Genomic DNA, 72089 nt, shown 5'->3' with positions numbered 1-72089 from the left:
CATGCAAAGCCCTAGGAGATTTTTCCTTATAAATAACCCGCCGTAGCCGCCAAAAAAAGAATAAAATGAAGAAGAGAGAATAACTTTACCCAAGGCATGAGCAAGTAACTGCAGTGCTTCTTCACCGTCTACCCACCGATCTTTCTTGGTGTCCTCTATAACCAGAAGTTAGCAGAGTGGTGATCAGGCCTCAAGAGAGGGTGATAACCAAGGCAGGTGTAGTGCTGATCAGAATCGTCGTGATAGAGCCCCCAATTTTGGGAGTCGTTCTTCCTTTTTTTTAACTCTTTATCTATTTGGGGTTGCACTAAAGTTGAATTTTGGATGATCTTTGATAGCACCATGAATGTCTTACTTGGTGTTAAACTTTATTTTGTCTGAACAATATTTTTTTAGTTTATGAATGATGAATTATGTTTTGCGTATGACTGTTTTGCTCATCGTTTAAATATTTTACCTTACACTTTAAGAGTATTGAGAGATTGCCTGGGGTTTTGGTAAAACATTTCTTAGCATTGTAAGAGCATCGAGAGATAACCTTTTGTCTAGATAGTGATTCTTAGATTCAAGAGAATTAAGATAGATCCACGTGAGCAATGGAATGAATTCGGGATGGTGAAGTTCTAACTTGTTACCTTAGAGATAAGGAGTGAGTTTCAATCGACTAAAAGGGATAGACACCAGTGTAGGATAGACAACGCCTATAGTCTACGCTGAGAGGTATTGCTACAACAATAGTTTGACAAACCAAGGGTTGTAGTTAACACTTAGTATTATTGCAATAGAAACCATCTAAAACTACCTAGTAATCCTGTCGGGCAGCTTAGTAAGTCATAATAATTCATTATGAACTTAGAAATAATTGTTGTTGAAGTAAAAGTTTAGCATCAATGCTCTGTGATATGTTTGAATATGTGAGGTTGTTTGCATTATATTTAAAGTAGCACTTATTTTGTTTTGTTTTATTATTTTGCATATTTATTTTGCCTCGACCGAAATTTCCTGAACTCATTAAATCACTTTCTTGTTTTATTAATATTAGTTCTTAAGTTGATAGCTTAGTAGGACTTCGTTTGTGACATTAGTTCTAGTTGAGGTAAAAATATATTTCTCAACCAATCCCTGTGGAGATGATACTCACTTACCCTATATTACTTGAGTCGATTGTGTATACTTGCACAGATTTGCTTGCCTTAGCGTAGACATTTACAAGCGATCATTGCCATTGTAGCAACATATGCGTTAGGTATACAATTGCTTCACATAAAAGGGAGGTTGCAAGAAGGATATCAAATGTTATAAACTCTTCACCCATTGCATCTAATGATGAAGTAAAAAGAGCTTATGCATTATAAAAGCATCACTATCTCCAATATCTCCCAAATTATATCAGTTTCGTACATCGAAAGGATTCCACAAACATATTGCTCATGTGATGACATGTTTAAAGGTTCTTTTTATTATTTTTGGAAGCATGAAAGTAATATTGTAATAAATTTTGTTCTTAGTATGACTAATTAAATTAAAGTTGATATTGTAATAGATTTTGTTTATAAAAAGAATAAACCATGAAAATTCCATTAAACCTTAAACCATAAAACATGACATCAAGGAAATAAAAAAATGAAGCATAAACAATAAACTAAGGAGATAAAAACAACAAACCTAATACATTACGTTAAGGACATAAATCAATTAACCTTGCACACACCTTAAAAACTAAATAAAATCATATACATAACATTATTCTTTATGATATTTTAATCCGCATAATTAGTAGACTCGTTAGAAATAATATAAAGTTATTCAATTCTCCATGCTTTTTCATATTTTTGTTCACATACAAATTGGAACCATAATTTTAGGTCTCCATCATCTATATATGTTTCTTCATCATTTTTCTTAGTTGGTGCGATATTTCAGCTGGAAGAAACATCCTCAACCATATGAGCAAGGTTGACATCAGCGAACTCTACAAACAAATCCTCATTTGATATAGAATGAGAGTAGTATGTCTCAATCATGCCAACAAGATCGATATCATTGCTTAGATGAAACCGAGTGCATGATAGTGACAATTTATAATATAATGATGATATTCCTCTATTACTTCAGAGGTGAACCTTTCATGATATTTTCAACTTCAGCTGGTCTAGTTGAATGCTTTCTTTGAAAGACATTGTAACACCCTAATCTGGTCTGACTCAAAGATCAAAGAACCAAGGTATTACACGGACTAATGAAATGATTGACCCAAAATATTTCTTAAAAATCCATGTGGAATTAACCATAATAACACCATCCATGATAGTTAAAAAGTAAGACATAATAAGGATATACTTTACAAAATAAATTAAAGTACCCAATCAAAAAGTCTTCAAAAATACAATAAGTTTAATCAGAGTTATGACTTGAAGTAATACAGGGTCTAAAATGTACATGCCCTCTAACATATAAAAGGCATACTTTGAAAAGTGGTTGATCTGGAATATATCTACGTGATAAGCTCCTCGTCGATCCTCTAATGACCTGCATACGGAAAAAAAATTTGACCACTGAGCTCACAAGCTTAGTGCCACACCAATAACTATATTATACTACATGCATTCATTTTATGAACATGCTAACAAGTATAAGTATGAGCATACGGAAGTGTTTAGTATGTGCTGAGGTAGGTTTAGTGGTGTGATTAAAGGAATTTTTTACATCTTTCGATGACACCCTTTCCTACCGAGGATACCCTCAGGTATCAGGGTGAGATCCAAATATTTATGCTTCCAAAATGTACACCTGGCTATCTTACTCCGTCGAGTCTTAGGGAATATACACCCATCTGGCAATTGAAGTGCCTTAGCACTTGCTGACATATCCGGATAACTCTATCAAACCAACTGAGTTTACCTACCAATGTAGCTCGGGTGTCCTGATCATTTCTCAAGCATCAAACAAGGGATAGTTTTATGTCATCCTAATTTGTCCCACTACTAGTTGCATTTATAACTATTTAAGGTGTTCTCTCTTGTAGTCTTATTCCATAAGTTTGGACCAGTGTAGACCCTCTCTACCTGAAGGTTTAACTTAGATGGATTTGTTATCCAAAACATGAAGAGGGTATCAATATTTTACTTATAGTATCGGTACTAACAGGTTAAAGTATCAATACTCCCCTTGGTATCAATACAAGTTTTTGTTTCGATGTTTGGAAAATTAAGGTAAGTACTGATACCTTTATCTAAGATATCGGTACCTTCTCTATGGTATCGATACTTCCTTGAGTATCGGTACCAAAATGGATTACTGGAATGCAACACTAAAATTTAGTATTGATACCTATCCCCGAGTATCGATACCCCAAAGATAGTATTGATACCCTATGAATTGATATCGATACTCTTAACCTTTAATTTCCTTGTTTTGAACCATCTAAAGAATAATATTGGTACCATTCTTTCAATACTGATACTCGGGCCCATAATGCCCTATTTTAGGCATGAAAATATACCCAAGATCCTACCTATTCTCCCTCCTAAGTTCACTAAGCAATGTTTAAGTCTTATGAGATTTATTAGAGGTTAAAATGAGTCATCTTTCATGCCTAAAAACATCGAAATTGAAATTCACCATGAAAATGCTTGGGCATGCTTCATGAAATCAACTGACCAACCATGCACATCTAATCAGCTACATGTGGTATAAATAATTTAGAAATGTGTTACTTTAGTGCTTGATTGCTTGAATGCGTCCTTAGCTCACCCCAAGAACCAACTTTTCCTTACCACTTTCCTTAGAGCTTTTCCCCACCTCATTCACTAAACACAAGTAATGAGATAGATTACTAATCCATCTAGAGAATTTAATAGGGAAAAAAGATGATTCCTCAGTTTAAAATGGATTTGTATGCCCATGAATTTATAAACCTAAAAACCTAACTCCAACCCCCATCAAATGTTTCTCGTTAGCAAAACATGCATATATGAGCTTAAATAGAAACATGGGGAATGAAGATTTAATTTCTTACCATAAAAATTTAGAGTGAGAGATAAAAGGCTTCCAAGTTATCACCTTTGATATAGAATAGAGAGAAGCAAGATGAAAGGTTGGAATAAAGTCAGTCCCATTGATTGGGATTCTGGATTTGAAATATAAAATGGGGTAATTACTCCCTTGGTCACTCAAGTTTTGGTTATAAAGAAAAACTGCCACTTTTAACTTTAAATTGGGCTCAACCCAAGGCTAACTTCAACCAAACTTGGACTAGAGCTTCATACAACTACCAGGATTATTCAAAGCCTATCTTGGGTTAACTCAAAATTATCGACCTGGGGTTTAGGGTGTTATAACTCTCCCCTCATGAGAAGAAATTTCATCCTAGAAATTTACCTGAATAGAAGATATGAGGGTATTGGAGCTGCATGTCCTCCTCGATTTCCCATGTCACCTCCTCGACTCCATGGTTCCTCCACAAGACCTTTACTAGGGGAATTATTTTGTTCCTCACCTGGTCGACTCTACTTCATAGGTCATGTCTTGCCTTACTCCAATCTGTTATAAGGGTATGACGTGAGAAGGATCAGATTGGTACCTCATAAGCATGGACACGTGGACCATGTTGTAGATGCACTCTAGCTTTGGGGGTAGGGCTAATCGGTAGGCCACTAGTTCAACTCTCTTTAGAAACTCATATGAACCTATGAAACATAAAGTTAACTTTACTTTCCACCCAAACTAAACCATCTTCTACCAAGGGGAAACTTTGAGGAACACTTTGTCCCCCACTGCAAACACTATATCCTTGCACCTCAGGTCAATATACGACCTCTGTTTGTTAGAAGTTTCCTTCAATCGAAATTGAATTAACTGAACATTATTTTTAGTTTCTAAGATTTGGCATGGCCCTGCTATCTTCCCTTAACTAAGCTCTATCCATCAAAGCGGAATCATACACTTGCATCCATATAGAGACTCGAATGGAGCCATCTGAATGTTTGCCTAATAAATGTTGTTATATTAGAACTTTGCTAACAAAAAATGGTCCTCCCAACTATTCTCAAGGTCCATAATGATGCATCTAAGTATGTCCTCTAAGGTCTGAATAATACGGTCGGGTTGTTTATCTGTATGAGGATAGAAAGTAATGCTAAGTGTTGTTTACTACCTAAGGACTCAGAAAGGGCTTTCTAGAACCGAGAAGTGAATCGAGGGTCTCTATCAGAAATGATCGAAATCAAAACCCCATTCAACCTCACAATTTTACAGATGTAAAGTTGTGCTAACCTATATAACGTGTAATATATCCACACCAGAAAGAAATGAGTTGTCTTGGTCAAACAGTCAACTATAAATCACACCACATCGTGTCTCTGCCTAGTCATGGTAATCTCATCACAAAGTCCAAGTTACATTATCCCACTTCCACTGTAGTATCTAAGTCGGCTGAAGTAACCCTATGGGAACTTGATGTTCCACCTTAACTTGCTGGCACACTAATCATTTAGTAACAAATTCATATACCCCTCTCTTCATACATGGGCACCAATATAGTGGGTGGAGCCCTTGGTACATCTTTTTGCTAGCCGAGTGAACGGCTTACTCTACTCAAGATCTTAAGTTATCGTTGGGATTCTACAATCTCTTAACTTTTCTCGCTAACTTGGGTGAGTAGGTACTTAAGGCTCTTATAGTCAGTAAAGATGTTACACTTTTCCCCAAACAAGTAGTTCCTCCATATCTTTAACACAAATAATACTACTATAAGTGGCAAGCCATGAGTAGGGTGGCTACGCACGTGCGATTTAAGCTGACGAGACAAATAAGCCACTACATATCCTCCTTGCATCAAGACAAATCCTAACCCATTTAGTGATGCATCACTAAACATAGTGAACTCCCTGCCTAACTCTGGTTGAGTTAAAATGAGAGCTTGAGTGAGACTTGTTTTTAATTCAATAAAAACTCTCTTGGTGCTTTTCATCCCATAAGAAGGGAACTCATTTTTTGTAGTAACTTAGTTAATGGTGTCGCTATCATTGAGAAGCCCTTGACAAAATAGTGGTAGTACCCGATGAGACCTAAGTAGCTATATACCTCAAACATATTCATAGGAGGTTCTTACTCTAACACTGCTTGAATCTTCTGAGGGTCCACTTGAATACCCTCTGTCGCTACTACATTACCTAGGAATGAAACTTTCATCAACCAAAATTCACACTTCCCAAAGTTGGCATAAAGATGACGCTCTTAAAGTATCTCTAATACATTGTAGAGATGTTGATCATGTTCTTACTTTGACTAGGAATACACAGGGATGTCATCTTTGAAGACCACTACAAACTGATATAGGTATAGGCAGAAAACTTGGTTCATCATGTTCATAAATGCCACTGAGGTTTGGTGAGTCTGAACGGCATTACAAGGAACTCATAGTGGTCATACCTTATTCTAAACAGTGTCTTAGCTATGTGGCATTCTTGAATTTCAACTAGTAGTATCCTAACCTCAAACATATCTTAGATAACACACATGCTCCCTTAAGCTAATCAAAGAGGTCAACTATTCTAGGAATAGGGTAACTATTCTTGATGGTCAACTTATTCAACTGCATATAGTCAAAACACAGCCTCATAGATCTGTCATTCTTTTAAACAAAGAGGATCATTTCTCCCCAAAGAGAAACATTTGGTTGGATGAAAACCTTTTCTAGAAACTCTTGGATATGGCTTTTAACTCTGTTAGCTCCTTCAGTGCCATACGGTAGAGAGCAATGGACAATAGAGCTGAGCCAGGTAACACTTCAATGCTAAACTCAACCTCTCGATCAGGGGGCGACCCCGATAGTTCTTTTGGAAACAAATCAAAAAACTCTTGTACCATGCGAATATCTTCTAATGTTAGAATGGTGTCCACAATGTGAGCCAATGAGGCTTTACACCCCCCGATTAATTAATCTATGAGCAACTACCGTAGAAAAAACCCTGGTAGGGTACCTGGACTTCCCGCTAGTCATTATCATTTTATTTCCATAATTTTTCCTAAGTTTGAGTTACCTCACCTTGCACTTCAAACTAGCGTCATGCTTTGAAAGCCAATCCATGGCCAAAATCACATCGAATTCTCAGAATGACAACTCTATTAAGTCAGCTAAGAAGATTTGACCCTAAATTTCTATGGGGCAATAATGATGAATTTTATCAACAAGGACATCTAACCTAGAGGACTAGACACTCGAACCTTTATCTCTAAATCCTCGGCTGAATATTCCTTTATTGGACCATGTCATAACATATGTAGGAATGGGTGGAACCTAGATCTACTAATGCATTGATTGTAATGGAAAACACTGTAAATGTACCAATGTATTTCTCTCGAAACTTCGATAGAAAATACTCTTATGTAGGATTCTCTAAAATCCATAGCCAGCTCTACTGTCTACCACCAATTAATTGTGTCACCCTTCATAAGGGCGGTGATGCACTCTAACTTGACTTCGTAACCATAAAAGTCAGTGGTCTTTTACCTACGGAGCCTCTCATCGGGAGACTCTTGGGGGCTGCTACAGGTGGGGCTTCTGGTGATGTAGCGGTAGAGGGTATAGCTGGCGTCTTAAGAATGAAACGGACTATCTGCCTAAGTGCATATGTAAGGTCCTTGAAGAAAGTCACCTCATCAACCCTTACATCTCCCGATACCTCAAGCTCTGAGTATGAAATAAACTCATAACTAGTATCACCAACAATAGAAGAGTGACTATCATCTCAACCCTCATGACTAAGAGCGAAGCTATTTGACATTGTTTAAGTTTGCAACTAGAAAGGAAGAGAGGTTGTTATTGTCATTCCAAATATTTAAGCATTCTTGACACTTTAGAGGCATGTATTTGCACAAACACTTCTCTGAATCTGGTCTGTAGGTCCTAGGAATGACTAAACCTGACTCTTTATACCACTAAATGTAACAAACTAATACAGTCTGACCTAAAAATCAAAGGACCAAGGTATTACACAGACTATTGAAATGACTAACCCAAAAGTTTTCTTAAAAACCCACGTAGAATAAACCATAATAAAACCATCCATTATAGTTAAACTATAAAACATTATAAGGATTTAGTTTACAAAAGACATGGAAGTACCCAATGATTAGTCTCCAAAAATACAATAAGTTTAAACAGAGTTATGACTTGAAAAAATACAGGGTCCATAAAGTGCATACCCTCTAACAGACTCAAGACATACTTTGAACAACGGCTCATCTATAATGTATCTATGCTATAAGCTCCTCGTCGATCCTCTAATGACATATGCATGAAAACAAATTCTGAACACTGGGCTCGTAAACTTAGTGTCACACCAATAAATATACTATACTACATGCATTCATTTTATGAACATGCTGAAAAGTATAGTATGAGCATACGAAAGTGTTCAATACGTGCTGAGGTAGGTCTAGTGGTGTGATTGGAGGAATTTTTTTTGCATCTCAAGATGACACCATGGCCTACCGAGGATACCCTCGGGTATCAGGGTGAGATCTAGAATTTTCTACATTGATAATATACACCTAGCCGTCTTACTCCATCAAGTCTTGGGGAATATGCTCCCAGTCGGCAATTGAAGTTCCTTAGCACTAGCTGACATATCCAGATAACTCTAACAAACCAACCATGTTTACCTACCAAAGTAGCTCGGGTATCCTGATCATTTCTCAAGCGTCAAACAAGGGCTAGTTTTATGTCATCCTATTTTGTCTCATTAATAGTTGTGTTTACAATTATTTAAGGTGTTATCGCTTGTAGTCTTATTTCATAAGTTCGTATAACTCTTGACCCTCTCTACCCGAAGATTTAACTTAGATGGATTTCTTATCCAAATCATGACAAGGGTATTGATAGTCTACTTAGAGCATTTGTACTAACAGGTTGAAGTATCGATACTCTCCTTGGTATCGATAAAAATATTTAGTTCAATGTTTGGAAAAAAAAGTTAAGTATCGATACCCTTATCTAGGGTATCGTTACCTTCACTATGGTATTGATACTCCCCTGAGTACCGATACCAAAATGGCTTATTAGAATGCAACACTAAAATTTAGTTTTGATACCCCTAAGACAATATATATACCCTATTAATTGGTATATCTATACTCTTGACCCCCAATTACCTTGTTTTGTATTATATGAAGAACAATATCAATAACATTCCTTCAGTACTCATACTCAGGCCCATAATTCCCTATTTTGGGTACAATAATATACCCAACCCTACCTATTCTCCCTCCTAAGTACATTAAGCAATGTTTAAGTCTTATGAGCTACATGTGGTATAGAAAAGTTAGAAACATCACAATTGATATTCACCATGAAAATGTTTGGTCATGCTCATGAACTCAACTAACCAACCATACGCATATAATTAGTTACATGTCGTATAGAAAAGTTAGAAATGTGTTACCAGAGTGCTAGACAGCTGGAAAACATCCCCATCTCACCCAAGAACCAACTTTTCCTTGCCTCTTTCCTTACAGCTTTCCCCTACCTCTTTCACTAAACCCAAGTAATAAGATAGATTACTAACCCATCTAGAGAGTTTAATAGGCTAAAAACATGATTCCTAAGCTCTATGATGGATTAATACACCCTTGAATTTTTAAACCCCAAAACCCAACTCCAACCCACACCTAATGTTTTTCATTGTCAAAACATGTATAAAGGAGCTTGAATGGGAACTTATGGAATGGAGATTTCATTTCTTACCTTAAAAATTCAGAGTGAGAGATAGAAGGCTACCAAGTTATTACCTTTGATCAAGAATAGGGAGAAGCAAGGTGAAAGGTTGGGTGAAGGAATGAGACAATGTAAATGAATAAAAGAGAAGGGGGACAACTACAAGGCTTTTTCAAAGCTCATCTTGGGTTAACATGGAATTACCGACCCATAGTTTGGGACTTTACAGACATGATAAAGATTTGCAATCATAAAAAATAATTTCCAAAATAGTAGCCATGTTAGCAAAAAACTCAAGTTTTGAAAGTAAAAGATTCATATTTTTTAGTTGTTTTTTTTTTTTTGCTTTAAGTGATCAAAATAACTTTAACCTCAAGCATACTTATAGGCCCTTAGGAAGTGCGTAATAATCTTTTTCCCATATCCAACCCCGAATACGAGTCAAGGATGTCACATCAAATATTTATAACATACCTTGATCAAAATCAGTAAAATTTTGTTCCTTTAAAATTTCTAAATTTAACATTTATAAAAAACTAATAAATTGCGTAAAATCATAATATAATATTTTAACGTTCAAATCGAGTTTGATTTTATGTAGTAATAAGGCAGTTCAATAGTGTTTCATATAAATAGTGAAACTACCTAATTAAAAAATCATCTTTTTGCTAATAAAATATAACTTTTTGTCAAAATATAAATTCAAGATCCATGTTCTTAATTATATATATTACTTACTAAATTTCTATTCATATAAATTATCACAAACCATTTAAATTCTATAGACATATTAGAGTGTTTCTAATCCATTTCAAATTTAACCATATTAAAATATTATGAGCGTTTATACACGTATACATGTCAACTAGAAATCCTAAAACAATAGTAGGATGTCATTAATGCTACCGGTGTGTAGTATTCGATAAGTGATGTCATGCTAAGCTCCTTACTCTACTCGATCTTCTTTTCATGCGTGAAAATCATCACACGCTAATTATACACTTAGTGAGATATTTATAAACTAATGTAAGGCTTTTCAATATAAAAAATCTCTTAAAAATCGAAGTAATGTAATTATCATATATAAATATATAAATATATAAAACTGACTTAATAAGGTCGTTATTTTAGCATTTCTCATATATAAGGCATATAATGCCAAATCAAAGTACTCAGCAAAATAATTGATGTCATTTAAATCATATCACCTGTATTTTTCACATATTCACTTCATGTAACATGTACTTTCACATATTCACATCATATAACATGTACCTTTCATTTCATTTCAAATACGACCCAATGTATGATGAATGAAAATGTAAGGTGTGCGAATCAAATGTATGAATGTATTGTATCCAATATAATTGCCTGTGAATAAATTGCACATTTTTTCACTACAAATCAATTGCACCATTGGTGCCATAGGACTAATTTTCACTTATAGTGCCTTGTAATACTAGTAGAGGTACTATAGAACACATCAACAATGTACCTATAACCATGATACATCTCACTAGCATATTATACCTGCATACAACATATTATATATGTGTCATAAAATGTATCTGGTCCTCTCTTTATAATGTATACGAATGTATCCATATATGATCGATCGATAAACACTCCACCTCATGGCATACCAATTGTACAAACAAATCTCAATGCACATACAATGGGCTTTTTAAACATTTCATGTATCATTCATTTCTAAAGAGTATCCAAAGATGCTAGCATCTCAAAATATCATATAAAAGGTGCAGTGAGGCAGTTCATACCCAAAATCATACATGATCATTTAGTAAAATATTATGTAATTGGGCAATTTATACCTAAATCATTCATAAACCATTTACAAATCTCATTCTAGAAAATATACCATAATATGATTTAAAACTTTTTCACTTCCAAAAACATTTGAGGTTGACTCATCGCAAGTCTTCCTCATATATATATACGATTTAAGCTTGTTTATATCTCGATCTCTATCACAATCTACACAAGCATCATTTACCGAACACTTTCCATTCGAATCATATGTTAGTATCATACTAATATAAATTAAACCTTATAATAAAAATCATAAATATTATTTCAATACTTGTTCGATGCTAAATTTATTTCATAACATCAACTCAAATCACAGCACTTAAAAATACAAATTCAATCCTTCTAATGTTCATACCAACCAATTGCTCACATATTCATTTCAATTTCCATATTCTAACCATGAAAATTAGAATTCATCTCAACATTTCCAATTTATTCAAAATGGTCTCTTGCCATTTTACTTCAATTTTCAACAATGTATTCCAAATTTCCTTCAATTCCAACAATGTATTCAAGCTTAGTGAATCAACTTTAAAACAATTTTCATTTAATTCCCCAAATTTCCTTCAATTGTGATTTGATCCCTATAATTGTACAAACTTCCGAATTGATCCAAACAACATTCTAAAGTATATAGAATCATACATACATCATTTCTATCCTTAGGGAAATTTTTCCATATTTTCCCTAATATTTTCCTCATGGCCGAACATATCAAGCATGCTTGAGCATGATTTCCAACTTGATTCAAGAATGAATTCGACCTCTAAACATTATTTTCATTTATTTAACCAAATCCATATCAATTTCAATTCACATTCAACTTTCCTTAAAAACCCTAATTAATCAAACTTTGATTCGACCTTTTCTAATTATTTTCAATCATGTATCAATCATGGAAATGATTCTACAATATCAATAACATTAAAATCCATCCTTAAATATTTAAAATTCAACTTCCCCTTCATCTACCATATTTCATGAAATCAATCTTTCAAGCAAGAAAAGCATGAACTACTTATATCAAATGATAGAGAATTTGAAGTAGATTAATTTCCTATTTAATCAAAAAAAACAAATAATTAAGCTTGAAAATCAAAAATAATTTTTCCTACCTATGGAGGAACCCACGGCTTGGAGAAGAATGGAGAAAGAAGAAGACTTGATTCTTCTTTAAAAAAATATCTAATAACACTTGCCTTATAACTAATTAAATGTATTAAAAATTCATTTAATTAAAAATTACCGATATATCATTACTAAATCATGATAATTACCACTATTATCATGACATCATTCCTTACATCATCAAGTCAAATATAAGCTAATATTTTATTAGTTTCCATTTTTTCCTTGAACTTTTCCAAAAATACAATCTTGTCACTTTAATCCAACGATTTTGATTTAACATGGAAAATCAACTTAAATTCAATAATCCATGTTAAGTTATACTAAATTAAAATATGAAAATAACATTATTAACCTTATATTGTCATCCTTCAAAATTTCCTGAATTCCAGGTTTGATCCGATTATCCGAATATTTTACCAAACTTTATCACTTGTAGCCTTTTATAAAAATTTCAGATAAAAAATATGAACCCGTGAAAAATCAATCTTGGGGGTAAACTATTTATTTACGAGATAATTTTTTTCAGGAAAATTATCACTTTAGTCCTTAAATTTTCAAAATATATACTTTGGTCACTAAACTTTAAAACTTACATTTTGGTTACTTACCAAAATTTTGTGGTATTAAAAAGTGATTCATGTAAAAATGAGTCTTTCTTCATTTTTGAATTATGTTCTTCCTTAGTGATTAATGGGAATTAAAAATATAATTTAAAAACAAAAAATACTTAAAAAAACCATGTTTATGAAAAACTACATAACATTAAATAAAAACATTACAGTTACTTAAATTCTAACGATGTCTCCTTCTTGAATGCATTCCATAGGGTGGTGGTTGTTTATTTCGATGAGGGTTTCTTTTTCTAGGTTGGTCTTCTTTCTTACTCTCCTCATCTTCATCATCAATAACACCAGCTACATTTTCTTGATTAGGAATGGATGAAGTTGAAGGACTTGTATAGAATAATGACCCTAGAGGTATATTATTAACTATCCCACCTCTTAATAAGAACTACGAAAATTGTGGAAAACAACTAAAATCGATATATGTGATCCATACTAAGGTAGAGGTGTTTGTGGTGGAGCATCACCCACCAGATAAGTAGCATATAAAGAAAATATTGGATCAATAGGCATAGGTGTAGAATATCCTCTGTGGGGTGCCATAAAACCCTGCGGGCTCAGTATGTAACCCTGTGGGCACTATATGTAACCTTGCAGTGATAGAACGTAAAAATACGATTCTGGCATTTGAACCTATGAAAGTGGCATCTGAAGGTGATGTAGTGGCATCTAAACCGACGGTGTACCCATTTAAATGGTGGACTTGGGATGTAACCCGGGTTGCCCATAATCAGTGGTGATGGTGGTTGATGTGATGGTTTTGATGGTGCTGATGAGGAAGAGTCAGAAGAATTTGTCTTCATCCATGAGTGGAAGGACGATCATTTTGTGATGGTGGAAATTTTTCTCGGCGATGATGATTTCCCCCCATGCTTACTTAGAAGTAAGAACAATTTTTCATTTTTTTTGAACCATTAAAAATAGTCATATGAAACCGAGGAACCAATTTCCAACTTACATTGCCGAGGGGCATGCGTTGATACTCTTTTTCCCACATCACTATACAGTGTCTATACTTCACTACTCAATTAACTTTTTTTTGCCTCGTCTAACAATGGTATGCATGTTGTCGAGATTTATATATGCTTAAGGAATATATTGTGTGAAACTAAACTGATGAAGCACATGGTCAATAGTATTCCACTTAATAATAGCATAACAGATAAGAGGTATAACGCCAGCCATATGTCCAGTTACCCACTCAAGTTAGGTGGGATGCAAGCCCTCAATTCATCGTTCAAATAGGGCAACCATTCGAACTAAAACAATATACTCCTTATCAAAATAAATAAGATTCTAATTATATAAAGATAATTAAATAAAAATTTAAAATTTAAAAACGTACATATAAACTAGTTTTTTGATCAATGAGTAATCGGATATCTTTTAATTCATCAGGGATATCACAATGATTTTTTTTCTTTTATGACCACCTATTTAACATAAAAATATTTTTAATTCTATACTAAAAATTTATTTACAAATAAATTCAGTATTGAAATTACCTTAATAATAACGAGAAGACAAACGAATCATTCATGATCGAACATAAAAAAGGCATGCGATACCACGCCCAATATTGGAGAATAAGGAGTAGTCGCCAATAGTAGTTTTACTATAATTTGTTGCCTGACAAATTTCTCTAAACAAAAATCCCAAAACTGCAGAGCCCTAACTCAACGTGCAGACTACTTGAAAATCAATGACGTGTTGTAACCAAATACAATGGGCCTGGTTGCGAGATTTTTTGGGCATCAATATCACTCCTATGATTTGTAATATGTATGTCTGGGCAAATGCTTTAGCCTCATTATCTGAAAACTGTTTGATCAACTCTTTAAAATTGGATTGTAGCCAAGATAATATTCGACCACTGTTGAAGTATGTCAGGGAAGCTTCAAAATACCCCATGCACAGAGAATTCCAATTACCGTATGCCACACTACAAATAATAGATCCATCTACCAAGAGCCCCAAATGCATTGAAACATCCCCTAGGGTAATGGTGAACTCCCACATGGTATATGGAACATGTGTGTCTCTGGTCTCCACCTCTCGATTAGTGCATAAATGAGGGTGGGTCAAAGTTTACATCCTTCAAGAACTTTGGCTATGCAACGAAATCCAGCCTCAGATAAATACTAACAGATACGACACGGTGGGTTCATTTTGTTGATACGAATAAAAACTTCTAATATATGATCATGTTCCTAATTAATAAACATTCTAAAAATTAAGATTTGAAATAATATTCAAAAAAATTATTTAAATAAATAAATATTCAAAAAAAAATAACATTGTTTAATATTTTTACCATTTCGGCAAAATAACTACAAATATAATTAGCATCTAATTGTAGCATCTCGCATTCCATATAATTGCAGCATCCATCATTCCATTTTATAACTGTAGAAAATAACAAAAAAATAGTATTTAAAATTAACTAATAAAATAGTCAATAAAAAAGTATAAAAATTTATACCTTCAAAAAATGTTCTCGATAACGAACAGACTTAAAAGAAATTACAAGAGATAAGAAAGATGAAAGAAATATAATTTTTTGTGTGATTTGTTAAGAGATAGGGAGGGTCTATATAGGGGGAGGAGAGGGTGTTTAGGCGGGAACAGACAATGCATTTCTGATGACCACCAATTATTCTTAAAGTCTTATGGAAGTTATTAGGGTCATAAAGAATGTTTGAAGTATGCTAAAAACACCAAAACATGGAATCTACCATGAATGCTCATACAAGCTTTAGAACTCAACTTAAAAGCTAAAATGCATCTATGATAACCACCAAGGGTATGTAAGAGTTGTAAATGTGTTACTTTGGTTTCCTAGCTACTGGAAACTCCCTTAAGTCACCCAAAGTACTACCTTTCATTTCCTTTAGCTTTTGAACAATCACCAACTTCTTTCTCTAATCCAACCAAGACAAAGGAGTTACTAACTCATTTAAAGGCGTTTATTGAGGTAGCAACACTTCCTAATACTTAAATCTACTAAAAATGGGTTGAAACGTTGGATTCTATAAACCACCACTAAAACACAAGTTTATAAAACCATGACCAAAACTCACTTTTAGAGGCTTGAATTGAAGCTCTTGGAATGATGGTTTAGATTTTTACCTTAGAATCTTTAAACTATGCTAGGGGAAAGAAAGAATGAAGGGAGGAAGGGGAAGAAGACAAGGTAAAATGGTAAAAAGGAGGTGTGAAAAGATGTGATATCATCTTATAATTAAGAGGTTCATATTTTATTTCAAACTAGCATCTAATTGCTCTTTCGGTCCTCCCAATTTTATCCTAAGGTTAAAACGCACCCATTTTACCCCATGTTGGGCTTGAACCAAGCCCAAAACCACTAAAATTTGGACCAAGGTTTCCTATAAGTTAGTTTGTTCATTCTAAGACCCTAATGGTTTAGCTCGAGACTCATAACACGGGATTTGGGGTGTTACACTAATAGTCTATCATGGTTAAACCATCATGGATAAAAGAGTGAGGTTATAATTTGATATTTAGGGTTTGGTATATGATTTACGTATGATTTGGGGTTTAAATTTAAGGGTATAATTTGGATTTTTAATTTATTTATTTTTATTATATTCTTATGTGAAATTAAAATATTAATAAAGTATTTCACATCATATAAAAATATTTACAAAATAATCCATGTCATATAGTGTTTAAAATAGGATCAAAACAAAAATTGAGTGATTAAATTGAAAAATTAAAATTATAGTGCGTAAAATAAGAGAGAAAATAAATATGAGTGATAAATATTGTAATTTACCGTTAGTAAAAAGGTGTTTCTGTGGAGCCCATAATGAGAAGCATTTATGAGCCGCATGTTTAGCAAATTAATTTTTGGGTAAAGTAAACATATAGTCCCTCGACTATATGGTGTTATTTTGTTAACTATCATAACTATTAAAAGTTATAAAATAGTTTCTCAATTATATGACAATGTTTTGTTGAATCCTTCAACTATTAAAAGTTACAAATTTTTATCTAACTATTCATATATTTCAAACTCGTCCTTTTCCGTTATAATATTAATAGTTGCTTGAGTTGAATGTTAACCTACAAATTGCATATGACAAAATCATATTTTAATGATGTTTACTAGCACCATCGTTGCTTTCAAGCAATGGCTTGACGACATAATATTTCAAGCATTAACTTGACGACATAATGTAAACAAAGAGTCAATTCATAAAATACGACTCAAACAATTCTGAAATAAGATTTTATCATATCCTAGTCAACAAATTAACATCCGACTTAGACGACTGCCAATTTTTATCAAAAAAAAAAAGATGAGTCTGTATCGATGAATAGTCGAGTGACCATTTTGTAATTTCCAATAGTTAGGGGACTCAACAAAGTAGCACATTATAGTTGATGGGCTATTTTGTAACATTTAATAATCGAGGGACTCAGCAAAGTAGTGTCTTATAGTTGGGGGATCATTTATGTATTGTACAATTAATTTTTTTAGGATGTTTATTGTTTGGTTTTAATTGAATTAATTGATTGAATTGAAAACTAATTTAGCTAATTGGTCAAGTAATTAGATTTATTTATGCAAGCATTGTATTTTATCTTTATTTTTAATTATCTTACTGCCGGAGGTCTTCCATGGAAGCTGCTCTCAATTTGGCGTTGGGGGCAGCCTACTACCCCACCTCCCCCTTACCCCCATTGCATATGGGAATAGGGTTTTATTGTTGTTGTTGTTGTTGGTTGAGTAATTAGATATTAGATCAATTAACTGTTAAAATAATTTAAAACTTTTGTTATCAATTAGTTAATCAAAAAATATATATATTTAATATGTTATTATATATATATATTAAGTTCATATTCGTTAAGAATCAAGGATCAATTATTTTTTAAATGCATTAGACATTAACTTTCAAGATTCAATCAAATTTTAATCTAAATAAAAAATTACCTAAATTAAACTGAATTAATCGAACTAAAAAAGCTTATAGAAAAATTTAATTAATTTGAAAATTAACTGAATTAACTTAAATTTGTTTGATTTAGTTAATATTTTAAAAAAATTGATTAAATTAAAAAAAATTTAATTAATTCAATTTTAAGTAATTTAGTTCAGTCATTGATTAAATTTCCCAAAATTTTGTTGCTCCTCACGAGACGGGTGATCAATGACAGACAATGAAGAGGACTCATCGACCTCTAAACCTCCGTTGTGAGACTTTTTACCCCGTGATTATATTTACAATATACAAGGAAAATTTTTGGATACCCAAGTTCTGTTACCAGTAGCCATAAGAGTTTTATACTGAAGCAGTCTAATCATTTGCAGATTGTAATGGGCGAAAAGGTAGCAATAAATTGCCATCCATTATTTTAATTTTTTAACCTCTCCAGATTTGCTAGGAAATCCCTTTTTGAACATCTCTTCCATGTAAAGCACTTTACCAGGAGCAAGAGCCAAAAGGTCTAGATTTAGAGTAAACAAATGGTCATTATTACAAAATTTGAGTTCTGCGTGTAATTGCACCAATCCTGGAGATGAGTCCTTTGGGCATCTACAAAACAATGAAGAATATTTTGGAAAAAAATGAATTTTTATTTAAAAATTGATTAAAAAAAATGAAACATTGAAAATTATAATACTTCAAAAAGAATATGAATCTTAATAATTATTCAATCAAATATTATGAATAAATTTAAACATCAGGTAAAAATATTAAAATATTGAAGAACAAGGGTTCCCTTTCTCTCAATCCCCTTAGGTGTAATAGAAGGAAACATTGTAACATCCCAAAGTCTGGGTTAATAGTTTTGGGTTGAGCTTAGTAGGTTTTAGAGGAACTCATAGTCCATTAAGAAGTCGTTGGGTCAAGTGTGGGCTTAATTAAATGTAATTTAGGCTTGAATGACCATAAAATAGGATTTTTGCCTAGAAGACAAAATTAAAGGGACCAAAAGTGTAATTAAACCATTATTGAAAACAAAGATGATATTTTAGGATTTCTTGGGTATTGACTTGGGGTTAGGGCCATAAAGGTAAAAAAATTTATGTTATCTCATCTGTCTTTCCCTTTTTTTCATTTCCATCCTCTTCATCTCCATTTCAATTTCATTCTTCACCCATCAAGCCCACAGATCTAAGGTCGACGATAAGACTTTTTCATTGTATTCTTGAGGCTCTAAATTATTCCTAAATACCTCCTACAACTTTATTTGGTGATTTAAAGTATTGGTTACCTTGTTTACTAGAGAAAGTGGGGGTGAGCAACCAAGTCCAAAAGAAAGTGAGTGTGGCTAGACAAAGAGCTTCATTTCATATTCTCTAGCTAAGGTGGTGTATTTGTAATCATTTGTGATGTTATAGATTTCTTAAATGTGATGCTTTGTTGAGATTGAGGATTTGGGTGTCTAAACATGTTAGGGTTTTTTCTTGATTTATGCCCTAGATGACTTTTTTGTTGTAAAGCTTGTGTTTTTACAGTGGTAAATGATCCTAAATAACTCTCCTAAGCTTTAGAACTTGATTTCGGATCAAAATAGGGTTTTTGGAAGACTTTTTAGTGGTTCTCGACCTTTATTATGAGTTTTATGAGTTATAATATTGATAATGTTCTCGAAATATTGATATTGTTCATATATAGGGTGAAATTTGGGTTTTTTGGGCCACAATATCGATATTGAAGAGAACAATACCAATAGTGAAGGCTCAGTATCAATATTGGATGCTTGGAATCGACACCAGAATGTTGGTATCCATACTGAATGAACTAGTATCCATATCAAAAGATTACTATCCATACAAGACGAATTGGTATCCATACTAGAGGATTGGTATCCATACCAAAAGTTTGGTATCTATACTAAAAGGTTCAATATCCATACCAAAGGCTTGAGATCAATATCGAAGGTTGTTAAAAGGCTAGAAACACCCTTAAAAGTGGTAAATGACCAAAATACCCTTATATGACATAAATTATCAAAATACCTTTAGTGGAAAAAAACTTTAAAAGTGCCCTTACAAGGATGCATAAAGAATAATTATGAATGAAATATCATTTTGAAGGATATGCTTACAAGAGAGATATTGTACCATACGAATAATGTGACAGAGAAATCGTGTACTATATGAATATTGATAAAGTGATTACCTGTAATTCATTCCTCTAGTTCAAGTGTGAATTCAGGGAAAATATGACGAGAACGACTAAAGAGTCGCTAGAGAATAATGAACCCAAGTCGAGTACTATGCTAGTAAATAGTACACCAAATGAGTAGTGATAATAGTTATCGTAAGAGTGTAAAATTCTAAAGACATCTTTAGGTGGGAAAATAACCAAAACGACATGGTGTGTTAAATAACACAAAATAAAGTGGTTTAATGAGCTAAAATATGTAAAAGACTAATAAATCCATATATAACGTTCTAGATAAGAGATCAAATGAGATACTGGAAAATGAGGGGATGACCTCACTTGATTATGATGAGTTATGATACTGAATAATCGAGCTACATTAATTTCCCTTATGTGGCATTGCTATATGTGTGTGGCCTTTGGGCACCATTTTATGCATGTGTGATTGCATTGATGTTTATTGATGGATATCCATGATGCTTGACTTGACTGTCGTTGTTATACCGAGATAATGATATATTTGAGTGGGAATGTACTAAGGCTATGTGATTATTGGGATTTCCTCTATGATCAACCTGAAGGCTATTTGAGTACCAAGAGATCATTTGTTTGTTTGGTGGGAATTTTGCTGATTCTTATGTGATACCAGTTCTCTTATTTATGATTAGTTCATGATTGTTATTGTGATATCAGGTACTAACATTGAGTTTGTATGATAATTGTCAGATGCATTTGATGGTGCATAATAGTATGAAATTGAGGTTAAATCCCTAATATAGTATACTCATGGAAAGACCCTTAGCAGAATACTAAAGGAAACATGAGACTCGTACTATAATGATAGTACTATTGAACCTTAAGTAAATAGCACTTGATTGTGATCATGCATGCACCTACCGTTTATAACCATGTATTCTGGCATGCTTATGTTTATGATACTCATAATGCTGCTTTATATTAGCAATTATACTACTCAGCTTTGTAGGCTCAGCGTTTGGATGTTTTCATTTATAGATTAGCAGTTTGAGTCGTTCGAAGAGCACCGTCTTAGTAGGATTTCCAACATCCCTTCTAGAGTATTATACTATTACATTTAGTGGGCATGTGTATTCATAGGACCCTTATTATTATATTTGGTTTTACAAACTCTGAGTTATAATATTTTGATTTAAATTATGTGTCACAGAACTCTAGTTTATAAAACTTTTTTATGACGGTTGTGGGTGTCTTTTAAATGAAAACAAAAATGGTTTTGTAATTTAGTGGTTGTATCGATAACCCAATATAATAATTTAGGCTCAATTAGGTTTAGGGTGTTACATTTAGTGGTATCAAAGCTTATGTTGAGTCGATCCTAAGACCGAGTGGTTGGCTATAGTAAGATGTCAGTTAATACATGCTCCAAGGTGCTGAAAGTACTCATATAAGTCTAAAATCCTGATGGTGCGTCCTTTCTTTATATGTGTTATAGAAATTGTGACGGTTGATGTTTCCAAGCATAGTCTTGAGGATAGGATGTAGATTCATGCCTCTCATCCCAGTATTGTCAATGATGAGTCCTGACTGAGGTAGAATATCAAGGGATTTTGATAGGCGTGGGAGTCATTGAGATGACCTTCTTTAGAAATTTTACTTTCACTCTTAGAGGGATAACAGATGTTATTCTTAAAGTGAAGACTACTCAGACGGTCGCTCTAATTGTGACAATATTGAAGGAGTCTCTGGTAGAGAGACTAAGGAGGTATAAGATAGTCGACTTCTACGATTTAGATGATGATGACCCAATTTTGGTCGATTAATGGTTGAAGTAGACTATGAGGACTTTGAGGCAACTTCACCTTACCCCAAAGGACCAGATATTCTCATGAGTAGATAAGGGTGACATCTTCTCAGTCACCCCAACCAAGTCAGAGGTCTGATGTATGGTCTCATAGGAGACTGCTAGCTCTAATGTTTGTGGAAAGCATTGGAGGTTTCGATAAAAAATTAGTGTATCTGAAGTGTAAACAATATGACAAGAGGTATCGAGAAAGATACTTTATATTCTCTAGGAAGTACGATAGATGTGAGTCCTTGGAGCATGTGGTGAGGGATTGTCCTAGTTCAGATAATGGTGTTACAAATCGACATGTTTCTGATTCGACTTCACGCAACCCAACTTATCAGATCTCTGTGAGGTCTAGAGAGAATGTTGATGACATGAATGAGATGTTAGATATATTTTTAATGATTTCAGTTTTTCATGTTGCATTAGTAGATGTGAGTTTATGCACTCCTTCGTGGTGTCACAATAAACCATGTAGGAAGAGTAATCATATAGAAGATACTAACATGAGGATTTAAGTACCTATTTTGATGGGTCTTAGTAGGGTAGCCGAGGCTTACCTTAGATTACTATCGAGGGATTTGGTTGGTCTTGATAGTTAACCTAATGGAAGATTTTAGCACGAGTGTTACTTGACTTTAGGGTTATGAGTATAGATATATATGAGAATCGTATGAGAATCTTTATTTGTTCCTTGTTGAGTTGAGAGTCAACTCTAACGAGAAGTCTAAGCGTGGATTCCTTCACCCTTGTGTGTTCCCTAGGGGAGCATGCAAATGGGTTGTCAAAGTTATATATGAGACTATAAAGACATTTTTGCATCGTTAGTCGAGGGTTTATGTGATTGACCCAATAGAGATTAACTAATCTCAAGTTTAGCCTCAGAGGTAGAGGTTTCCATGAAAGTGTTGAGAACGCCTGAGTTAATTTTGTATGTTGATCATACATAATGAGTTGTTCTAGTAATACAAGAATTGTTCTGAGGTACAAACTACGTGGAGTCGTTAGGTGTTCATTCCTATTGTGAGAGTGACCCATGTCTCATATAAAGTACCCTAGTTAGTGGGATAGAGGGTGTGAGTCCCATGATGTCGTGTGACCCCATACTACACCATGATGCTTACTTATGTGTAGGCATAGGTGTTTGAGCTTTGTAAACCAAACCTGATCTTTGATGTATTTGTGTTGGTATATGAGAGTGAGCTATATAAAATACCTAATGGTATATAATATTGTGAAACACTATTAATTTTGTGTTTGAAACTATAGAGGACCAATTATCTTATGTGTCGATTGTTTAACGGTAATACCCCAAAATTTTGGCTAGTGACCAAAATGAAAATTTTGGAAAGTTTTATGTCCAAAGTATAAACCTTGGAAAAGTTCATGGAGCAAATTGGTAATTTTCCTGAAAAGAAATTTTATCCTATAAATGAATAGTTTACCCCCAAGAATGACAATTTTTTGCCTTTCAGATTTTTCGTACGGAGTTTGTATTAAAAGGTATAAAACGATGGGGACTAGGAAAAATTCATATAATCGAATTGAATCATATTTTTTAGATATTTTGAAGGATCATTGAGGAATTAATAATTTCATTTCCATATTTTAAACTAAAAGGATTTAACATAGACCATTGGATTTGAGATGATTTTCCATGTTAAACCAGGACCATTGGATGAAAAATGGCAAGATTATAATTTTTGGAAAAGTATAAGGGCAAAGTTGGAATTTATGAATGAGTTGATTCATCTTTGACCTTATGTTGAATAAAATGGACAAGTAACATGATAAATTCCATGAGATTTCAAGGGTAAAATGGTCATTTGACATTAAACAAATTTTTAATTCAATTTATCAATAAAAGATGACAAAATTACTTAGATATTTTTGTTTAGAAAATTCAAGACTCGTTCACCCTTTTTTGTTTCATGTCGTAAGTTATACCAAAGGTAAGAAAAAATTATTTTCAATTTTCAAGCTAATTTAGTTTGATTTTAGATGAAAGCATGAAATAGAAAATTGCTCTACATGAAATTCTCTATCATTTGGTACCATTTGTTCATGTTTTCCTTACTTGAAAACCTAAGTTCTTGAATTGGGTGGACGAAGGGGAGGTTAAGTTTTGATGTTTTAAGCTTGGAAATGATGTGTAGAAGATGAATTCATGCTTGAATCAAGTTGGAAAATAAGACCAAAGTGACCTTTCGTATTAGGCCTAAAGGAAAATATTTAGTAAAAATTATAGAAAATTTATACAAGGGTTAGAAATGACGAATGAATGATTCTACGAGTCTTTTAGAATGTTTTTTGGACCAATTTGGAAGCTTGTAAAGTTTTAAAGACCAAATCACATAATGTAGAAATATTGTGTTTGATGTGGAAATTGATTTGAAGTTGATATGTTTTATGTAATTATATTGTTGGAATGTTTGAATGTGATATTAGAAGTTTGAATTTGAAGTTAAGTCATCAGGGACCATTTTGAATAAATTAGAAATGTTGGGATGAATTCTAAAAGAATTTATTTTAATAGTTAGACTGTGGAATTTGAAATGATTATGTGAGTTACTAGTTGATATGAATATTAGGATAATTGAAATTGTATTTGGAAGTGTTAAAGTTGACATTGATGTTATGAGATGGAATCAGTATTAAACAAGTATCGAAAAAAATTTAGGAATTTATTTCCTATTGTACACCTATGTTAGTAAAGTATGTATTAAAGTATGTGCAAAGACCAATCATGTGATGAATGTATTGATATACTTTCTTTACCATATTTATTAAATAAAAGCATTACTGTTATTTTCTTTAGTTATGTTTTTGTTTATTAAAATAAACTAAACGATAATAATGTCCATATAATAATATGATTACTATTGAAAGGTCCTTAGTCGAGTATTATTATGGGCATGGACAATAATAATACATTTAAGGCTAACATGTTGATTGATGATAATGTGTTGTCATTGATATAGAGATGTCAAAATTGATGCATGAATATATTGTTAGAGAACAACATATTGGATTGACCTGCTGTGAGCATATGTCTTGGATTATTATGTGACGTCACAACATTGCTAATGGTGGTGACTACATGTATGATCCTCAAACTTGAGATCATTATTATCTTAACATTTATTGTCATATGTTTTGATACAGGCAAACATGCTATGTAACTGGTTGCATCATAAAGACTGATATTGGGCATACCACGATATATGTAATGGGGTGTGAATGATCAAGATATGATTTGTCCTTCCTACATAATAGGTATTATATCATATGCCACTGATTGAGTGAGACTAGAAATGCATGGCCATGCTCAAACAAGTCGATATTAGATATCACAAATTGTTCATTTATTATAGTATACTCTAGATATCAAGAAATATTAGATGGTCTATACAAGTGTGACAATTCTAGGACTTGTACCTATTCTAGGTATAAAGGAAAAATGGTATAATACATAAAGGAGTTAATCATGAAGAGGTTATGTCGAATCATGACTTCTTGTAACTTAGATGACAATGATATATTGCTAGATGTCACTCATTGTTTGTAATATTAGAATGGTTCTATAATTACTACAAACATTACAGGAACCTACAAGGCTACACCCCTAGGGTTGAGATGAGCAAATAATAAATGAGTTATACATATACAATTTTATATGAATAAAAGTATGATTGACATTAATATATATATATATATATATATGTAATATTAATTATAATTAACATGCTAAATAAAATATTAAAAGGATATAATCAGAGTAACTATGTTTCTCTTAATAAAAAATCGAAAGTATACCCTAAGGGTTAGGGAAACAACATTATAAAAAGAAAATAATGCACTAGCAACTATTTTACTTTATACAAGTTTTTCTCAAAATAGTTTTGGGAAAAGAAAAATTTTCTCTCAATCAAGTGAACTGAGTAGAGACAATACAGTTTTTCATGGAGGCTTAGGATTTGATATGCTCGTGACAGGACTACAAATTTATTGTTATTCTAGGAACCCGGGGTGAATTTTTCATCATTTCCTCCCTAATTCAATTTTTTGTACTTGGATCATTGGTAAGATCGTCAGATAATTTTTTCGTTTTGCTATATGGTGTATCAACGATCCAAATAGTGGTATCAGAGCCACTTGTACTATACAGATTCAGGTTAAATACTTGATTGATGTGTTTGTATGAGATGCATGTTTTAATTTTAATGTTTTCGACGAGTATGCGCTATTTGTGTGAAATAAGAAATTGATTTCAGTCACGATTAATATGTTAATCTGTTTTAAACAATTTTACAATCGATTGTTAAATGCTAATCATATGTTTGTTATTGTAAGGATTTGATTTTTGTGTGTTAATTATTAACATGATGAATATGTGGTTGTGATAGAATATCATTTTCAGTAGAGAAACAATGATAGTTCCGCTGCGAAAAACCTTCAGTATTAAATAATCCCAAAAACAAGATTATGTTGATAAAAGTTATCAAATCGTGAGGTTTTTCCACAAACAATTTAGTGTTGTTTTTCAAAAATTTCTCAGCCCCGCCGGCGACACTAGGGTCGTTAGATCCCCACAAAGGGCTCCACCCATTGACCCCACAAGGGGCTTCACCCCTTGTACCCTTCATAGGCAACAAAGGTTATAGGCTCATATTGGTAATTATTAATAAATTTGTAATAACATATGTATGATATGTTTGATATGCACGGTGTTTGACATGCATGGTTATAGCCCTTTATTTGCAATGGTTGTAAATTACAAATACGACCTACGTGCCATGCCTTTCTATACTTCTATTGTATTTCTCTTCTCATCTTACTCCCTTGTATGTAAAACAAGTTTCTAAAATTATAATCATGTGAAGGTTCCAAGAAGTAGAAGAATGGAGTGACTAAAGCGAGAAGATGCTTGAGAAACCATCTCTATCTTTAGGATTTATTGTTCTCCCATTGGCTTGGGATGGCCCACCTTAGTTCTTCTTGTGGGTTATAACTATTGCACCTTATTTATTACTTAATATACATCATGTATGTAATGCAATGAATGGTATGTTAGCATGTTAATAAATTGATGAGATCAATAAGGACCTAATATTAAAATGAACATTGAATAGATAATTATGAAAATTTCACTCTATAATCTAAGTTGATTTAACCGTCTAATATTTACTCTCGTTAAGACTTCGATCAATATTATGTGGGTTTTGAAAAAGCAATTATGAGTCTATCTTGGTTAAATGCGAAGAATAAGCAATTGATATTTACCGATTGAAATATTGGTAATAACTTAGCTAGGTTATTCTAATAGGATTAGAAACCTAGAGGTTAATTATTTGGATAAATCATGAGATAATTTGAACAAAAGTTGTTCACCAAATGGAGGAATTAAATGAGATGTAACTAATAAAGTGTTACTTACCTAAATAATCATTCTCCTAAAAGAAAAGCTAAAGGTGATTTAGGAAAAGGGAGAAATATGGATCCTCACTCACTAGAAAACTTTCGAGAAGTTTTTTTCGAAATTAAAACATGAGGGCTTTTAATCTGGAATAAAATAGTGGTAGTAATTTATTAATAAAGACCTATTTATAAATTTAAATTCGGTAAATTTACTTACCATATGTATTTCCGTTGTTGTAGATTTAATGGCAAACAACACACTATCATTGCGATTAATCCTTGAGAAGGATAAGCTGAATAGATTAAATTTCCTTTACTGGTTCTGTAATTTGAGATTTTTTCTCAAATAAGAAATGAAGGATAAGCTGAATCGGTAGCTACTGCTCCTAGAACTAAAAAGACAAGTATAAGAAACACTTGGATGTTGAGTTGGGCGTTGGATGTCTAATTCTTGCCACCATGACTCTTGAGCTTCAAAAGTAACATGAGGATATGGTTACATATGAGATGATTCAAAACCTCAAAGAATTATTTGAGGGGGCAAGCACGTCAAGAGAGGTTTGATACCTCTAAAGCTCTATTTCAATGCAAAATGAGCGAGGTATCTCCTATAGAAGCTTATGTCATCAAGATGATAGGCTATATCTAAACTTTGGAAAAGCTAGGATTTCTAGCATCCATCTTCCCGCTTCCATTCTCTATCATCTGAAATTATGTCTATCAATGTTTCGCCTTTAAGAAGAAAGACATGACTCCAATGGTCAAAGAATATACTACATTATTGAATGTACTCCAAGCTTAAAATGATAAGATATATACCAAGTTAACCCAACCTAAGAGCTTCATTATGTAGATTATGATACTTACAAGGATGACCAAGGATTGGATAATACTCAAAACAAGAATAATTTGTGAATGAATTGAAGAATGTGATTCGTACTCATTTTTCCAAGAGTACTGGGTTATATCGAATCAATCATGATAGGTTTCTTTGAGAACTTAGAAAAAAGATATTAATTCTGCCTAACAATATTGATTGAAACATTTCTATCGTTGAGCTATTGTAAGCAATCTGGTGGAGGACGATTAATGATGTCTGTAACGTTACTTGCGATATGAATGTTAAGTCATTTTTAAAAAGTAAAAGGGTTTTGTATGCGAACTTTAATGTCAGGTTATTCTTCTTTGAAATATTTCCTCACTAATTGGAAAAATCTCGATCATTATGAGAAGAATACTTGGATTATCGCCTTTAGAAATTTGAGTGACATGAACGTTGTTTCGAGAGTGCATTGGTTACCCTGAAAGGGTGTTTTATACATCTGTAAAAATTTTGATTCAGTTATGCTTTACTAGCTTTGGGTGCATAATTGGTTATGCTCCGCTTTTGGTTTTAAAGATAATTTGTGCACGACAAAAAATCCCAACAACTGATGGTCTAAACTAAAACAAGTGCACTATGAACTTAAAACAAACTAAAACTTAACCAAAAACTTATAATTAAAAGAGAGGAGAACACTTTTATTAACACAATATATTATAATATTACACACTTAGCTCACTATTTTTCTTTTTAACCTCAAAAGTTCTTATTCTCTAACTCACACCTTTTGCAATCTTTCAACCTTTTTTTCTCTTTTTACAATGGTAAATCCCATTCCTATTTATAGATTTTAGTAGTCATTAGATTATTGAGGTATGTCAATATCTTAGCCATTTAACCTTACAGATATCTAGATTATTCTATAGATAATTCTTTAAAAAATATTAAATATTACAAATATCTTGATTATTTTATGGATATTTTTAGACATATACTATTTCTATATTATTCTATAATATTCTCAAGATATATATATATATATATATATATATATCCTAAATGATAATTATATATTATTGGTTATATCCCACGTTGAGAGTATAAATCCCTTGGGAAGGGTATTTAAAGGATCACTTTTATTCTTCTTAGTTGAATGTGGTAAGATAATTTCCGCGTACACATGCGTCGCCACTATCGTCACTGTCGTAGTCCGGTCAGGTTGGGTTCGAAAATCAATTTGTTGTAACAGTTGTGCCAGTTGATATTTTAACAGTTGTGCTAGCTGTTAATACTGGAATTTGACTTTCTAGAGAATGAACCTAAATAATTTTGAGGCCAAGTTCGAATCTTAATTACAATAGACAACATCTTTACTTTCAAAGCTTAATTTCAGCAATTTCCTTTGCTAATTTAAAAGTTGTCTCAATAGCTATTTTGTCGATTAACTTGGACGGATTTAAGGCTAGGTTCAACCAGCTACATCGGGTAAAATTATAGCAATTAAATTGATTTTTAATTTCAGAATTGACTCAGTGATTTATTACTGTTTAATTTTACGATTTTAGCTTCTTATCAGCCTATAAATAGAGATTGTTTTTCTCGTTTTCATATAATCCAACAATTCAAAGAATTTCCTCTCTTTTAAGAATTCTCTCTAAAGCTTTTTCATTTTTCCATTGAGGAGCAACTCCATAATTGTCCACTTTGAAAATTCGGGTGTACAAATTTTATGAGAGCCTTGTTAACCTCGGGGGACGACCGCCTATAGCAACGATTACACACATTGAGGCAAAATTCATTTCTAAGGCAGTGGTTTATACCACGACACGATTGTTCGATTTACTATTTTATTATTTTATTAACTTCCGATCAGTGTTAATGATTTCATTTTGCAATTTCTATTTCCAACAATTTAGAAACTAATTTTAAACCGAAAAATGTTGAACACCATGGCTAAGCTCGTTCCTAACTTGTCCTAGCTTGGCGCTCTTGATGGGATAAATTATTGGAGATGGTCCTATAGGATAATTATTTTCTTCGAACAACACAACTTTGACTACGTGTTGCTAAAGTCGGCGCCCCATCCCATTTCATCCTTAGACGCTAAATGTAATGTTGTCGGGGGTGACACAACTACTGCTCATTCCAGTGAAGCTCTTCCAATCGTTACTGTTGATGTTCCTTCCCAAGCATCTATGGAGAAATACGAGGAAGACAACAAGATAGTTCGTGGTCTTTTCCTAAGTCACATGTCGAATAGACACTTTGACATGTTTCTTAAGGAGAAAATGCCAAGGCAATATGGGACACGCTAGACAATAAGTATAAATCCAATGATGCTAAGATAAACATGTATGTGGTGGGCGAATGGTTTAAGTTATAAATGTACGACGATAAGTTAATCATGATCAAGTCCATGACTATGTGATGCTAGTTTCTGACATCTTAGTTGAGGGCATGAAGATGTGCAAAGTCCTATAAGCAAATGTTCTCATTGAAAAGCTACCCAAGTCCTGGTTTGACTACTAGAACTCTCTGAAGCACAAGAAGAGAGTGTTCACTATTAAAGAGCTAGTGAGTCACATAAAGATAGAAGAAGCCAACCGACTTAAGGATAAGTTGAATCCTTCTAGTAATCTTTCTTTTAAGGCTAATATGGTTGAATCTAGTTCTACCTCAAGGTCAAGGTTTAATAAGCCCAAAAGACTAGGTGGCCAAAAGTAAAAGGTTAAAACCAAGAAATTTGTCAACTTCAAGACGCCCATGAAGGAGAATGCTCCACCAAATTCCTTCAACTAATATGTGTGAAACGGTCGAACACAAAGCCTACCAGTGCCAACAACAATTGGACTATCAGAATGAGAACAAATCATAACTAAATATTGTTGAGAACGTTGACGAAGTCATAGTAGCAGTGGTTTCTAAAGTCAACCTGATATAGAATAATGATGAGTAGATCATTGACGTCGGTGCTTCCAGACATTTCCACGAAAAACGAGAATTGTTCATCGAGTTCGAGGATATAAAGAATGGTGAACAAGTGTACATGCAGAACTTTAGCAGTTCTGAAGTGCTAGTCAAAAGAAAGGTTTTACTAAAGCTGAATTTTGGTAAAAAATTAGCTTTAAGTAATGTTCTGTATGTACCTGCCCTGCATGCAAATATGATTATTGGTAGATTATTGAATAAGACATGAATTAAACTAGTTTTCAAAGTATATAAACTCATACTTTCTCGGAATGGGGATTATGTAGGGAAAGTTTATTTGAAAGGGGTTTTTTTGTAATCGAAACTCAGACTAATGAAAGTAATAAAACCACTACTTTTACGTATATTGTTGAGACACTTGATATGTAGCATGCTAGATTAGGACATGTGAACATTCACTCTCTTAAGAAATTCATTAAAATGAATTTACTTCCTAATCTAAATGAAAATAGCTTTAACAAATGTGAAATTTGTGTAGAAGCCAAACATGTTAGACATTCTTTCAAAAATGTTTCTAGTAAAAGGACATAATTGTTAGAACTTATTAATACTAACCTAGTAGACTTTAGAAACTCTGAAAGTAAGGAAGGTAAACACTACTATACAACCTTTGCAGATGACTTTTCAAGATATACAAAGGTATATCTTATTATAACTAAAGAATAAGCTTAGAACTTCTTTCTTATTTATAAGACAAAAGTTGAAAATCATCATGATAGGAGAATAAAATGGCTTAGGTCTGATAGAGGTGGTGAATACATATATAACTTTCTTAAGGAGGTATACAAAAATAATGGAATTATTCATGAAACCGTTGCCCCAACTTTCATCAACAGAACAAGATAGTTGAAAGGAAAACCAAAACCTTAAAGGAAATGATAAACTTTTTACTCTTAAGTTTTAGGTTATTTAATAACATGTGGGGGAAGCCATTCTATCTACAAATCACATTTTAAACCAATAATACTCTAAAGATAGAATTAGAGCCTAGAAGAAGTAAAAGATAAAGATTAGCCACTACATTTAATTCAGATTTTCTAACTTCCTTTATTTCTGAATTAAGTTATGTAGACACTATTTCTATTTTTATAGCTCAAGTTTTCCTATTAGATAAGGATCCAAAGTTGTATGTTAAAGCTATAAGTTCTATCGATGCTAGTTTCTAGAAAATTGCGATAAATGAAGAAATAGAGTCAATAATGTCTAATCATGTATGGGAGCTGGTAGATTTTCCTAGAGGGTTTAAACTAATCAACTTTAAGTGGTTTTTTAGAAAGAAACTTAGGTCAGATGGTTCGATCCAAAGATATAAGGTGAGGCTTGTACTCAAAGGATTTACTAAGAAATTTGGTATAGACTCCTTCAATACGTATTCTCCTGTCACGAAAATCTCAAAGATATGTGCCTTATTTATGATATCGTCTATTCATAAGTTATACATACATCAGATGTATGTAAAGACTACATTTCTAAATGAAGATCTAGAAGAGAAGATCTATATAGAGCAACCACCAGGTTTCGAAGCACTGGCTCGGAAAGCAAAGTGTGTAGACTTAAAAAGTCACTTTATGGCCTTAAACAAGTTCCAAAACAGTGGTACAAGAAATTTCACAAAACCATTTTGAGTTTTGGTTTCATTGTTAATGGAGGGATGTATGTGTATATTAAAAAATGTTCGGGACTGATTGTGTCATCATAAGTTTGTATGTTGATGACATGTTGTTATTCAGTAATAACATTGAATGCGTTAACAAAATTAAAAGTTTCTTGTCTACTAAATTTTAGATGACATACTTAGGAGAGGTTTATGTAATATTAGGAGTTAAGGTTACCAAAAGTTATAAGGGAATTTCTTTAAATCAAACACATTATATTTATAAGGTGTTAAAGGAATTTGACAATTTTGATGTAACCTTTGTCAGAACTCCTTATGGCGCTAGTATTCGACACTAAAAATAAAATAAGTAGCGTTTCCTAACAAGAGTATGCTAAAATTATTAAGAGCCTTATGTTTTAATAAACTACACTCGGCCAAATATTGCCTATGCTGTGAGTATGTTTAAGTAGATAATATCATAATCATAGTGGTGAACATTGGATTGCACTGAGACGCTTACTTAATTATCTTAAAGGTATTATGGATTGAAAAATTGATTTTGTTGGTTATCCTTATGTATGAGAAAGATACTTTGACGCCAATTGGGTTAGTGATAATGATGAAGTAAGCTCTACGAGCGAGTATGTTTTCACCTTAGATGGCGTAACGATCTCGTGAAAGTCTGTCAAATAGAATTGCATTGCTCGTTCTACAATGGAGTTAGAGTTCATTGCTCTTGACTTAGTTAGGCAGGAAGCTAAGTGGCTTAGAAACTTATTAGCATAAATACCCTTGTGGGGAAAACCGACTTCTCCGGTGTCCTTGTTATGTGATTCACAAGCTATGATATATGTGGTTCAAAACCAAGCTTACAATGGTAAGAAGAGACATATTCACATTAGGCATGAATCAATGAAACATTTAATAAGGATAGAAGTACTCTACTTATAGTATGTGAAGTTGGAGAGGAACCTAGCTGATACGCTTACCAAAGGTTTAAGTCAAATATTGGTTCTAGATTCGTCGAGGGGGATGGGTTTAAAGCCTATTGGTTGAGGAATTCATGGTGGATACCCAACTTAGTTATCTAAGTTCAATACGGTCAAACGAAACCATGGAAAGACATAGTGTACATTCTCTTACCTATCCTATAACGAATAATGTACATACACAGGATAAGCTTAATTGCTCTTAATAAATTTATAACCCAGGCTTTGGGTGGTCTTAGTGAGAAGGACTTGATGAAGTTACCTATTTTTTGCTGAATATCTATTCTTAATAAGTTCACAACCCAGTGTTAAGTGGGTAGTCCTAATCACGAAGGACTAGGTGAAATTACCGCTAGAAATGTTGAATTTTCTTAAAACTCTTAATGAATTCAAACCCAATAGTTCAGGTGTTTCTAGCGAGAATGACATATTGAATTCACCTACTATTGAGGTTGAATATTTATTCTTAATGATTTTTTTATCTTAGAGTTTTGGCGGTTCAATTAAAATGAACTTGAATAAATTCACCTTAACTATATGAAAGGATGAGTTGTTGTAAAAGCTTTTAATTATTTCATAGTCCGGTTTTGGATGGTTTATGTTGATATAAACTTAATGAAATAACCTACGTAAGTGAGAAGGATTGTCACCTTCTATGAAAGAGGTTGGGTCACTTTTTTTATAATACACTTACTATAATCCTAAGGAAAGAATGCTACTCTTATATACTTTCGAATATAATCTTTGTAGGAGCATTGAGGACTTCAGTGGATGAAGAGGCTAGTTGTGTGTTATGGGTTCACCTTAATCTTAGAAAGTTCAAGATTCGTTCACTTATCTAATATAAGAATTACTCATTATCACTATGTACTAGTTTCAGATACGTTCATTAGTGCTTAAGCAGCTAATCTCGCAATTGCTCTTCTCTCGTTTTTTAATCAAAATTTTCTTCCTCAAATAACTTTTTTCGTATTTGTGGGGGATTGTTGGTTATATCCCACATTGAGAGGGTACATCCTTTGGGAAGGGTATTTAATGGATCACCTTTACCCTCCTTTGTTGAATGTGGTAAGATAACTCCATTGCACGCTACGCTGCCACCGTCGTCCGACCGACCCGACTCGGGTCGGGTCGGGTCAGGGTCATAACCCAAAAATCATTTTGTTGTAACAGTTGTGTCAATTGGTATTTTAACATTTGTGCTAGCTGTTAATACTAGATTTTGACTTTCTAGAGATTGAACCTGGACAGTTTTGAGGCCAGATTCGAATCTTAATTACAGCAGACAACATCTTTATTTTCAGAGCTTAATTTCAGCAATTTGCTTTGCTGATTTAAAAGTTGTCTCAACAACTATTTTGTGGACAAACCTAGACGGATTTGGAGTCAGGTTCAACCAGCTATATCAAATAAAATTACAACAATTAAATTGATATTTAATTTTAGAATTAAATCAGTGATTTATTACTATTTTTATTTTTACGATTTTATCCCTCTTTTCAGCTATAAATAGATATGGTTTTTCTCATTTTTATATCATCCAACAATTCAAAGCATTTCATCTCTTTTAAGAATTCTCTCTAAAGCTTTCTTATTTTTTCAATGAGAAGAGCAATTTCACCATTGTCCACTCTGAAAAATTCGGGTGTGCGAATTTTCTGAGAGTCGTGCTAACCTCGGAGGACGATCGCCTATAGCAACGATTACACACATCGAGGGTGAAATTCGTTTCTAAGGCAGTGATTTATACCACAACACGATTGTTCAAATTTACTATTTTATTATTTTATTAATTTCAGTCAGTGCTAACGATTTTATTTTTCAGTTTCTATTTCTAACATATATTTCTCCAAAAGTTGCATTGATTTTCAATAGACTATTAATCTTGTATCGGATAAAGCTCTGAAGCATTTGAAACCTAATCTAGTTATATTGGTGCCTAAATTAGTAAAGCGTCTACTGGTTGCTTATGCGCTTCTTGAACGACTTCAAGAAGCTATATGTAGAGCCTGCATTGCGAATACATGTAACATGCTTGTTGTCGTGGATTTAATTTTTTTTTCATAAATAGTATATGTGGACTGGGTCAAGATGTGCTTTAGGAGAACAAGAGAGTTTTTGACCTGTTGTCTCAAATTTGAATATAACTTTGTTTAAAAAATGGTTATAAAATACATTGTCTAATCATCATTGTTGATAATGATTCTTTTATTTAAGGTATTTGGAGCTCTCGTTCAATTAGAATGTGACAGTGAAGTATGAGAACGTGCCTTGTTTCAGTTTTGCTAGCTTTTGACAATTTCAAATGATGAACCTTTTGTTGCAACCATAGACTTCATCTTTAAATCTGCGTTTCAATGCCGACATCTCCAAGAAACTGTATGATTTTCTTTCTTGTTGCATTCCATAGAAGATGTGACTCGAGGAGAAATTCTTCAATCGCTTGAGGATGAAGTTTGTAGATTGACTTATCCAAAAAAAAAATTGTAGATTGACACAAACAATGGGGAAAACTGAAGGTGAAAAGCGAGAGAAAGATTTCTTGGAATCAAAGTTGCAAGGCTGCCCATTTTTTCCTCATCATAATTTCTACACTTTCTGTTTCGTTTTCATCTTTCGATTTGAACTTCTAGGAAGTTTTTAACATTTTAGCGGGGTGGACGTAGTGGCTGCGTGCAAGGTCAACTTTGTGACAGATAACGACAATGCCACAATCACCATTTTGTTACTTTTCCATAATATTAGTGACCATTTCGTTACTTTTAAAATTTTAGTGGAAAAATAGACACTTATTCATATTTCAATGACCATTTATGTAGTTTACCCTAATAATAATAATAATAACTTTGGAATATTGATAATCCAATAATTTTGCCCGGAAGCTGAACCATTCTAAAATTCTGACGAGCCTAACCTAAAACCCCTTAATTGGAAAAGATGATTTCCCGAACCTAAACCTCAAATCGTAGTCCATCGAGCTAAACTTTTGATTTAGGGCATCCAACTTGGATTTTGTTCATCACCCAAAATCTTGGTATAACCTTCTACATATTTATGCAAATCAGAAGATTTAAGGCTTTGTTTTCATTTGATTTTGACAGGTGATATTTTTTTTTAATTTCTTTTTTACTATTTTGGTTTCATTGTTGAGTTTTTAAATTTATTACGTTGTGTTTTTATTATATTTGAATATATTGTTGATTTAAGCCGTTTGGCTTCTACAAAATTTCTTGTAGCGGGTTGCTATTGCCCTTGCATGGTATTCGAAATCCCTCTGCTTCTCGTTACGGATTAGACTAAATCTGAAGAATTAGCCGATTCATTTCTTTCAATTGAAATCTGAATATTTTTTATTTTATTTTTCATTTGAAATCCCTCTATTTTTCATGTTTATTTTTAGAGACTTTGTGATTTTGGCTTTTGGGGATAATTTGTTTTGGGATTTCTTCAGGGTTTATCCTCTATGAAAAATGAACTCCGATTTTGTTTTGTGTTTTATGAAGTTGTTCATAAATTCCAAGATTTTAAAATGTTATCACGAATAAAATCCATGTTAGCACAAATTTTAAAGACCACTAAGAGAATGGATAATTGACATGAAAAGTCCTAATTAAAGAAGGTACGAAAACCTTTTCCCCCGCAATAGGCCATTTTGAAAAGTTTACAGTCTTGATTCACTTAATGCCTCATAGCATTTTGCCGATGAACAACTATTTCTGTTTTCATGTCTCCCAAACTCAACCGAAGCAAAAGCATAAAACCAAAACCTATGACGTCCCACAGCTCTGCGTATATATTGATGAACTTATTTTGGTTTGATTTCATCTTCAATTTAGGCCATTTTTCTTGTTTTCGAGTGCTATATCGAGGGTATAAGTTTTTGGTTTTGTAATCACTGTTCTTTTGGTTAATTTATCTCATTATGAGAATTACATTTGATGGTTCAATCTCGAAATAACTGGTTGTTGTGTTGTTTCATTAATTTTTGTCACTTTTATGCAAAATCTTTTTCTTCTCGAGCTTTTTTCTTGGTTGGTTTGTAATATAATTCATACCATAGTTACATAAATCGCTCAATAGCCCACGATCTACGTATTGTACGTTGCGATCCAAAACGCGATACGAACGCGTTTCACCCCACGAATCTCGTTTTAGTTCGTCCGTTCCAATTTGTGGTTCGTTCGCGTACCGGAACGGTGAAATTAGTGTACCAAAAACCCATAGCGAAAATAATGGAAGCATAAACCCCGTGAAAGCAAACCAAAGAAAGAAGAAACCCACCACAACAAACCAAAGAAAACAAAAACCCTCACAGCAGAAGCAAAGGAAACAAAAGCCCATCACAACAAAAACAAAGAAACAAATATAGGGGTAAGGATTCAGTAGGAGAAAGGGCAGTAACAAAGACGGTGGAAGGGCCAATCTTGCCAGTCGGTGGTACAGTCGACAGATTTTTTTGATAGGTAATTTGATAAAGGAAAAGAAAGGAAGATGGACTGGCATTTTAGAGAAGGAAAAGAAAGGAAGATGAGGAAGCGTTGAAGTGTGAGAAGAAAAAAAGTAAACTTAATATTTCAGAAACCCAAGTAAAGACCAACTTTTTTACTGTTGTATTTTTACTGTTTAAGATATTGGTTTAATTATAAATTTAGTCCTTCAACTTTGAAGTATTGAAGTTACTTAATGAAATCTATAGTATTGCAGTTACTCTAAGATATTTGAAGTCTTGAAGTTACTTATAAAATTTGATGTAGAAAAATAGCAACCTAAGAAACTGGTACATCGTACCAGAGTGATCCGAAATGAGTCTACCCCCCTCGTACCAAATTTTAGGGACCTAACAAATTGCGATCCCGTTCCACGTTCCCGTACCGGAGCGTACCGCGATCCATGTGACTATGATTCATACTATGATTAAGATTAATCTTGAAAATCTGACACAAGTTTTAGTTTTCATTGATAAGAATAATGCTTGTTGTAAGTTTAGTCTTTCTAGTATTTTTTATTTGATTGTGGGTTTGGGAAATCATTATGAACTACTTTGAACTAACCATTTAAACTTTGAATGCTCCTGCTGTGCCCTTCATAAGGGAAGACTTTTCTAAACTGTTAAATTATAGTTTCTACTAACCTACCATGAAATCTATTTTTATGCATTTGCAGTGACAAGTCTTGTAAACAGTAGTGGTGAACTATGATTCTTGGAAGTAACTCCATCCGAGAAACCCACTATGATGTTCTATCTGTGAAGGAAGATGCGAGTTATGAAGAAATTCGTACAAGTTATCGAACTGCTATCCTTAATTCTCATCCAGATAAGTTAAATTCTGATCACGAGTCTGGAGAGAGATTTTTGCTAGTACAAAAGGCTTGGGAAATCCTTAGTGACCCCAATTCGCGGACAGTCTATGATAGGGAGCTGCGAGATTCAAGACAAGATGTAGTGGCCTCGGAAGATATCGGGTTAGATGATATGATGGTTGAAGATGTCGGGGAAGTCATGGAGCTTTATTACCAGTGCCGGTGTGGTGATCACTTCTCAGTTGATTCTTCGGAGTTGAGTAAAATGGGGTACACTTTACTGCGGGACGGGACTGAGATATTTGTAAGGACCCCTGATGCTTTACCAGCTTCAGTTGTTCTTCCTTGTGGTTCTTGTTCTTTGCATGTTCGACTGATGATAAATCCAGATATTAAAGTTCCAGTTGATGGGTATTTGTGATTGGTTTTGTTTTCCATTATTTTAGCTGAAAATCAGGCATGCTTGCTTTGATCGACTTGGATGGAGCTTGTAACATAGCATTTGATTCTTTGACTTAAAGTTGAGAATTTAAGTCCTTGATTGCATTCCCCACCAATTAGTTCTTAACAATTGACTTGGAAGTCTTCAAATGTTTCTCTAATCTAAAAATTGAATTATTTTCTTACTCAAAACATGTTTGTAAGGAACATTGAGTACTTAACTTGAAGTGTAAACAAAGTAGAAGGATCTGCTTCACACCTCAATCTCTGACATGTTGGTGAACCTAATACTTCCTTTTAACCATTTTAGCTATCTGAGCATAGAAGAAGTTTTCTTTCTTTATCAGTTCTCCAAATAACTGGAGCAAACTTGACAGACAGATTTCATATTTTTAAGGTTAGTGTTTCTGTTTCTTCTTTCTCGTCTTTGCACATGAATTATATAGCAGTCCGAGCTTATTATTTTGTTTCGTCAAAGTTTAACAGGTTCCAGAACTTGATTCGTTTTTGCTAATGGAGTTGATTAATTTGAACGTTGAGTTTTGCAGGGTTTAAATTTCACTAAGATCAGATCAGAATGGACTGTTAGGCCAAGATCATTGACTAAAAACTATTGGAAGCAGATGGGTTCTGAGGAAGGAAATTCTCATTTCGGAGTGAAGATCATTGACTAAGATTTTCATTTCGGAGGAAGGAAATTCAAGCAGATGATTACTCAACTTCCACCTTTCAAATTCTGGGTAAGCTTTCTCTGGGTTCACCATGACATGGTTTACTTTTGCAAAATTGGTCAGCTGCCATCAAGTGACACCAACACAAAAAGAACTATAAACTATTTATTATGGGTTGCTTTCACAGCCATCATGCTTTTCCTTATCCATTAGTTAAACTCATAGGTTAGAAATTGTTTCCCCCCCTCCTCTTTGGCTTGACAAATGCAATACTTGGGATATATTCCTGCAATACCGGACATGTCATGAAAAGGGAAAACATAAACCTGAGACGCATTAATGGAAAATGTCGAAGTTTATAACTTAAATTATTACCATGTCAAAAGTTTGTATAAATATAAAGCTGACACTTCCCTGATTCAAGTTCGAGTATTGTTGAGTTTACTTTACTCGAAAGTTCATGAGTTTAAAATTGTCAAGTTTGACTCAATTTTGAAAGAAAAAATCAAATCTCGATGCGAGCTCGAAAAATTTGAATTCAAAACATTCTCAAATCTAGCTCGACCTAATTTTGGACTTGAGCTCAAACCTGAAGTTTGAACTTGAGCTCAAACTGAACTTCAAGTACATAAAAACTTTTTATTGTATTAAAAAAATATAAATGTTAATATTATTAATAATTTAATATTAAAAAATATAAAGATTAATATATTAATTTTTTGAGTTACTCTCGAATTTTATTTGTCAGATATTAAATAGCTTGATATAACTTGTTAAGAATTCGAGTTGGGTCTATTTGATTTGAGTGTTGATCAAATTTTCATCGAGTCGAACTCGAATAACTTACTATATATCTCGCCTTGTTTACGGCCCTATTTCCTTGCCCCTGCCATGAATCATAACTACAGATGATTTGGTGTTGCCTCACTGTCATCGTTACACACTTGTTATGGAGACTAGTTCTTTCATCAAGAGCTGTCATTAATAAATTCATGAAGTCGCTGTAATTTTTGGTTGTCTCGTGACAAATTTAAATCAACTTGGTTCTAAACTTTCACCACCAACCACGATTCCATTAAGATGGCCTACAAAATAGCGCTTTGAAATGAGCTGGTACGGTTAATACCGGTTGGCCATTATCATGAGTGTCATGCCCCAACTTCACCTGCTTAGATTGTCATTGACCGTCACGCAACCATATATAACACTGTCGTTAGATGTGGTCGTTCATGAAATACTGCTCTTCACTCTCAATCGAAACTTTTACCAAGCTTTATTCAGGTACGTTCCTTTTCCATTTCAAGATTTGACTTACAGTTTAAAGAAAGAAAGAAACGTAATCTTTCATGTCATATTGCTCGAAGTTGTTGTCTGGTACTTGGTCTCAGTTTTCCATCATGACTTTTGGCTTGGAGTGGGAGCTTGTTAATTACTCTAAAGGAAATATCTACAGCACGATGAACAGAAACATAATTCAACTCCATAGGAAATTTAGATTTAGACCCATGGATGAACATTACATAGCTATCTGAAGCTGAAAAGTAGGATTTTGATTTGAGTGTCGGTAGTTAATCTATCCGTGTCGTTAGTTAATCTATCTGTGCCGGTAGTTAAGCTGCAAGGGCACTATCAAAACTAGCAAGGTCAATTTCAACATCAAAACAACCATTGAATGTATGATACCCAAAATTGATTACGAGTGTTAAATTTTTTTTTAATTAATTTGGGGCAAATACAATGTAGCGTTTGTTCATAGATAAATTCTCAACTTTTCGATATTGAAAGCTCACAATTTTGACATCTATGGTAATTTTTTTTAGGATCCAAGAGATATTATCCTATATCTAATATAAAATACAGATATACATTTTATGTCTCAATTTGACCGTTTCAGTCAGCTGCTTTGACCAACGTGGGAGTCTTTTATCAGGAACAGCCTCATCAATCCAAGAGATTCAAGTTCCTAGCTACAGTTATGAAGGAAGCATTTTCAAATTGCCATACATTCAATGAACGATGGTCGGATTCTGATCTCGAGGAAGAATATTCAACAAGTGCCATCCATGATGAATCTGAAATACTAAACTATTAACTAGCAGACTAGCAGTAGGAGCAAAAGATGATTTTTTATTTTCTAGTCTGCTAATCGAATCTTCACCATTTGATGTTCTTAACAGGTAGTAATTTCCGAAATTCGAAGTCGAGTAATGGAGAAGATGAAACACAGACGGAGTCAAATTTCTGAAAGCCTTTCCTGGGTATTATCTCCATCAACAGGGGAACTTCATATAACCTCAAAGCAGGCCAAACAAGGAGACGAAGATGATAAAGAAGACGAAAAAGATGAACTCTTTTCTATTGGAAGTTGCTTCTCCATCTATTCCAGTGCTGCGAGCTGGGAAGTATTTCTATCAGCTAACATGGATTTCTCCCGCTGTTCAAGCTTAAACAAGATAAATTCCGAGAGACATGGAAGTTCGATTTCCAGGACTTTCAAAGGCGATCTATCATTAAGGAAATCTGTCATTGTTAACGTTGGCCATTCGGGTTATGCAAGAATGCTGTCTTACTCCCTCCACTGCCTAAATCCCCTTATGAGTCTTGGTCTTGGCGTAAAGGCACTGGATTGAGATTATAATAAGGACCGATTTAAAATAGATTAAATCAATAATAAGGAAGCTTTACTCTTAATTAAAATATCAGCTTCGACATCAAAATTACAGATTATGAATTTTTCTTCACTTGTTGATAGGTCTTGAGCATTGTTGGTATAATCTAGAATCCGAAGTATTGTATTAGTTATGCCAGCTCAGCTTTAGTTTGTTATGTGCCTACGACAGTTAAGGTTATCAATCTGTTATAGAATCTCATTCTACGATGGTGTACGAAAACCTACGAGCACTGTATTGTTGAATAGACTTGTTGAATAAGAGAAGTATTCCCTTCTTCATATTCTGTAACTTCCTAACATGGTATCAATCGCCATTTTTTCTACTCTGTTCTCTTAGATTGTTTTCTTTTTCGTTTCTCTGTTTGGCTTCCTTTCTTGTTTTCTGTTCGTCTGTTGGAAAGATCTTCACAAACAATAAGGTCAACATCCTACTGGATGAAATGAATTTTCTTCTATGGAAACAACAGATCTTGCTGACTGTGCCTAGTCATCGTCTTGAAAGGCTCCTTACTGGTGAGTTTCAATCGTCATGGGAAAAGATTTTCGATGATGAAGGAAATCTTGTGCACAATGAAGATCATGAGGTGTTCATTGCACACAATGAAGATTATGAGGTGTTCGTTGCACAAGATAGTGCATTAGCATCCTGGTTGCTGTTAACTATAAGCGATTATCTTCTTCCTCAATTTTTTGGAGCTGAAACGACTGCTATTGTGTGGGTTACTGTGTTGAAATTCTTTGCAAACAGATCCACTACCAGTGTTATGAGCCTCCACTGCAAGTTACGCTCGATCAAGAAAGGTGACGAGAGCATGAGATCTTATCTTACACAGATCAAAGAAGTGTATGATGCTCTCGCTGCGTGTGGAACTCCCATGTATGATGTTGAATAGATTGTAACCATTTTGAATGGTTTGCCATTTGAATAACAATCGTTTATTGTGGTTATCATAACCAGTAAAGATGATTTTTCTGTAAATGGAGTCAAATATGTTCTAGTAGATGTTGAAGCAGAGTTTAAAGGATTTCATGTACAAAATCAGTTTATTATGACTTCAAATGTGGTTCAGTTCATGCCAATGCTTAAAAAGGTTCTCGTGCAAATCAGTACACCATGTATTCATATAACTCTGGTGGCAGATCTGGTGCTGGTCAATATAATTCTGGTGGCAGATCAGTTGCAGGTGGTCGTGATCCTGGTCGTGGTCGAGTTCGATTCCAGTGTCAGCTGTGTGGTAAGACTGGTCACTCAGTGGATTGGTGCTGGAATTGTTTTGACCATACCTTCCTTGGTGTGTTAGTTAGCAAAAAAAAGGTTCAGGTGCTCATGTTGTCAATATGGACATTGCAAATGTGTGTTATACCTGCACAGGATGTGGTCATGCTCAGGCTCAAGGTGGTACTTCGAATATTAACAAATAGATAGTGGACTCGGGAGCAACACATCACGAGACCTCCAATGCATCGAAGCTTGCAAATGGATCTGATTACACTGGTCTAGGTAAATTGATTTTGGGTAGTGGCCATAGCTTAGACATTTGCAGCACTGGGTGTGCCTTGCTTCCCACTAGATCTAGTTTTTTACTTATGAATGATTTATTTCATGTTCTATCTATCACTAAGAACTTTCTGTCTATTTCAAAGTGTCCCAGAGATAAAATTGTTTTCTACGAGTTTCATGCAAGGATTGCTTGGTGAAAGATGAAGCTGCTGGTGAAGTTTTGTTGCATGGACAGGAGCATTGTGGCTTGTATCAGTTCTCTACTGCACAAGATCATAAGAAAATTAATAATCAAATAGAGGCTCATGTAACTAGTGCACCTAATGTCTATGATTTGTGGCACATTAGGCTTGGGCACCCTTCTCATACTCCACTTGTGCAAATTTGTAAGCAATTGGGTGTAAAATTTCCTTCCAGTTTTAATAAAATTGATTCGGCTATGCGTGTGTCACGGTTGGGAGAGAAGAGAAGAAGCAGGAAGAGAAGGGCATTGGGGATTTAGAAAATGAATTAGGGATTGAGAAATGCGAATTGGGAATTAAAACATGTGATGGTCAGGTGAGGATATTACCCGAAGAGTTGGAGTAGGCTGGGAAGACTCAAGTAACGCTGGAAAGGGCCAGACCATATAGCCAATACCTGCTGAAAAGAAGAAATAAAACAAAACCATTTTGTTATGAGTCTGTAATTGTAAATGCCAACTGGCATAGCTAGATTCGCAGTACTACAAGTGTAACTAAATAAATTACCTCCTTGTAGAGCATTGGAGGCTCATGAAATGAATAAATGAAAACTTCTTTCTGTAATCTCTCTTATTTCTTCTTCTAAAACCTATTTCTTCTTCGATATTTCTTCTCTACTAAATCCAGTCCATAATAAATTGGTATCAGGAGCCTTAATTCCTGGCAAATTGCAGACTGGATATGCAAAAGAAGAACCTAACCATGGTCAAATCTATTGATCTCTCTACCATCAAAAAGCAAATTGAGGATTTAAAGAAAACAGTGCAACAAGAAAATGATGAAACCAACCCTCCCAAGTGGTGGAAGGCAAAAGATAAACGTATCAATTCGTTGGAAGCTAGGATGACGACGACTCAAAGCTAGATGGAGCAGATATTGGGGGTCTTGACTGGAACGACGGTGGTGCAAGACCAAAATAGCCCTGAAACGGGGTCGTTACCTGCTGCAATAGAAGGCACAAATGATGGGTATCAATTTTTTGATAAAATGCGAACAAAAGTAATTGATGCAATGTCATCAATCACTAGTACCATGAAGGCTAATTCAAGGCTGCATCAGAACACCAGTCTCGTTCGATCTATCAAACCGATCTCGGGGAAACATCAACAGTTCTACAAACAAGTTCCTCCAAATGAACCCTACCGTGTTATTCTTGGTGATGTTACGGATAAGTTTTATCAGACATGTGAAAGGTCTCGCCAAATGTTATCTCATGGCATCTCTGACATTCCCGATGAAGAAATTTTCACCAACATTGAGCAGCTTCTAAAACCTCTTGAACTATATTATAGATCACTTTGCTCTTATGGTGACAGGTCAATTGCTAATGGAAGTCTTCTTGATTTCTTAAGGCAAGTTTCAACTTTTTGCCTCTCACTTGTTAGACTTAACAATCGTCAAGAGTCTAATCGCCATACAAATGTGTTGGAAGCCATTACCCAACACTTGGAAATCGGTCTCTACCATGAGTGGTTTGAAGAACAAAGACAGAAATGGCTACTATCTGAATAAGTGGAAAGTGTCCGTTGTTTGGTGTTAATCTTCCTAAAACAGAAGAAATTACTGATGTTTTGGATACATTTAGTGTCTTGGTAGAGCTTCCAGCAGACATTTTTGGATTATACACCATTTCAATGGCAACTGCCCTTCGGATGTTCTTACTGTTGAACTCCTGCAGCATAAATGCCATGTGAAGCAACCCTTAATAGTTTTTCCACTATTTGAGAAGACAGGTTTGCCTATATCAGCTCAAATTGTTACTTTTACGCCCTCCATAGTTGATTTTTCTCTAGGTAACTCCAATAATTCCAACTATCTACTTCTATCCGCGTTTAGAGAAAATTGTTCCAAGATGTTTAGGGATGTCAAAAAACATGTTAAAATCTTTGATCCTTTTTTGTTTCGACTTTTGTTGATGAGATGGAAGATGGTTAAATTTGGTAGGAGTTTGAGTGTGCCTAAAAGAGAAATTAGTTTATTCTGTAGACCAACAATTATTCTGCTCGCTACAAAATGGTGGGTTATATATAGAAATGAATTCCTTCAGGCTATACATATGTGGGGGTTTATAAGCTACTATACTACACATAGCGAGACTGGTTCTTATGTGTATAACATATTAAAGCAGACTAAATATAGCTCTACTCCTCTCGGTAAGGGAACTCAGAGGTTGGCTCAAGTCTTTGCGAATGAACTTGAGGCATGCTTGGATGGGAGTAGAACTGTAATACAAAACTTTTATGCATCTCTAGCTTCCAAGAAGACAACATTTGCTGATATGTTGAAGTCTTAAAAAGGATACCTTAGTGCTTATCAGTTTAAGAAGATACTAATTATGTATGGAGACAAAATGATTTCAATATCATATATAGTTTTCAGTGGCATATTTTTATCCAACATCTCTCGAAGATATCTGGTAGGCCTCCTAAGCTATGCATAACTGGAATCGTGCTTCCCCAATGTGGTTTACGCCCAAAACAAAGGATTGAGGCAACAGGTTGTTGCTTGGCAAAATATTGTAGGCTCTTTATTGTTCCATTTCAGTACAAGGCTACAACAACTCAAAATTGGGAAAGTCTTCGTATAGAGGACATCAGGATTGATAGCAATGAGTTCCTTGTTGTAAATATTTTTTTTCAATTCGAGAATCTGCTTGATGAGACTACTAAGGTGGGCTGTCTGAGGAATGTCGTACAAGAGTTTAGGGAAGTAAAAGAGGAGGCTAGCACCATAGATGGAAAGCTAGCAGAGGCCCCAGCGACAATTGCTTATTGTCAGTCTACCAAGACACAGATTGAATGAGAGTTGAGGGAAGTAAAGGAAGAGGCTAACATTCTGGCTGGCAAGTTAATAGAGACCCAACCAACTATGAAATTACTTGAAGACTCATTGGCTATTGCGAAGGATGATTTGTCCCAACTTGCAGAAGAGAAAAATGATATAAATCAGAAGTTTTCACAGTAGGTTTTAGTTAGGCATGACAATAAGGTTAGTTTCAATGAGCTAAATCCGTTTGTCAATGAAGGCGACGAAGTAGCTTCTGTTGCTTATAGGTATAGAAGGTGGAAGCTTGATAATGATATGCAGTTAGATGCTCGGTGTGAGATTCAGAGTGTTGTTGATGCTAATAACCAAAAGTCTTTCCTTACTTTGAATGCACTTAATGAGTTTGATCCCAAGTACTCTGGTGTTAATTGGAGGCAGAAGTTGGAGACTCAAAGGGGTACGGTTTTGGCTACTGAGTTAAAGAACAATGCGAATAAGTTGCCTAAATGGACTGGACAAGTGATTTTAGCCAAGACTGAATTGATGAGATTGGGACATGTTTCGAGGATACATCCTAGGGATCATTTTATCCATGTGATATTGGGTGTTGTTGGTTACAAGCAATGGCTAATTAGTTGGGATGGACTTCCTTCTTTTGCAACTTGGAAGGATTTTATGGTCTTGCTATCACAAATTTGATACTTTGATCCTTGGGGACAAGGATCGTCTAAAGGGAGAGGAATTGTCACGGTTGGGAGAGAAGGGGAGAAGCACGAAGCAAAGGGCATTGGGGATTTAGAAAATGAATAAGGGATTGAGAAATGCGAATTGGGAATTAAAACATGTGATGGTCAGGTGAGGATATTACCCGAAGAGCTGGAGTAGGCTGGGAAGACTCAAGTAACGCTGGAAAGGGCCAGACCATATGGCCAATACCTGCTGAAAAGAAGAAATAAAACAAAACCATTTTGTTATGAGTCTGTAATTGTAAATGTCAGCTGGCATAGCTAGATTCGCAGTACTACAAATGTAACTAAATAAATTACTTGGTTGTAGAGCATTGGAGGCTCATGAAATGAATGAATGAAAATTTCTTTCTGTAATCTCTCTTATTTCTTCTTCTAAAACCTATTTCTTCTTCGATATTTCTTCTCTACTAAATCCAGTCCATAATAGCGTGTTGCGTGTAGAATGGACAAAAACTGCAAGTTACCATATCACGATTTCACAACCGTATATGATACTCCTTTTCTAGGTTGTTTTTTTCGATCTTTGGGGACCAACTCACTTAGTTTCCTATGGATTTAGGTACTACGTTTCATTAGTGGATGCATGAATAAGACACTGTTGGGTGTATCTTCTTAAAACCAAAGATAAAGCTTTACATTCGTTTCAATCGTTTAAGAGCGTGGTGAAAACTCAGTTCAATGTTGTGATAAAGGAGGTGAAAACGGATTGGGTAGTGAGTACATGTCTATCTCCTCCTTGCTGTCAAGCTTAGGCATTGAGCATCCAAAAACTTGCCCACATACTTTTGAGCAGAACGGTGTAGTAAAGTGCAAACACCAACACATCATTGAGCTGGCCTTGCTTCTTCTTGCACGAGCTGCTCTACCACTCAAGTTTTGGTCATATGTTGTGTGCACAATTATCTATCTCATAAACCGTTTGTCCAAACGTGTTCTTAAATGGAAATCCCCGTTTAAAGCACTGTTCAATAAACAACCTGCGTATGAGCATATGCGAGTCTTTAATTGTCGCTGCTATCTACAGCTTCGACCTTATCAAAATCACAAATTGTGTTTTAGGTCACAGCCCAGAACATTTCTTGGTTACAGTCTAAAAATAAGGGTTATCAATGCATGACCCCTGATGGCAAGGTTTACATCTCCATACATGTAGTTTTTGATGAACAATGTTTTCCTTTTGCAGATGAAAATGCACAAGTTAGTTTCATTCGTGATACTGCTCAAGTTATGCCTAGGGCTCCCTCTCTAAGTATTGTTCATGATACAGACAAGGTGTGTATGTGACCAAACTTGGTACAATCATCTAAGTCTCTAGCTGACCCTGATATGGGTAAAGTTGTTGGGACACGCAGTGTGATGGAGGGTCAGGTACTCAGGGAGCGAGTGCAGTACTGACAACTCAAGATGTATAACTCAGGGAGCGCAGTGTAATGGGAAATGTTTATGGTGATTAAAGTAATGGTGTTTTTCTTGAACAAGATGTTGAGCTAAGTGGCAGGTTAAGTCAAGCTGCTAATGAAGAGTTGGATCAAGTGGCTGTTGAGGCAACAGAAACTGTGGAACCTTACTTCCAGCACCTTCAGACTTACCATGTGATATTGGTTATCAAATGATAACGAGAAGTAAGCGTGGAATCTTTAAACCAAAACCCTATATGATGTTGCATGGGATTGAAGAAGAAGAACCCGAGTCCATATATAAATCTCTTCAATCATCGAACTGGAAAGAAGCAATTCAAGCTGATTTTGAAGCTCTTGAAATGAATAACACGTGGAAGCTGGTAACTCTACCTGAAGAAAGGAAAGCAGTATGTTGTAAATGGTTGTTTAGAATCAAAAGGAATGTTGATGGAACTCTACAATGCTACAAGGCGAGGTTAGTGGCAAAAAGGTTCTCTCAAGTACCTGGAAAAGACTTCCATGACACCTTTAACCCTGTGGTTAAATCATCCACAATCAATGTCATATTGTCCATAGCAGCTCGTAACAACTGAGAGTTGAGGCAGATCGATGTGAACAATGGATTCTTAAATGCGATTTGAATGAAGATGTTTATATGAAGCAGCCACAAGGCTTTGAGAATAAGGCAGGAAACGGTACAATATTAGTGTGTAAACTACAAAAAGCCATTATGGTCTGAGATTGACTCCAAGGAATTGGTATGCTAAGCTGAAAGATGCCTTATTAGGTGTAGGGTTTGTTAGTTCTCAAGCAGATGACTCATTATTTATCAGTCGAGAAGGGGGAAAGTTCACATATATTCTCGTTTGTATGGATGATACCATTGTTATAGGTGAATCCAGTGATTCTATTGAGAAGATTGTTCGATTAGTTGGGGAAAAATGTCCTTTGAAAGACTTGGGGCAGCTAGGATTGTTCCTTGGAATAGAATCAAAGCGTTTGGGAAACTCAATCTTCTTGAACCAGAAGAAGTATGTGATGGAACTTCTTACCAAAGCTTGCATGACAAATGCAACACCAACACCAACTCCTATGATTAGTTTCCCAAAACTCTCTAAAGATGTTGAGAGTAAGATGGTAGATATAAGGGAATATCGCAGCTTAGTTAGATCATTGTCATATGCCTGTCGTACTTGTCCCGATATTGCTTACAGTGTAAATAAACTAGCCCAAATCATGCATGCTCCATGTGAACATCATTTTGAAGCAGTAAAGCGTGTATTGTGATACTTAAATGGAACACTTGAATATGGTCTTGTATTTTCTTCAGCTACAGAACCTCTTCAAGTCATGGCGTTTGTTGATGCTGACTGGGGAGGAAGTGTGGATGACAGACGGTCAATATCAGGGAGTTGTGTGTACTTCGGAAGGAATCTAGTGATGTGGAACTCAAAGAAACAGAAAGCAATGTCTAGATCGACAACTAAAGCTGAGTATAGGAGCTTGACAGATGTGGCAACAGATGTAACGTGGCTTGATGCTTTGCTTAATGACATGAGAATTAAATTGCAAACCACACGGTAATTGGAGTGATAATTCAAGCGCCACAGCTATGAGCGCCAATCTTGTTTACCATTCAAAAATTAAACATGTTGAGCTGGACATTCACTTTGTTCGTGAAAAAGTGGTCACAGATAAGCTGAGGGTGAACTTTGTTCCTTATCAGGTGGCTGACGGATTGACCAAAGCCTTGACAAAAGATTACTTCACCATGTTCATGCAAAATCAGAGTCTGTTCTTTAATAAAAGTTGAAAATGGAAAAAGTAGGGATCATGTTGGTATAATCTAGAAGGTGAAGTATTGTATTAGTTATGCCAACTCAACATTAGTTTGTTACGTGTCTACGTCAGCTAGGGTTGTTATCAATATATTATAGCATATCATTCTACAGTGGTGTATTAAAACGTATTAGTACTGTATTGTTGAATAAGAAAAATATTCCCTTCTTCATATTTTGTAACTTCCTAATAAGCATAGCGATTGAGTCATAGTTCTGAATATGTTGCTGAGAACTTTTAGCATAGAGCTGCCATGGGAGCCAAATGACTGGTCAAATATTGGCCAACGTAGCACAGTTGTAGCACGGTAACAGTAAAACGTCCAAACGTGTCAAGTTAGTTTGTTGTGATAGATTTAACTATGCTTAACAATATAATCATTATTTCGTTACTTTTCGATAATATTAATGACTTTTGTTACTTTGGAATTTCAATAAAATAAAATAAAATTTTGCTTATATTTAAGTGGTTTACGCTAAAAATAAAAGTTAGATGTAGTCTTTGTTTTTCTTACTACATGCACAATAATTCCTTCTTAAGAAGGTAATTCTTAGCAATCAAATACAAACAAAAGATATCACTTTATTCATCAAGGGAAATTAATCAAAATTAACAGTAACCGAGCTTCAAAATCTATAGAGTTATCATCTTAAAAATATGTACATTATGCACATTATCACGGATTCAATGGTGGTCACTTGTTCTACATGCAATAGCTGATTGTTGTGTGAACCTTTGAACTCTTCTAGAGTTGGAAAATCTAAAACAACACATAAGTGAAAAATATTTATAGCCGATTGTTATGATTATGAAATTATTAAGGCAAAAAGGCATAAAAGGTATACGTACTTTTGAAAAAAAATAATATAGTTATTGTATTATGTTTCTCTCAATGTGATATTTAACTTAGAAAATAAATTCAATACGACTCTTTGATCAACATTTTTTTGTCGTTGATTGTTATTAAGTTGATGTAACAATTAATGATGCCGATATGAAAATCTACGGTGTTGATGTGATAATTCACGGTTCTAACATCATAGTCCTGGATGGCAGATTAACATGGATGATGACATGGTAGATTAACTAAATTAGTAACTCAAACATGTCAGATTGACTAAATTGGTAACTCAAACATGACATGTGGACTGTCATGTTAGCATCGTGAATCACAACATCAACATCGTGAACTAGCCGCCAATACTATAACGATTAACGAAGAAAAACATTAGTCAAAGGATCAAGTTGAATTTTTTTCTGAGTTAGAGAGTTACATTAAGAAAAAAAAATAGGATTAAATTCATTTTTTTTAAGTATAAAGACCTCTTATGTTTTTTTCCCGATTATTTACTACTAGTTTAGCAAATCAGATAAGCAAGGGCAGTTTGTCGGTTGATTACAGGGCAAAGCAGATAAAGGAAAGTATATCCATCGTGTTTCTGCCATTCATTTATCTATAAACCGCAGGCAGCATTCAATCCCTTTCTATTTCCTCTCATGGATTCAGAAGTGGTTATCGAGTTCCCAGGCCTCATCAGAGTCTACAAAGATGGCCGAGTCGAAAGACTCAGTGGAACCGACTTCGTCCCACCATCAACTCACCCCCAAACCGGTGTTTCATCCAAGGACGTAACAATAATCCCCGAATCCAACGTTTCGGCTCGTCTCTTCCTCCCAAAGCTCACCAACCCCAACTAAAAGCTACCTCTCCTCGTCTACTACCATGGCGGAATCTTCTGTACATCATCACCATTCACTTCACAGTTCAGTAATTTACTCAACGCCTTGGTTGCCGAAGCCAACGTGATCGCAGTGTCGGTAAATTTTAGAAACACACCGGAACACCCTATCCCAGCCGCATACGAAGATTCTTGGGCTGCTCTCAATTGGGTAGTTTCCCATTGCAACAGCCAAAGCCCCGAACCATGGCTCAACGACCATGCCGACTTCGAAAGACTGTTCTTAGGCGGTGTAAATTGTAAGCACCGGTGCCAACATTGTTCACAAATTAGCCATGGCTGCTGGAGACTCCGAGTTTGGGCTAAACGTGGACATTCTGGGGATTACATTGGTGCACCCATATTTCTGGGGGTGTGAACCCATTGGTTCCGAGGCATTACAACCGGAAGCAAAGGCTCGTTTGGATAAGTTGTGGCCATTTGTGTGCCCGGAAACCCGGACAACGATGACCCGGGGATAACCCGGAAAGCGTAGATGGAGCGAGCTTGGTGGGGCTAGGGTCCAAGAGGGTATTGGTGTGTGTGGCTGAGAAAGATGTGCTGAGGGATAGAGGGAGGCTTTATTACGTGGCATTGGGGAGAAGTGGGTGGATGGGTGTGGTGAAAATAATGGAGACGGAAGGGGAGGGTCATGGGTTTCATTTGATTGATTTGGAGTCTCACAAAGCTAAGGATTTGATCAATAGGTTGGCTGCTTTTTACAATAGGGATAAGCCTCATTTCCTTTGATGTTTTATTATTGGCTTTATTTGCTTCACTTCCCATGTAATTCTCTCCATTTGCTTCCATTGTAGGATCAACTTGTTTGCTAAAAGGATTGATTTTTTATGATTTCTTTTACGTTTTTCTTTTCTAATATTTCAAACATTTTAATTCAGTGTAATAATAGTTAAATCATAATTATAAATTTCAAATATGAATTATTAAGCGAATATGAAATATTAAAAAACTAAAATATTAGGTTGAAGTTATTTAGAGCTGTTGACAAAGCATATTTTGATAGAAAATAAAAGGTTTAATTAAAAAAAATAAGTATTAGCTTACTATTCTAAGAGAAAACAAAGTGTTTTAAGACTAATATTTTAGAGTTGTGGGTCTTGATTTTACTTTCACATAGACTTTTTTAACATTCTGTAACACCCATCTCCCGTATATCTTTCCGTACACGAGATACATGTATAACATCACTTTTAAAATATTTCCTCAATTGAAAACCCGTAAATTTTTTTTTCTAGATTTCTTAAAACATAACATTTGTTTTATCTACAGCAAAACATTAGTTGGAATTTGTTACGAGGTTCTACTTAAATACAATTCAGAGCATTTTTCGTAATTTAATTACATGCCAACTAAGTTTTTCAAAATAAAATGGATTGTCCTATTATTACCAACGAGTCAACCTTAATTGATTATAGCTTCTGCTACTGCTGCACTCCTTGCTTTGCTAATCTCTGCTTTCACCTACGCGTGAAATCAACACACGTTAAACAGTTACTTAGTGAGACATAATATTGTAAAGAAACATTAATGTATACATAAGTATATCATGATTATTTGGTTTTGAACTAATTCGTATCATCCACAAGGATTAGATGAGTTCATATTATCTAACTCATGTTTCTTTCATACTATCATTCTAACATTCTTAGTATGTTCATAATACCTTTCTTTCTGTACATTTTCCCATTATTCTTTTGTAATTATTCATTATTTCCATTTATGTCATCCTTTCATGCCTTTAATGCACCGTTATGCATTTCATTTATGACATCCTTTCATACCTTTAATGCATCGTCATGCATTCAATTATGACATCCTTTCATGCCTTTAATGCACCGTCATGCATTTCATTTATGGCATTCATGCCTTTAATGCACCGTTATGCATTTCATTTATGAAATAAAAACATATTGAATACCATAAAACATACATTAAATTAAACACATTCTAATTTGAATCATTGTGAATCTTTTTCATCTCAAATAAATACAATAAATGTACTCACCTGACAATCCTTGTTAATAAAATGTAATGGTGTCTAGTTACTCAGCAACTTTATCTTTACACTTGTTCTTGCTAGATTTAGGAGCTTGGTTATGATCTACACAAGCATCCATTAAAAACACATACCATACCAAATATTAGTATATTCCCTAACACTTATACTTTAATAATACTCAAAAGTACTATTATTTCAATTTCTATAACAATTTTAGCATATCTTATAATTCCATGCTTAATAGTATTGGTAACCTTACCATGGTATCGATACTTCTATACTATGGTATCGATACCCCCTTTTAGTATTGATACCATTTCTATATTTTGTAATTTATGGTATCGATACCTTTCTCTCAGTATGGATACTACTATACTATGGTACTGATACTCTCTTTCAGTATCGATACCATTTTGGCATTCTGGAATCCATGGTATCGATACTTTCCTTTTAGTATCGATACCCCATCAGTATCGATACTAATTGCATCAGTATCGATACTGTTCATCGCATTTCTACCCATTTAAACCTATAGTATCGATACTGTTCTTCCAGTACCGATACCCCTACTCAAATTTACCATTTTTTAGCCTGATGTTTACTACCTTTTCCCTTAAATGTCTTACTTTTACCTCCAACATTAGTATTAAACTCTTCTTTACTTAACTCAACTAACTTTCCTTCATTTAGCTTCTTATAACATCTAAAATCTCCAAAGAACATCTCAAACTAAGAATCATACCACTTTTTCTAACATGTTTTTAATCATATTCAACGCTTCTAATCTCTTATTCACTCATTTGACAAGTCAAATATACTAATAAACTTAATAAAAACTAATATATCAATATACCCTTCAGAAACTAATTTCCCTAAATCTCAAATAAAACTTCATCTCTTAGTTTTCATCTTCTTTAACCCATCCTTAGGCTTACATATCACTTAATGTTCCAAGAGCAAATCAAAATCGTAAGGAAGAACTAGCTGAAGGAAATTTACCTTTTATATGGAGGAGAGCACAACCCACAGGAGGAGGAAGAAGAAGAGGAGTAAGTAACTTAACTAAATATTTTACTTTCCCCTTTTTCTTAAATCCCTATTTTTTATAAATAAGTTTTAATTTCATTTCATTCCAAAGGACCAAAATGTACTTTCAATTATCCTTTTCTTACTAATTGGTCTTACTCAAATCATTCCTTATACTTTAACATTTATTAAATTAAACCCTCAAATTTTTAAATTCTTTCAAAATAGTCAATGACCTACCATTTGGGGCATTACACATTCTCTTTTATATAAATGGGTTTTCATAATGGAAGTATTTTATAATTTTTGGGGACTTAAAATTTTTTATTTCAAAAAATAAAAAATAATGAGGTGTAGATGAAATTTGATGCACTAAGAATAGATATATTCTCGAAATTTAAGTATTTGATATTAGAATTGTTCAATTCCTTTTAAAAATAAACTATTTTTTGGTCGTTATTTTTTATTTTTTGTTTTCCTATAAAATCAGGGAGGGAAAAGCATAAAATTAACATATGTTACATGTCTCATATTCATTAAATATTTTTTTTTCTAAACGGACAATTTCAAAATGAAATATATACATGTTTGGTTTTATAAAATATTTTTTATTTTTATTTGAGTTTGTATCTATCTTTGTTCGAGTTTCTTAATTAGATTTAATCTTTCATTGTATGGTCATTGTGTGATCTTAAGTTACTAGTTTTGTTTAAATGATTATAGGAGATTTTCTTAATTATGTGCTTAATTTACGATTATGATTGTAAATCTTTATTGTAATTTGGGATATTTACTATTTTGAATAAATTTAGTTTCTTTTATCAAAAAATATGTTTTTTATTTTATTTGTTCATATTTTTAGAAAATAGTTTTTATTTTCAGTTTTTTTAAAATTAGAAAACATTATTGGTTAATATAAATGAAAACTTGAATTCAAAAATAAAAATAATAAAATATATTTGATATCTAATTTCATCAAATATAGATGAACAAATAGTTATTAAATAATTAAATTAAAGTATAATTATTAAAAAAGTATATTGCATAAATTTAACATGTGAGTTATGCAAATATAAAACAATAAAATTGAGAAAAAAAATTATAACTCAAAAATTATTTTAGTTTATAAAAGAATATAATGTTAATGCATACGGGATATTGATTCATTTTAAAAAATATACAAAAACATATTGTTGTAAGAAAGAGCAAACAAAAGTGTCATTAAAATTAAAAATAAGTTTAGTGGTATTTAAGGCCCTCAATTTTTTAGAGAAAAACTTAGTGTAATCCCTTAACTTTTTTTGCGCTAAATGTGACCCAAATTTTGAGGGAAAATCAATCTAACCCTTTGATCAACAAAATTGAACGTTGACCATTACAACGCTTACAATTCACAAAGCTTACATGACAACTAGAATGTTGATATGATAGTTCACTATAGTATTGTGGCAGTACACGATGGACGATGATGTTATATATGGACTCAATTGATTTTTTACTAAGTTTGAGGGTCTAATTGCTTTTTGTAGAAAATTTGAGGAATTATTTAATTTTTTAGAAAATTTAAGAAATTATTTGAATTTAAAATACAAATAATTATTAAGATATTTAATATATTAAATATAAAATAGTATAAAATTAAATTATTAAAAGAATCAATTTAAGGACCACATTGAGTATAAAAAATATCTAGGGGCCATATTAATTTTTTTGTAAAAGTTGGAGGGTTTTAGATATTATTAAGTCAAAAAATTGTTGTTAGAAAGATTTAAATATGTATAAGTTAAGTTAAAAGTCTAGATCTCATTTTTCATATTTTTTTAAAATTTCAAAAATTTAAAAATATTTTATATGTTTTCATATTTTCACTTTTTTTATTTTTCAAAAATCATTTTCTAATTTTATTTGATTTAATAAATTTTGGAATAAATTAGAGAAGTAGAAAGTTGACTCATGAATGTCCACATCGAAAAAAACAAAAAAAGAATTGATGTCCAGATCATTACGTTGGCAATGACAATTAACTTAACAGTTGGTTGTTGCTTGAAATGATTTTTGTTTCCCTTAAATAAAAAGGAAATGGGATTTAAAAAAAAAGTAGACTTTTTGAATGATTACATAATTATAAGGTTAGTGTCGATATGACTATCATTCTTAAAACTATGTCAATATAATCACTTAATTATATAAATAATTTTAATTTAATCACCCGTCGCTAACATTTAACGAAAGTACTTATATGGAAGATAACAAAATCTGTATAATTATATATTTAGTTCTTATAAATTATATATTCTCTCATTTTGTTCCTAATTTCAATTTACTTTAATAAATTTACTAATCCAATCAAATTGTGATACATATCATCACCTGATGTCAGTGTTTTTTTAATTTCAATTTCAAAATTTTTCAATCTAATCAAAAGATGACAAATGTCACCTTTTGAATTGAAGAGAAAATAAATAAGAAATGAATTTCCGTGACGAAGGGACTTAAACTTGGATTCCGAGGGTGGCCTTCACAAGACTAAACCACTAATCAAATTCACACAATTATTAACATGTTGATATATATAACTTGTTCAGGTTTAGGGGAAAATTAACTTAATTGGATTTGAATCCAAAATCAATCAGTTACCAAATAAGCTTTAATCAATAGGCTAAGATATTTAGGAATCAATTATAATATTGTATTGTAATCACCATTTTTATTAGACTATTATTATTATTGTTGTTGTAGTAAAATATATATAGTAAACCATCATATAAACTAAGTGCATTAAATAAATACAAGTATTTCCCAAAACCCACTACAAGTTACTAAACCCAATTAGAAAATCTGAAGCCTACACATGAAAAGGGAGGAAACTATGGTTTTTCATCTCCATCTTGTGTAGCCACCTAACAACCGTTGGATCTGTTTTGATCCAACGGCCTAGATCTTTTAATATTAGGGTTTCTCAAACCCTAGTATAATATCCTTAAGATGTCAATCATCATGTTGTGTCGCCACCGCCAAGAGAGACCCTTCACCTTCTAGTCGCATCGATCATCATGTCATTGTAGTTTGAGCCATGACAGATCACTGAAAATCTAGGGTCATTAATGTGATCCATGCGTGACCGGTTTGCCCCCTCTCTGTATGCTTCGTCCCAATCCACCATGGACATGCAAACAAGAAAACAAAATCAGTGTGCATAAAAGTAAAAGAAATGAGGGATTTTTTTTCAGTTTTCTTTTTTGTAATCTAAAGATTATATAAGGTCTCTAAAAAGCGTTGTAAATGAGGAGGAGAAGATTACATAGATTTGAACGAAAATACAAAGAAAAAAAATTAGAAGGTATCTTTATTTCATTTTTTACATTTCAGTACCTGTTTTTTTTCGTTCCAAACACACAACTAAAGGAGAGTTCAGGGATCGATTTATTTACCTTTAGACGTGTGGGGTGCTTTCATCGGGGCTTCTCTGGTCTCGTTTCTGGTAGATAGAGAGAATATCAAGGTAATTTGGAGGACTTTTGGGTTCGAGTTTTGAAAATAAAACTGAAAAGGAGAGGATCATAAATTTCTAGGTTTAGGTGTCTCGACTAACACTGGTGGTGCTCGAAGTAGAGCGACAATCCAAGTATGGTGGTCGTTTGTCCTCGACTTAGAGATGGGAGAGGCATCCCTTGAAGTGAGTAAATGGAAAAGTGAGAGAACTAAACAAATTAGGTAAAATATTTAGGGTTTCAGGTACAGATGATTTGTTGTAAAGTTGGGGTCAAAATGTTGTTATTTTCCATTTTCCATTTCCATCAGTGGTTTGGGATGATAAATTTTAGGAACAATCACATTAAACCATCTTAACTTTAAGCGTGTTTTTACAAAATAGTCACCATTTTTGTATTTTTTTCATATATTTTAATTTTGGTGCTCTTATTTTCTTTAATTTTCATTTAGTCACTTAATGATCATTAATATTTTATTTGATCTTGTGATTGTAACACTCTAATCCAGTCCGACCCGAAGATTACTGAACCACGATGTCACACGAGACTACCTAAGTGGCAAACCCAAAAAATTTCTTTTTAAGTCGACTGATTATAAAGTACCGAATAAAAATCTATACATACTGAATAAATAAAAGCATATTAATTAAGTTTTACAAATACGGGGGAGCTCCTAAAATATTCAAAATAATAATACATCACTGAGTTTAAAATAAAAGGTTATGAGTGAGTAATACAAGAGTCCATAGTAGTACATGCCCTCTACAAGTGACTCAAGACATACTCTGAGATACTCGACTGGATTTGATCTGTTGTGATAGAATATCTGATAACGAAAACTCCCCACAAACGATCTCCTAGCCTGCGCACGAAAACACATGTCAAATGTTGAGCTTACAAGCTTAGTGTCTCACTAAAAACTTTACTATACTAATCCAGTCCGACCCGAAGATCACTGAATCACGATGTCAAATGGGTTCACCTAAGTGGCTAACCCAAAAATTTTCTTTTTAAGCAGATTGATTATAAAGAATCGGATAAAAATCCATCAATATTGAATAAATAAAAGCATAGTAATTAAGTTTTACAAATACGAGGGAGCTCCCAAAATCATCAAAATAATAATACATCACTGAGTTTAAAATCAAAGGTTATGACTAAGTAATATAAGGGTCCATAAAGGTACATGCCCTTTACAAGTAACTCAAGAAATACTCTGAGATACTTGGCCGGATCTGATCTGCTGTGCTGGAATATCTGATGATGAAAACTCCCCAAGAATAATCTCTTAGTCTGCGTATGGAAACACATTTTGAACGTTGAGCTTACGAGCTCAGTGCCTCACTAAAAACTTTACTACACTACATGCATTCATTAAATGTATTGGCTAGTGTCACAGATATAAAGGCATATAAGATATTGATCCATCCTACTGAGGCGGGCATTATGGTACGAATGAGGGTTCTGTATCTCAAATTTTGCATAAGACATACACCCAGCCAACTCACTCCATCGAGTCTTGGGGCATCTGCGCCCAACTAACGGTTTAAGTGCCTTCTCAGTGACTGGGATATCCGACTGTAAGACTGTATCTGCTAGTGTAGCTCGGGTGTCCTGGTCATGTCCCGACCGTAAAAAAATGATAGTTTTATTTCATCCTAGCTATTTTTGTTTCCAATTGTTCTGAGTTAATTTAACGTTCTCACTTGTAGTTTTGTTTCGTAGTATTCTAGTATAGATGGGACCCCTAAATCCACTATTGAAATCCTTAAGTTCTCTGCCCAAAATGTTTCGTAGGTACCGATACCAAGCCTTCAGTATTGATATTGATCCCTGAGTATTGATACCAACCCTGGGTATCAATACCATTTTTAGCCTCGATGTTTTGATAATCCACTAACTATCTATACCCCTATAAGGAGTATCGGTACCGGTATCGATACCACCTTAGGTATCGGTACCAAAATTGCCAATTGTAATTTACTAATTGATCTCGTTATCGATACCACCCCATGGGTATCGAGATCGACCCTACAGTATTGATAATCCATGAATGGGTATCGATACCCCTGTTGAATTTACTCTTTGTTTTAATAATAGTATTGGTATTATTCTTCCAGAATTGATATCCTTACTTGAAAATGCCCAATTTGGGCATGAAAAATGCAACCTTTCCACTCTAAAAGTCCTATTAAGGGTCCCAATTGTCTTTAAAGTGTTATGTATGATTAAAGGAGACATAAAGAGGCTTTAAAAATGATGAAAACACCAATTTACGATTTCTACCATGAAGATGCTCTATAGCTCATGCAACCTACCGAAACATATTAGTGACCTACATTGTAGTATATATGAGTTTAGAGTGAGTTGCCTTTGCTTACTAATTGCTGAAATGGTCCAAGGCTCAACCCAAGGTAAGCTTCTCTTTTCCTTTGTTCTTGGAGATTTCTCTAACTTTTCTCTCTAAACAATAATCAAACATATAGGTTATTAGACTTGTTGAGAAGCTTAAAGAGGCATCTAAAATGTCTTTAGAGATTAAAATCCCTAAAAAACATACTGGTTTGATATGGGTTTTTTAAAACCCAACTAAACCCACACTTTGGGAAAATATGGTGGATATAAGAGATTGGGGGTTTGAATTGAAGCTTGAGATGTATGGATTAGGATTTCTACCTTGAAAATAATAAACCAAAGCTGCAAAATTTCTAAGTTTTGACATTTGTTCAAACAAGAGGAAGAATGAGAGTGTTTAAATAAGGAAGAATAAGACAAAGCTTTTGGTGGAGAAAAAGAGATGGCATACGTGATATCATCCTTCTTAATTGGGAATTCGGCTTTCTCTTTGAAAATTGGTGAAATTATACTTTTGGTCACTCCACTATTGTTCCACTTTTATAAACACCCCTTTGCACCAACTATTGGCTCCAACCAAAGCCCAATTCCACTTAAGTTTGGGTCAAGGTCTCTCCTAGGCTAAGGGATTTACTCAAGGTCCAACTCAGGTTATCCCAAACTACCAACCCGGTTTTCAGGGTGTTACAATGATGACTTGATCTGAGGTAAGACCCTTATTATTATGATCTGGATCCTTTTAACATTGTTCTAACAACCAACGTTTCTAACTTTTGACGACTAAACATTCACTATTGACTTTTATTTTATTATATTTTTATTTATAACGCTATTAACCACTAACTTTTTTATTATTTGAACCATTATAAGGTCTCGCGATGACCTACCCCGGGGTAAGATCCACGTTATTACAGTATGGGTTAAATTCTAACTCCCTAGCATTTATTTTCTTGCAATTATATCCTTAATTCTCTTTTAATTTAAGTTCTTTAAATTATGCATTACATTTCATTTCCTTTAAATTAGATGCAATCTAAATTTCTAGTATTCAAATTTTGATTCTTTGGATTATCTCAATTTATATTTCAACATATTTATTTATTTATTTATTTTTATTTCAGCACTTTAATTTTCATTTATTTACAATTTTAGTACCTTTATTTTTCTTTATTTATATTTAAGCACTTTTATTTTCCTTTATTTACATTTCAATTCTTTTAAATTCCAACATTTTCTCTTTTACTTGTTTTTTTATTTGAACTTTATATTATATTTTATTTTTATTTTATTTAGGCCCATATACTTTTTATTCTTTTACACTATTATATATATATATATATATATATATATATATGTATGTGTTTGTGTGTGTAATTAGTACATATTTTTACATGTTAAATATTATTTTTAGATATATATATATATATATATATATATATATATATAATGCACTTGTGCTATATTTATAATTATATTATATTTTATGTATTTATATATTATTTTTCTAATATGATTTATGCCTAATATTTTCATATTAAATATCATTTTATGTGATTAATAAACATTAAAGGGACTTTTTGTGTGAGGAATCCATGGAAAAGTCTCTCAACTATAACAGAAGCGCGTTTTCGAGGATTGTTTATACAAAAAAGGAAATCTTTTTATTCAAATGTTTTCTTAATATCTTTTAATATGATCTTAGTATTAAATAAAAATTAAGACAATAATCTTTTATATGGGGAATCTATGGAAAAGTCTCCCAACTACAAGGGAAGTGCATTTCCGAGGATTATTCATATAAAGGAATACCCTTCAATTTTTTTCTAAAAAGGATCATAATTTAAATAAACGTTTAAATTTACAAAATTTCATTATTCAGATGATGTATTATTGCCTAGGTACCAATTTTGGGCGCTGTTGAGATGCTCATCTTTCTCCACGCGTAACCGACTTATAAACCCTTTAAAATGAATTTTTGGTTAAACGCAAACTAATTTTATCTTTAACTTAATTCTTTTAAATTTTTTAAAGGTATTTATTAGGTACTTAACCTACCTAACCTAAAGTCGATGACGACTACAAATTTATTTGTTTCCAAAACCCTAGTATTTTCTTAAAGTCATACCAATATTTTTATTTGTATAAAAATTGTGTCGATAGCTTGACAACTCTGATGGGGATTTTAGAGAGTCAGACTATAATCGATTATAAATTGATATAATATTTAAATTTGATCCTTTTGTTTTTATTTCAAAATTTATCTTTCCATACATATTTTTTATTCATTATTCATTATTAACATTTAGTTGTACTAATGTGTGATTTCACATTGTTTCAAATTTTTTACCCTTTTTCAAAATTGTTTATTTTTAATCGAGGCAAAGGATTGTGAGTCTTCCCTCACATACTTTGTAAACATCTTGAATATTTAGAGCCCTCTTATTGTGCTCTGTCCCATTAAGTAGGGGTGAACATTTCACCTTCTTGAGAAAATTGGTTCTTTGCATGGGCCTTAGTAAGTAATCTCTGGGGTTCATACCTGATGTCTTTGTGGGGAAATTGGTTCTTTGCATGGACATAGGGATATGTATCATCTCAAATTGAACTTGATCTGCTTAAGCCTGTAATGGGTGAGGACTGATGGTCTGGCAAGCCAAAGGGGCACTAGTAAATGACAATTCGAGGACCTTTTAGTAGTACTGAAACTATGTATGTTTTTGTATTGAAACTTTGATCGTTTTGGTACTGGAACTCTATCATTTTTGGTACTAAAACTCTATTAATGGATCTTCAAGGAGTGTTAAAGAGGGGAAACACACTTAACCTTTACTTAGGATTGATTTGTCGAATAAAAAATATGGGGTTAGAAAGCATGTTTGGGTAGGACCTATTGAACCATGTTTGGGTAAACGACATGTGAGGGTAGGTTTTATTATTTAACAATAGTTCTTACTATTTTATTGGTTATATTATGGATATTAACTTATTTTTGTCTTAGTTTTCTCTCTTTCTTGCATTTACATCTTCATCATCATGATATAGAGGTGTTGATTCACAAAAATGGTTACCAAAAGTAGAAGGTTTTCATATCGATACAGGGGCTCCATAACTAGATTGTCAAATCTAAACGATTGATGATCTAAAAAAAGAGTTAACCTAGGAAGAAAGAGCTCAAAGTTGATCGAAGACTCCCATCAAAGGAACAAAGACTGAGACGATATCAAAGAATCAAATTCTAATTGAATCAAGAACGAGAAGACTGCTCAAGGCTGTGAAGACCATTTTCCCTTGGAAAATCTTATAAAAGTATAGGCTTGGAGATTCGACACTCGCAATAAGCAATTCAAAGGGAAGATGACATTAGATCTTGGGAGAAACATGAATTAGGAAAATAAATTTGACTATATAGTGTAAAGAGGAACTTGTGTTCTGATGAAGGTTTTTTTAGTGGTGGCTACTAATTGGAATTAACACCTTTTGCATCTGCACATATTCATTTTTGCATTGCATGTGTATACATTATATGTTTTAAATCACACATGAAAACATTCATTTAATAAAACATCAAATAATGTGGCAAAGGTTTCTAATCACAATGATCTTGGCCCTTCTACTATAAACAAGAATACTCCACATCCGTACGGTACTAGGAAGATGATTAAGGAAGTTGATGATCGACTATCAAAGGTTGAGAAAGAACAAAGAGAGATGCAGGAAGATGTAAACGACATCCTTTCGGTTTCTCTCCTTGGTCATACTCAGACATATATACTTCATTATTAAGCACATATATTGTTTGACCTTACCACTTGACCCCTCTCCAGCCCTCGTATCCTCATTGGTATGATGGCAATGACACCACGACTACCATGCTAGCGTCACTGGGTGTTCTATTTAGAATTATCTAATTTTTAAAAAAGTGGTATAAAAATTTATCAATATTGAGAACTTAGAATTTAATTCACCAGGTGCGTCGTCTCTCCCATTGCGAAATCATGAAGTTCAAGGGGTGAACATGATCTAGGAAAATGAGAATAGGAGAGTAAAGAGGGATGTCTTATAAATCTAGTCCCAACTGAGCTGGGTATTCAAGAAGTTATATGAAGTTAGTCTAATCTGACGAGTTTCTCAACCAAAGCTTGATACAAGAAATATTAACAATGTCTATTTCTAAAATATCATCAATAAATCATGCTTGATGTTACTAATATTTCTAACAGTAACTTTAAACAGTAGCAACACATGATCATAGCATTCAAACGTAATTCAAAATAAAAATGTAAAAACCAAATATCATTCACAACTTAATAACATACCAATGCTACTTGCTATTCCACTATCTCTAGCAAATAACAAGCTTAGAACAATGATATCTTTGACTGCCGATACTACTCAGCAAAGCTTTCCAGATGCTACAGCACTCCCTGGTAAGGGACTTAGGCTACAATAACTTAAGAAAGATAAAACATTAAGAAGATCTTTTTTGGAGGCGAATAATGGAATGATCTTTTGGCTTAACAATCATTCCAATTTATAGGCTAGAGGAGTTGGCCTTCATCAAATTAGATTCTTCCACGTTGCACGTAATTCCATCCTTGTAACAATTGCCCTTGCCAGCTGTCTCTTCCAGAATAATCCTATAACCACTTGATGACTCATTGATTGTTGCAGCATCCATTCAGCTTCCCATGCGACTTTAACCAATGCTACAACACCAGTGTAAAATTTTTCAACAATATATTCTAAATCAACCTAAAGTAGCCCACTCAGTTCTAATGAAGCAAAACTATGTAAAATATATCAAATATGATCCTAATATGCTCCTAAGAATGTTGAATAAACTTAGGTATAAAAACTCAAATGATAACTCTTTTGGAGAGTTATCACACCCTCAAACCTAAGTCTTTTTTTGTCCTAAAATAACAACATGCATGTAATTAAAAATAACAATAATGCCAAAAAATAGTCACAAAACCAAATTAGAAATTAATTTCCTTTTTCAACCCTCAAACAATGTTGCATCATAACATACAACATGCATATAATTTTGAATAAGAGAATACAATTTCAACTTATCAAAATTAGAGTTCAAAGTGTGTAGTGTGTACAGTTCAAGTATATCCACTCAATACTTAGTTAAGTTAGAAAAAATTGTCACTACTTAGTTAATAATTTTCAATGTTGTAGTAGTCCTTCCATACTAATGTTGGAATCCTCCAACTTATTACCTAAGGCTATGTTGGAGCTACTACCAGCTTTTCCAACTTATTCCCTAAAATTGTTAGAGTCATTACCAACTTTTCCAACTTTATTCAAAAACAAATTAGAAAGAAATTGCTATAGTGTCTAATAACGATATAAGATTGATATTTAAAAGATTTATAATTTATCTAAGTATTGAACACATACACCTCAGTGTTATAGAAAATTCTATGAACCCTAACTTAAACAAATCTTTACAACATTGTTATAGCATTTCATAGTTCAAAATTTTCATCATTGGGCTCATCAAAATTCCATTTAAAAACTTCATTGATTTTAATTAAACTAATCTATGGCATTACACATATGTAAATCCTAAATACAATGACCAAATGCACTATTATCGAATCCTAATTTCCTAAATGAACTAACTAAACAACACCAATGAACAACTCACCCCCAAACCTAAGGGATGCATTATCTTTAATGCATGCAATGAACCAAGTAAAAATAAAAACAACAAAATAAACTAAAACATGAGAAGAGGAAATGAAACTCCCTTATGTGGGTTTTTTTGGGCTTTTCCTAAGACTAATCATGTTAGGTCAAACGTGCTTTGATATCACTTTTGCCTTCATCGAGCCCTTCCACTTTTTATTGGTTAACGTTGACGTGGATTTTGCCACAACATCATAGATTGGAGTGTTGGATGATACAACATCCATCTTAGCTTTTGGTGTGGATGCATGTGTTTACATCTTTGATACTCCCTTGTGTCCCTTAGTGACGTCAACCGGTGCGACATAAGTGCTCTTGAGTAGACTCGTAATAGTGGTTTGTTCAACTCCATCAATAACCTTGATGATAATATAGGCAGCGTCCAACTCACGTTCCTCCTCGGTTACAACATCCTGGGTAGCTTTATCATCATTCAAATCCAACAAGTGCTTTACAGCTTGCTCTGCTTGGTTGTCATCCTCTCCCATAGTCTTTTCTTACTCGTGCTGGCTGATAATCTCCTCGTCCATTAGAGGATATCAGTATCCTCTAAATCGGCTACCAAAACCTCACTTGAACCCACTAAATCAGCTTCCATCTCAGTTATTCTTTCTTTGTTTCAGGATTAAAATCTTATTCTTCTTCATTTTTCTTGGTGCTAGTAACCATTTATTCCTTCTCTTCACCTGTTTGTGTAGCCTCAACACCCTCAATGTTGGCTGAACTATTCTCTACATCAGACATGGTTGGTTCTATAAGATCAGTAAGGACATGAGCTAAAAATATAGTGAACATGCTTTCCACCCCCTTAAACATCTAATAAAACATCTTATGCATCGTTGCATCTCTGGTTTGAGCGTACTCCCAATATTGCACTTGAGCATTATGCATCTGGACTACTTTTGGAGAGAGTGGCTTAGCAATGCCATGATGTCCTCTTTCTTTGCTATAACAGATGCTAGATTACTTTGTAGCTCTAGTGTAGCCTGTCTAGCTTGGGGTGGAGGTTGCTTAGCAATATTTGGATCTACAGGGTCTTCAGGAGCTACAATAGGATCGAGCCCTTCTCACAAAAATGTTCTCCTAATAGAAGAAGGTGCAATGGGCCTTCTATTTTTAATAACTTGATCAGAAGACAAAGTGGCTACTTGTTCTTGATAGCACAAAGAAACGATTAAAGAAGGGAAAAATAGATAATCGGTCATCTTTTAGGCACAAGAAAACAACTCAGCAGAAATAATTTTACCGATATCAATTTGTCTCCCAAATAAAATTAAATGTAACAGTCGAATTCTATCTTTAGTAACAGAAGATGAGTGCATTGTAGGAATTAATCTAGTGCCAAGGAATTTGAGCCATACCCTTGCGTCGTGTTGGATATCCAAGCACCTCATCGTGCGGACTCCTGTGGTTGATTTGGTCCATAAGTGTCTAGGCAAACACAAACCTACACCAACTTGCTCCAGAGCATCTTCGGTAAGATTTTATACAAATTCAATGTGCTAACAGGGTCTGTCCTCAATACCCAACAATGCATTGATGGGTTTTTCCCGCCAGTGGGCCATCTTCTCTCTTACGAACACCAAGGGTTTCTTTTGATTGGTAAGGTTGCTATAAAATTCCACACCATTTATTGATTAATCGCACCATGATAGGAGAAGAAGGTTTCCCATTTTTGTTTGGCAATGATGTCAGCTATTGAAATGAAGGCTTGTGGGTCTTCTATGAAAGTTATCACTTGTTATGCAGAAGATGTTACTGATGGAGGAGTGGGCATCCAATCATAGGTTTTCACAATCTTTTTCTTTTTGGGAGCCGTGGCAGAGGAGTTGGATTGTTGAAGAATGAATAAATTTTGAGTGAAATAAAAAAATGGGGTCTTTTGAGAAGAAACGACTGAAGGGTAAAGTGAAAGGGGTAAAATATATATGAAAGTTTTCAAGTGGCCAAAGGTTGTGTGTGGAGGTGGTAAAAAAATTAGGATTTAAAATTTAAAAGAAAAAGTTTAAGGTGGTGAGTGGCTATAGTCTGCGGTAAAGGTGGAGTTAATAAAGAGTGGGGTACAACACATAATTACTTTTTACCCTTTAAAAGTTACCTTCAAGCTGACCATTACTACTAGCATTCCAAACAACATTTGGTATACAAAAGGCTAATGATTGCTGCAAAGCAGAGGTAGAGTGCAGAGTAGGAGAAAAACAAGCAAAGTTGTTGTAAAATTTTATACATAAAATAAAAGAAATTAAAATAAGAACAAGAAATATTAATGTTAAAATTGACTAATTCAAAGTTCTAAGAAATTAAAAAGAATGAGGTTCTCCTAGTGTGATAGAACAATGTGAAGGCTTTGTTGTTGGCAAAAATGCTTCAAATGTTGCCCATAGACTTTGAATGTTCTTCCATCCACCAAATTCTTTAATAGCAAAGCATTATGAAGGAAAATTTTGAGTACTTCGTAAGGCCCTAGCCAACGAGATCGTAGCTTCATAGGAAATAACTTTAAACGATAGTTAAATAGCAAGACTTGTTATCCAGCATGGAATTGTCGCAACAAGATATGTTTGTCATGTCACTTCTTGCTCTTGTATTTTTAGATTCGAGCACTCTCGTAAGCATCATTTTGGAGGCCTTATAACTCATTGAGATTCAACATGTTTTTTCTCACTAGCAGAATCAAGATCAAAGTTTAGTTTCTTCAATTCCCACATAGATTTATGCTCCAGTTCCACGGGTAAGTGGCCAGCTTTGTCATATCCAAGGTGATGGGAAAACATTCCTAATGGGGTTTTGTAAGTTGTTCTATAAGCTCATAATGCTTTCTCAATACGTTGAGACCAGTCTTTTCGAGAAAAATTAATAACCTTTTCAAGAATTTATTTGATCTTACGGTTTGAAACTTTAGCTTGGTCGTTGGTCTGTGGATGATATGTTATAGAAATCAGATACTTAATTCCATAACGATTCAATGCTGTAGAAACTTGTCTTCCAATGAACTGAGAACCTTCATCACTGATAAATGCACGAGGAGTTCCAAAACGAGTGAAGATGTTTTTTTAGAGGAATATAGAATCGCTTTAGCATTGTCCATTGGCAATGCTACAACTTCTACCTATTTTGAGATGTAATAAAAAACAACCAAGATAAAAAGGTTCTTATATGATGAAGTGTATGGTCCCATGAAATCCAACCCCCATAAATCAAACAGTTTAATTTCCAAAATAGGTTGCATCGACATTTCATTATTTCAAAAAATGTTGTTTGTTCATTGACAACGATCACATTGCTTAATATAATTATTAGCATCATTAAACAACGATAAGAAGCATAAGAAGCATCATGACAATGATGTATAATGTTATGTTGCTTATATTCAGTGACACATCTCCTTAGAATTTGATCATTGCATTGTTTGGAAAAAAATATGGTACCTCCTAGTGATATTCTCTAACATCTCTCGTGAATTATTTTCTTCCTTGGTAATTAAGATCAAGTGGTAACATACCACTCACTAAATAATTTACAAAGTCAACATACCAAGGTAATGACATAGCAACTAACAGTCTTTCACCAGGGAAAGCATCTGAAATCACTAGTATTTTTCCATCTTCACTGTCTGATTCCAGTCGAGATAGGTGATCAACCACTTGGTTCTTAGACACTCTTTTGTCTCGAATTTTAATGTCAAATTCTTGGAGTAAAATCACTCTTCAAATCAATCTTAGATTAGTGTATTTTTATCAAATAAATGCTTCAAAGTCGAATGAACGGTGTAAATAATTACCTTGATTCTAAGTAGATAAAAGCAAAATTCTTCAAAAAAAAAACACCATAGCAATCAATTCCTTTTCGATTGTGGTGTAATTTACTTGTGCATCATTCAGTGTCCTACTAGCATAAAGTATAGCATGGAACACTGTTTCCTTCCTTTGCCCCAACACTGCACCAAAAGCATGGTCACTAGCATCACACATTAGTTCAAAGGGTAAATTCAATTCAGTGTTACTATGATGAAGGCATTTACTAGCTTAAATTTTATTGTTTCAAAGGACTTGAGCACTTCATCGTCCTCCATGAATTTCTTATTTTGCTCCAGCAATGAACACAACTGTTTATA

The 72089-nt window shown here is 33.8% G+C and overlaps 2 protein-coding genes and 2 pseudogenes across 2 annotated transcripts; all 4 read left to right on the top strand.

The window, feature by feature from the left end:
* Nucleotides 1-33083: 33083 nt before the first annotated feature.
* Nucleotides 33084-39923, top strand: LOC120215576 (DPH4 homolog). The gene is made up of 2 exons (XM_039213221.1): nt 33084-33094; nt 39248-39923. The coding sequence occupies exon 2, from the start codon at nt 39279-39281 to the stop codon at nt 39804-39806; it is 528 nt and encodes a 175-aa protein (XP_039069152.1). The 5' UTR covers nt 33084-33094; nt 39248-39278; the 3' UTR covers nt 39807-39923.
* A 5852-nt stretch (nt 39924-45775) lies between these two features.
* Nucleotides 45776-46605, top strand: LOC120215541 (annotated as a pseudogene).
* Nucleotides 46606-50083: 3478 nt separating this feature from the next.
* On the top strand, nt 50084-50419 carry LOC120215540 (uncharacterized mitochondrial protein AtMg00820-like). The gene has a single exon (XM_039213200.1). It carries the CDS (start codon nt 50084-50086, stop codon nt 50417-50419), a length of 336 nt encoding a protein of 111 aa, XP_039069131.1.
* Nucleotides 50420-53122: 2703 nt separating this feature from the next.
* Nucleotides 53123-54161, top strand: LOC120215575 (annotated as a pseudogene).
* Nucleotides 54162-72089: the final 17928 nt, after the last annotated feature.

The sequence above is a fragment of the Hibiscus syriacus genome, unplaced genomic scaffold (assembly GCF_006381635.1).
Source record: "Hibiscus syriacus cultivar Baekdansim isolate YM2019G1 unplaced genomic scaffold, ASM638163v2 tig00110123_pilon, whole genome shotgun sequence".
NCBI classification, from domain to species: domain Eukaryota; kingdom Viridiplantae; phylum Streptophyta; class Magnoliopsida; order Malvales; family Malvaceae; genus Hibiscus; species Hibiscus syriacus.
The sequence above is the reverse complement of the archived record's forward strand: the minus strand, read 5'-3'. Positions and strand labels throughout refer to the sequence as shown.

What these genes read in the sequence shown, in the direction of transcription:
- LOC120215576 (XM_039213221.1), top strand. Translation starts at nt 39,279, where the DNA reads ATGATTCTTGGAAGTAACTCCATCCGAGAAACCCACTATGATGTTCTA.
- LOC120215540 (XM_039213200.1), top strand. Translation starts at nt 50,084, where the DNA reads ATGTTGCATGGGATTGAAGAAGAAGAACCCGAGTCCATATATAAATCT.